Below are 72,089 nucleotides of genomic sequence, written 5' to 3'. Positions count from 1 at the left end.
CCCAGCGCGTAACAATACCTAGGGTAACGTATTGTTACGCGTAACAATATCCTGTTTGAACGGTGGTACAGTCGTTTTAATATAAAATTTAAATTTAGACCTCATGTATCAAGGGGAGTACCGCCATTCTCTCTGCTATGTCTGTGGTTACCAGTTAACAGGTGAGGCTTGTTTCTTCGTCTACCCATTAAAAAAATGTTCATATAAATCAAAATTAAATACTAATGACCACAGCTATTGCAGCTAAAACATGATGGTCCTTTAAACTTATACAACATAGAGTTATATTTCTAGGTCATTATTCTGTGAGCTCGTATTAGGATTGAAAGGAATAAAAACTATTTACCAACTGAACTGTATATATAACTAGTCAGGTCATAAGTATTGTCACACAGTAAAAACTTTTCTTTTAGAATGCTGGCCACAAAAAAGTTTATTGAATTCGAATTTCGCATTGTTCATGAAAATAAAAATGTATAACTTTTAGAATTTTACTCATTTTTAAATATGGAGTGGACGCTTAAAGAAGACCGTGTTGCAGTTATTGCGTTGCATCGTTGCGGTTACGCGCCAATTCAAATTTTTAACATACTGAAAAATTTGAATATAACCAAAAGATTCATTTATCGTACCATCAAACGATACAATGAAGACTCTAGTGTAGATGACAGGTCAAGAAGTGGTCGCCCTCGGTCTGTTAGGACTCCAGCAGTGATAAAAGCTGTGAAGGCGCGAATTCAAAGAAATCCCAGACGTAAGCAGAAACTGTTGGCCCTTCAGATGGGGTTAAGCAGAACCACGGTAAAAAGGTTATTAAATGAAGACTTAGGGCTTCGGGCATATCGAAAAAAAACAGGACATCGTTTGAATGCTCGTCTAATGGACCTGAGACTGAAGAGATGCTGCACTTTGTTGAAGCGGTACGCGGGAAAAAAATATCGGGAAATTCTTTTTTCGGATGAAAAATTTTTTACCGTAGAAGAGAGCTACAACAAAAAAAATGATAAGGTGTACGCACACAGTAGTGAATAAGCGAGCAACCGTATTCCGCGTGTCCAACGAGGTCATTTTCCATCCTCGCTCAGGGTATGGTTGGGAGTTTCTTATTGGGGCTTAACAGAGGTACATTTTTGTGAGAAAGGTGTAAAAACGAATGCAGTTGTGTATCAAAATAAAGTCCTGACGAACCTTGTGGAACCTGTTTCTCATACCATGTTCAATAACAGGCACTGGGTATTCCAACAAGATTCGGCGCCAGCTCATAGAGCAAAGAGCACACAAGACTGGCTGGCGGCGCGTGAAATCGACTTCATCCGGCACGAAGACTGGCCCTCCTCCAGTCCAGATTTGAATCCGTTAGATTACAAGATATGGCAACACTTGGAGGAAAAGGCGTGCTCAAAGCCTCATCCCAATTTGGAGTCACTCAAGACATCCTTGATTAAGGCAGCCGCCGATATTGACATGGACCTCGTTCGTGCTGCGATAGACGACTGGCCGCGCAGATTGAAGGCCTGTATTCAAAATCACGGAGGTCATTTTGAATAAACTTTAGTGTCATAAGAATATATGTTTTGTTAAGTTCATTTTGGTATATGAATAGTTACATAATGAATAAACTTGTTTCAATTATTTTACATTAAACAATATGTGACAGAATTTATGACCTGACTAGGTATATACTACTCTTGTCTTTAAGGATCCAAACCCCACAGTTGAAAAATCCCTTAGTACGCACCTGCCCGTCTAGGAGCATTTTTCAACGAAACTTCATCCGGCTGTGAAATTTTTGATTGCCTTTTTTAGATGTCCCGGTAAATTATTGTTACGGCATTTTCACGAGCATTATCCTCGGGGACGACTCGCCTCGGACGACGGTGATAAACGCGAAATTATAACCGGGCTAAATTTACATGTTACACTTAAAATATGCGCGGGACACCGAAGTGAGGGGGGGGGGGGGGCGAATGCAAATAATAAATTTGAAACTGAATAAGCCTCTGGTTTTTTTTTTTTAATTTGCTGTCATAATAAAAGATTTGTGTTTATGCGTATCTCGACTTTGTTGCTATAAATTTTGCTCTGCGGTTGTTTCTAAAGCATTTTTTATTTGTATTATGAAGTACATTTTTTTTAATCTCGACTTACGTGTGTGATTGAAAGATTTCCAATGCAGATATGGATTGTATATGATTAATTTGTTTTTTTCATTCATCCTTTTGACTCTATCGAGGACTTTGGAACAAATCAACAAAATTATTGTATTCTAAGCAGTCTTTGATACCTCTGAATGCTTCTAAGTTAATCGGAGGTATTCAAATCTTTGAAAATCACGTTGAAAAATTGTGTAGCAAATAGATATCTCAAGCTAAGGGAAACGCGTGTTAAAAATACCGCTTCACATCTTGATACTTGACATCAAAATATCTACTGCATTAACGGCTATGTTTCAAACTGGAACGCATATATTTACCTACACGTGCAAACCAACAATGCACTCTAACCACCACAAAATACAGCTTAAAATTTCAAAATACAGAACATCACAAGCTTAAAAAAAATCTAGTAGATAGTATTCAAACGATGTCTCTAACTTAAAACTTCTACACTCTCAATGAATGAAACCATGAAAAGTATATTTCGAACTTGGCAACCCCACAGTGAAGTGTCAACTGTAAAGTTATTAGTTATAAATGAAGAAGCCCGCCATGGACATAGTTAAAACTTGGTTCTCACGAAACTCGCGCGTTGAAATCAATTCTAGTTCAGATTTCTTTGAACAGATAATATTTGTCTCATCATCACTCAATCATAACATCGCAGTAAAAATTGCGCACATGAAATCTGAGAATAAGTGCGTATAATATAATCTGTGTTTCCTAACGTTGAATATGTTTAAATTAGTTCTCAATGTATTAATATTTTAAGTAATATGGCAATTCCAGTACTTCTTTTTGTGAGTGTGGATTAGATGAGTACCCTGGATCACATTTTCTTCGACTGCCCCAATATCGTATCCCCTCTCTATGATATCCTTCTAAATGACATTCCCCGGCCTATTAATATTAATTCTTTAATAACTTTAGTCCATTATTCATTTTCTAAACTATTCTGTGTAAATTTTTATCTGCAAATTATAATTATCTTTAAAGTAGTTAGTCTAACATATATTTGTTTGAGCTGCTCTTAAAATCACAGATTCGCGTATGGAAAAACTGACCAAACTTATTTGTATTTAGTAATTTTCTTTCTCTCTAAGCACCTGTCATTTTTGTATATACTTTGACATTGGCAAAATCAATGCCAAAGGCGTTGGAGCCAAATAAAAAAAAAACCCAGTGCTGTTGTATCCGATAGACTCCTTTGCGTTTCGGTAGCATAGATAACACAATAGTGATTCGCGCGCTTTTCGCGACAAATCTATAGATTGTCTTTCTGTGCCTTCATTAATATTCCTCATGCTGGTAGCAGTTCAGTCATAATCATTTACTAAGTTGCACTTTGACCTCTTGCTGCTAGATGATTCTTAACAAAAGTTAAATAATTATTTAAAGGTTAACAACACTTCGAAAACAGTTAGATGGTTTATTCCACTTAATACAAAATACGTTATCTCGAATGGCGCCAGAACAATACAGTATTACAAACTTAAATAAATTCTCTCAAAACTCAAATCCTTGTTCTAAACTTTATCTCGGAGGATTAGGCAAATTAAGTTAAGTACCTTAACATTAGGCGAGATGCGTCTTAGTGTTGCCAGTACATAATCGTGACCGCAGTTATGAGCAATTGTGGGTCTTTATGGCAATTAACTAAACCATTAAAACTAAGTGCTTATGTTACTGTGATCTGTCTAATTTCGCAACTGCTTATTAAAGTTTTGTCTAAGTTTTATATTTATATAAATGTTTTGATGTTAGCACGCTTTTAACACGCTTGATAGTAATGTATAAACGATACGTGAAAAGCCTGAATAAAGCCTGTCTCATTAAAGGTCCGTTTTATTTGGTATTAGCATCAACAGTTCGATATTTTTCATTGAAATTCAATTGAGTTTATCCCATTCAAATACCTGACGAAGTTTTTTTGGTTATTGTATTTTTTCCAAATTTTAAACTTCAAATAGCTCTAGCTCTCTTTAACTAATTATGTCATAATGTATAACGGCCGTCTGGTGTAGTGGTAAGTGACATGGTCACTACACAAGGGTGTCGCGGGTTCGAATCCCGCCAAGGGACGATATTTGTATGATAAATATAAATGTCTTTTCCAGGGTTATGGATGTGTATTAAATATATGTATGTGTATAATAAAAATCTTACATTTATATCCGTTATCTGGTACCTGTAACACAAGTTCTTTACGAACTTATCACGGGACCAGTTAAGGTGGCGTGATTGTTTATAAAAAAAAAGGGATATCGTCCCTCGATATGTTTGCTGTGTGTATATATTGTATTTTTGTACGACTTCAAAGCATCTGACTAACGTGAAAATTTGCATACGCATCAAGTATCGTTGACGATACAATAATTGGATAACTTCGCTCTAATCCAGTGGACCAGTATCAACTGAATAAATAAAAACTAAAAACTAATTGTTAGCTCGGTGCTTACCAATGGAGCTTGTCTTTTTAATACGCTTTTATTAGCTTCAGACGTATGTATGTACGCGCTTTTTTTTTTATAAAATCATTTTTTCTTACACTATTTTTAAATCAAATTCATTAAAATTTATTTTCTATTTTTTAATTGGATTTTCTATAAAAGAGTATTTTGTTAGTTTTTTTGAACTATTATTATTTTTGAGTTTTCAAACTACATATTAATTTATTATTTTATGTGTAAATTATTTAAAATTTTTGATAAACGAACAAATATTATAAAAATAAATGACATACGATCTATCACACGCCAGTGCTTTAGTGATTTTTTTTATTTATTCTTGTATAAATAAAATAAGTGTAATAATTAAAAATCCCTTATCCTTGCGGGTTAACAATGGTCCCATAGGTCTTAAAACATCTATATCCTTTCTATACACGTTACTACGACCGCTACTTTTTTTTATTGCTTAGATGGGTAGACGAGCTCACAGCCCACCAGGTGTTAAGTGGTTACTGGAGCCCATAGACATCTACAACATACATGCGCCACCCACCTTGAGATGTAAATTCTAAGGTCTCAGTATAGTTACAACGGCTGCCCCACCCTTCAAGCCGAAACGCATTACTGCTTCACGCCAGAAATAGGCGGGGCGGTGGTACCTACCCGTGCGGACTCACAAGACGTCCTACCGCCAGTAAATAGCTATGTAGACGTATTCAAACAGTCCACTCGATACGATCGACACATCCTCATTAATGGATAATTGCGTTCAAGATCACGTCCGGTCCGATTGCGAGATCAGGAGCCGACATGACGTCTTTGGATCTTTTGTAACTGCTTACATTACGGTATGGGTATTCACGAAGTCACTGCCCATCTGATGCTGTGTGGTTATCAGCATATGCTCTCATCTAATCACCCTAAGGACACGATGTCTTAAAGTGTATGCAATATTTATTGAAATTTTATTCCTAAAGACATACCGGATTTGAGTATAACTAGATTATGTAATTCAAAAAGAAAGAGAGCATGTCAATTATCCGAATAAAAAGTGGAAGTTTTTGCATTAAATAATTGCATATCCCTCACAAAATTACGCAATTAGTTGGATTCTAATAAATGAGATGTTTTTATCTTAGCTTGTGCTCTTAAAGAACTCATAGCTCTCACTTTCAGCTCATAAGTCATAACTTAAAATATTGAACATGTACAAAAATAATTGATAAATGATAATATTTATTTATATATATTTTTATATATATTTATTTATGTATATGAATTTATTTAAGTACGAGTATTTGTATCTATAAATATTACGTATGTTATATATACACATATGTTTGAGTAATATCACCTTCACACTACACCTACCAAGTTTCATCTCTGCACCCCCCTAAGGTAGACTGTCAGAGAATGCCTATAGCATTATAAGTCTGCCTGTATACTGTCTAGTATATAAAGTTATAAATAAATAAATAAAATATTCGATATAATTCGCTCTTAGCGAACGGCCGCTGTAGAAAATGGTAGGATCTCTTGTGAGTCCGCACGGGTAGGTACCACCACCACCCCGCCTATTTCCGCCGTGAAGCAGTAATGCGTTTCGGTTCGAAGGGTGGGGTAGCCGTTGTAACTATACTGAGACCTTAGAACTTATATCTCGAGGTGGGTGGCGCATTTACGTTGTAGATGTCTATGGGCTCCAGTAACCCCTTAACACCAGGTGGGCTGTGAGCTCGTTCATCCATCTAAACAATAAAAAAAAAAAAAGAAAGAACCGACTTAACGATCGAATAATCAGAAAAAGGATTTTATAAAATTTGAGGAACCTTAATAATTATCTGTTAACTAATAGTGGTCCGTTAACGGAATCCCGGCTTTAAAAATAATCTCGTAATTAGTGCGTTTGACCTAGTTCGCGGAGGGGTTACAAATTGGTGGATCGCGGATCCCAGCTAGGTGGGACTTACGTCCAGCCGTCCGTGGTCTACTAATGCTTATCCATACGCAAATTCTAGCGTTTCTTTTGCATAGAGCGGTAGACAGCGCTTTATAACTGTAGAAAGCGGCTTAGAGCGGTAGGCAGCGGTTTTTTTATTTATTGCTTAGATGGGTCGACGAGATCACAGCCCATAGCCATCTACAACGTGCGCTACCCACCTTGAAATATAAGTTCTAAGATCTCAGTACAGTTACAACGGCTGCCCCACCCTTCAGACCGAAACATTACTGCTTTACGGCAGAAATAGGCAAATGCATAGGCAAATGTCTATAGGATCTGATGATCAATTAACACTAAGAGCTCGTCCACCCATTAATGCAATAAAAAAAAACGAAACTCCCTATAATTATTCAGGTAAGATGCATAAAATGAAGAGTTGATGATGAATGACTTTAATTTTATCTTATCTTATCTTAGGGGTAGATACAGATAGAATAGATAGAACGGCAGACGGTGCTACTTACCATCAATAGGGTATTCATGACGAAACACCTTCATGAACTAATATAATATATTTTCACTTAATTTCCAGATACATTTTCATTTCCTACCTTATCAACTTTCGGATCAGAAGTTTGAAGTTTTTACTCCGCTGCTCTGCTGTAGTGTAGTGCTAATTTGGTTTAGTAAAAATAATAAAATAACAGACGTGCAACTTGATGCACGTGAAAGAAGTGAAACTTCTTTTGCGGTAGTATTAAAGTTTTCTTCATTTTTCATCCCTAAATCAAATTTATCTTGTAATAGGGAACGCTGTGTATAATAGAAACGACCTAACTCGCTTTGCCTTTCCCTCTCTCCGCGGTCGAGTGGTTCGCGAGACGCTCTGTCTATTTTCTCACTCTCACTCTTCCTAAGCTGTATCTTTTATCTCTAGCCGTAACGAACCTGTCGCGAGTAAAATTTTACTCCCAACGCGCCTAAAGAAATTTCTCTTCAAAAACCTCTCCGTACATTGTGATTCGAACTGAACTGCATGCCCGTCGGATATTAAATTAATATTAGTGGTCCCGCAGTAGTCGAAATTCGACTATAATTAATTGGAATTGTAAGCTTGTACACTATTATGATTGTATTTTATATTTCTATAATCACAAATTTCGCCAAGACTACACTATAAAAAATATTAACAAAGACAAACAATATTTAATCTATTCTCAATTTGACAACAGACGTCAAGAAAAAAAGTTTGACAATAAATAGTATGCATGCGTGTGTGCGTCAAATATGTAGTGTGTGTGGTATGTTTTCTTTATTGATTTAATGTATCTTTTATGCATTATTTAAAAAAAAAAAGCATTATGCACTACTTCTCTATATTCTCTATAAGTGTGGAAAATTTCATACTCCTCCGTCCGCGCAATTTTCGTAAAAAGGGATACAAAGTTTTTGCTTCACGTATTAATATATAGATAACCAGTGTCAAACACACTGTGAAGTCACATGTCATCCTAAATAGAATCTAGTTCGGTAATATTGTGAGCCTAAACAAGAAACGAACCGAGATTGAGTTCTGAACCAAAATGGAATGGATTAGAGACCCGATATAATTCCTGATTTGGTTCACTGCATTCGTGCATAGTCCAAATGCAAGCAGTCGTACAAAATTTCGCTGCCTGTCTAAATAATGAAATGTAATAAATGTAGCGTGTTAATATTACCACGTATCAATGGTAAAGGAGCAGCCGTTAATGCATGCAACTCACGTGTATTGTTCATGGACTCTGGTAACCAAATAAGTGCTAACACAAGGGATCCTTTTATCGTGAGCTTGAAAATCTGATTCCAAACTGTCAAATTTCAAATTGAGATGACACCATCATCTCGTTTTTACCGTCGCACCGCCCGCCACCGGAGTAGAGTTCATCTATACTACCTGGAGTCACTGCGGTCATCCACAGTGCGCTTCCAGAGATCATTTTTGCCACGTACCATCCGGCTATAGAATGAGCTCCCCTCCACGGTGTTTCCCGAGCGCTATGACATGTCCTTCTTCAAACAAGGCTTGTGGAGAGTATTAAGCGGTGGGCAGCGGCTTGTCTCTGCCCCTGGCATTGCTGCCGTCCATGAGCGATGGTAACCACTTACCATCAGGTGGGCCGTATGCTAGTCTGCCTGCTTGGGCAATTTAAAAAAATACTATTAGATCTTTCTGCGTGAAATGCGCAAGTGTCAAGAAACTTTGTGTATAATTTGACGGTAGTCGTCACAATATTCAGATGCCATCGTACACCTCAGTATTCCGTGACCACCAAAAAACCCTTAAAGTATACGAAACATCAAAAATCTTAAAATGCAAATAGCAAACGCATAATCAAACCGTAAAAATAACTTTAACTTTACGACGACGACTCGCAAAAACTGTAAATATACAATACCATTGGCATTGTCATTAGATGCATACATAATAACTAAGTTTCGTAAAGCTTCGTAAAGATAATTCAACAATTATATGTGGTTGATCTTTGAATTTAATGATTCGATTACATACATATCAAGATAATTAGCGTATTATTTACATAAGATGGATGTATTAACAGTTAAGATACCACAACAGCTGAACCTGAATGTGGTTTTTAATACCATATTTAAATAATCTTGGACCAGAACGATAAATAACTAAAAAATATATGTCTGCTTTAAAGCAAACACGCAGACGCGGTCGCAGGTTAAAATGTAACGCCGTGTTGTCCTACTGATATGTTTACGCTGTGTGCGTCTGTTGAATCCCTGTTGCGTGGAATAGCAGACATTTCAGTTAGGTCAATTACATCCTGTTTCACTTAATATCACTCGGCGGTTTCACTACGGAGTAACACTCTCTCGAAGCCCATGGACTGCGGTATGTTACACGATAAAGGCAAGTTATGCAATTTTAACACAAGTATTGACTTTTCTGAAATGTGTTTTGGAACGAAATTCCTTACGCCACGATTTTTTTTACGATGAAATAATTTTTTCTTACACTATTTTTAATAATTTTAATTAACTTATTGTAAATTTATTTTCTACTATTTAGTTGGATTTTCTATAAAATCGTATTTGGTTAGTTTTTTTAAACTATTATTTATTTTCTTTTGTAGGGACTACCGCCTTCGCAGCTAAGACTAGGCGGCAAACTCAAGAATCCAGGCTTAAGTTTGCTGACAACCATCCGAGCGCTTGTGAAAGAGACCTCAAGACAGCAGCTGAGAAGATCCGGCGAGGAACTCAGCGGGCTGGAATTATAAGTTACCGTAATAATCAGAGAACTGCCCATACTGAATGAATAAGCGTTACTTGACCAAGAGAAATCCTTTACCATGATTGGCGGGTCACGTCATCGTGACATAGCAATAAAATACCAATTCAGAACCTAAACATAACCTCTGATACAAAAGGTAAAAACAAAATTAATGTCATTAAAACTATTTTTACGGTTTTTCATCTTGATTTTTTATTTCCATCAAATTATTTCCGATTACTTTTACAGTATTTTACAGATTATTTTTTAAAACGTTTTTATTTATTTACAGTTTTCTTGGTATAGTAAAATATATAATAATATTATAATGACAATAAATAACCTAAGATTAAATCTTAAAAGAAATTTTAAACGTGTCTGCCGTTAGAGAAAACCGAAGAAAATACCTACTAAAATCGATATGCACATCTTTTGTTACCCAATAACAAATTCACAAAACAGTTAATGGGAATCGATAATTTGAAACTTCATACATGTAAACACCGTGCCACAAAATCTTCGACGCAACGACACGCTTGTGTTATATATATATATATATATTTCCTACCTAAGCTGATAGCTGGTAGCCTTGAGAGGCTATTCCAGCGTAACCTTAACTAGTAGATGAGCTCACGGGGCTCAAACCTGACGACGTTGCTAACACGAGCCCCAGCAAGAGCAGGGCTTCGCAGAATCTACCACCGGATCGGAAACGCGACCCACTGAGAAGATCCGGCGAGAAACTCAGTGGGCTGAGTCTGAGAGTTAATTTACTCGTCGAGCCCTTCGTCGCAAGCGACGGGTTCGACGAGAACGGTGACCGGTGCTTGAAGTACCTAGAAGCACCGTCAGTGGATCGGGAGGATCCGAGATGACGTGTTTTGGACGACGACGACTGCTTTCCATTCTTTCCGCAGGATCTGGAATGATATTTTTCAACTGAACACTAGATTATATATACATATCGAAAAAAACACAATTATTAACACCATCGTCAGACACCGTAGGGGCTAATAGGATGATCGAACTTAGTAGACGAACTTATGACAGTTCTTAGGACGGAGGCACCGCTCTTCAAGAAGGCTGGTTGGTAAGTGTGATGACGTCTACGCGCCTCCATCGGCTAGGCTCTATCGTAGCACGAAGTTAGCCGAGTTCCGACGGTGCCGCGATCGTGCTGCCATCTCTCGGGAATCGTGCTGCGTTTCGTTTAGCTACCAAACTAATGACCGTCTCCGACATACATATTGACGCTTGAAAGGCAAACGTGACTAAGCGACAATGCGTGAACTTTACAATAGACTAATTTAAAGTTGAAATACCTGAAAACACATCTATTTTAACGAATCTAGCTGTAAGATTGAAATGATTTTAATAGACCTAGAAATATATTTTTTTGCGCATCGAATATGGCCTTTCATTTATGTAAAAGCAGTTATAATATTTATTTTAATATTTATTCAAGCCTCTTAAAATAGAAACACGTACAAGAATTTTTAACACTAGTATAATAATATACATGGCTTTTTTATGAGGTATACAATAACAATATTCCCTGACTTTTATGCTAGGAAAACCTGTGTTACAAAAGTCAGTGGTTCAGTGCTAGATCACCAGGTTTTTTTTTTTTTTTTTTTTTATTGCCCTTGTAGGCAGACGAGCATACGGCCCACCTGATGGTGAGTGGTTACCGTCGCCCATGGACTTCAGCAATGCCAGGGGCAGAGCCAAGCCGCTGCCTACCGCTTAATACTCTCCACAAGCCTCGTTTGAAGAAGGACATGTCATAGCGCTCGGGAAACACCGTGGAGGGGAGCTCATTCCATAGCCGGATGGTACGTGGCAAAAAAGATCTCTGGAAACGCACTGTGGATGACCGCAGTGGCTCCAGGTAGTATGGATGAACTCTACTCCGGTGGCGGGCGGTGCGATGGTAAAAACGAGATGCCGGTATCATCTCGAACAATTCCTCAGAGCACTCCCCATGGAACATGCGGTACAGAATACAGAGGGAACCGAAGTCCCTCCGCAGACCCAGAGGCTCCAAACGATCCGTGAGAATGGGATTATCGACAATCCGAACGGCCCTCTTCTGTATGGAGTCAAATGGAAGAAGCTGGTATTTGGGAGCCCCGGCCCAGAGATGGGAGCAGTACTCCACGCGAGGCCGGACTTGTGCTTTATAAAGCAAAAGTCTTTGTCCAGGCGTGAAGCACCGCTTTGCTCTGTTGAGGACTCCCAGCATTTTGGACGCCAACTTGGCTTTGCCTTCCAAATGACTCCGAAACTGGACATCGCTCGAAATGTCGACCCCAAGTATCCCGATACTCTCGGAAGGTTGCAGGGATACTCCTTGGAATTGCGGCGCCATGACAAAGGGGTCCTTCTTCGCAGTGAACGCGCAAACTTGTGTCTTTATCGGGTTGAATTGAACTAAGTTCAATTCACCCCATTCGGAGACTCGCCCCAGAGAGTTCTCCACTTCAGACACAAGTTTTGATCGTCTCTCTTGCACCGCGCTCCGAGAGAGACTCTGATGGCCGATATATCGCGCATCCCCCGTGCTGTCATCCGCATAGCAATGCATGCCATCAATAGACAGCATGTCATTGATATACAGGATGAAAAGCGTGGGGGAGAGCACCGAACCTTGTGGAACGCCAGCGTTAATGGTCATGGTATCAGAGCAGTCACCGTCTACAACGACCGTGATGCTCCGCCCATCCAAAAAGCTAGCGATCCACTTGCAGAGTCCCTCGGGGATTCCGTAAGATGGTAGCTTCGATAGAAGTGCCCTATGCCAGACCCTGTCGAAGGCCTTCGCGATATCAAGGCTCACAGCAAGAGCCTCGCCCTTGCTCTCCAAGGCTTCAGCCCACCTGTGAGTAAGGTATACAAGAAGATCGCCAGCTGAGCGACCGTGACGGAAACCGTACTGTCGGTCACTGATCAGCTGGCGATCCTCAAGATACTTCAGGAGTTGTGTATTTATTATTCGCTCCATCACCTTGGAAAGCAAGGAAGTTATCGCGATAGGCCTATAGCTCGACGGGTCCGACCGGTCACCCTTCTTGGGGATAGGGTGGACGTGGGCGGTCTTCCATGAAGACGGAAGAAGACGGTAAAGAAAGTTAATCAGGAAGAGCGATCTGTAAGAATAAAGTACTTATGTGTGTGTGTGTGTGTGTGTGTGTGCGCGTGTGTGTGTGTGTGTGTGTGTGCGTGTGTGTGTGTGTGAGTGTGTGTGTGCGTGTAGTGTGTTGTTTGTTATTGTCGCTTAGTCACGTTTGCCTTTCAAGCGTCGATATGTTTTATAAGCATTCTTTTTCTCAATCGTTTGCACTCCTGGCACAGTGGTTGTAGTCATTATTTCATCATCACCATCATAAACATATTCCATTATTAAAAGATAAATGTAAGGAAACCCAAGTATTTACGGGTTAAGCTTTCTTTAAGGTACGACTTAGTGGACCAGGTGCGGAGATAAATTAATTGTAATCCTTGTAATTTTTTAATATTATCCGCCGCCTTTATTTTAGAGAAAATTAGTATAACACCGTGGGTATGATTGTAGGTATAGGTATGATTGTAATTATAATTATTTTCTTTATTGCTTAGAAGGGTGGACGAGCTCACAGCCGACCTGCTGCTAAGTGGTTACTCGATTGCCACCACCGACCCTGAGAAATCCGGTAAAAGCCATCCCACCCTTCAAACCGGGATGCATGACTACTTCGCGGCAGAAGTAACCGGGACAAAGGTGCCGTGCCAACTGACACTGACAATACACCTTAGCACTGGTGAGTAATTACTCTAAGAACAAGTTCTTTATTATTGGCTTCAATAAGGAACAACAGAGTGAAACCACAAGGCTTTTTTTATTGCATATACAGGGGTGACGACGTGCTTATCCAGTAAATGTCACCACCCACTGTAAGAAATGAGGTCTAATTAGCATAATTGCTACCCTGAAATCAAAAAACCAGACCCGGGCGGCAGAAACAGGTAGAGGTACTTTACAACCAGCATTATGGAGTACTTTAGGAGAGTACTTTGTTTTTGATTGCTTAGATGTGTGGACGAACTCACAGCCCACCTGGTGTTAAGTGGTTACTGGAGCCCATAGACATCTACAACGTAAATGCGCCATCCACCTTGAGATATAAGTTCTAAGGTCTCAGTATAGTTACACTTAACGGTAGGCAGTAGGTGGCTCTGGTCCTGATATTGCTCTCTACTCTGACCGCGTTTTGACCCCGGACGGAGATCGGACGTCGGGCGTAAGAGTGCAGGGGAGTCGTTTAGTGAGTGGGCCCTAAAATTCCTTGGACCCGCGGTCTGCTTCCAACTCCTTGCAGATCGACAAGTCCGACATACCCCGCGCGCCCCCTAGGCGCGGGGACTTCGAAGGAGGGTCGGCTCGCGGCCCGGAAAAAAAAATTAAAAAAAAATGGTCCTGATATTGCTGACGTCCATGATCGACGGTAACTACTAACCATCAGGTGGGCCGTATACTCGTTTACCCAATAAGGGCAATAAAAAATTAATTACACTATTAACTCATCCCGTTTTTCACACAACGAAGTGTAAACAAACAGGTACGCAAATTATATTATATTATTTTTGTTTTCGACCGATGTCATCATTCCTTCGTCGCGGAAGTTGTCCGTGAATATGTTTTAAGTAGGTCATTAGTAAAATTCATAGCTACCGCTAGATTCGAGAACCCCAATCCTTTAGGTTACGACGCCCTTAATTATTACAAGTACGTATGTATAGAGTATAATCAGTATATACCATACTACCTGGAGCCACTGCGGTCATCGACAGTGCGTTTCCAGAGGTCTTTTTTGCCACGTACCATCCGGCTTTGGAATGAGCTCCCCTCCACGGTGTTTCCCGAGCGCTATGACATGTCCTTCTTCAAGCGAGGCTTGTGGAGAGTATTAAACGGTAGGCAGCCGCTTGGCTCTGCCCCTGGCATTGCTGAAGTCCATGGACGACGGTAACCACTCACCATCAGGTGGGCCGTATGCTCTTCTGCCTACAAAGGCTATAAAAAAAATGTGGCACCTTAACAAAAAAAAATTTATTGCTTATATCAGTGAACGAGCTCACAGCCCAGCTGGTGTTAAGGGTAACCGGAGCCTATAGACGTCTACAGCGCAAATGCGGCCACCCTTGAGATACGAGTTCTAAGGTCTCAGTATAGTTACAACGGCTGCCCCACCCTTCATACCGAAACGCATCACTGCTTCACGACAAAAATAGGCAGGGTGGTGATACCTACCCGTGCGGACTCACAAGAGGTCCTACCACCAGTATACCCGTATAACTTACCTTATATTCTGAGTATACCAGTATAAGTGGCACCTTAACAATTTCCCGCTTAGTAATTAACAGTGGTCTCTTATTTATATTTCAGTGTCAAAGACGTGATTCTTAGTTCATCCTACTTTAGTTACCAAGACTGAGGTTAGCTCCGTACATTCTAGACTTCCCGCGCGAACCTACAACAAACCTTGCCAACAGTTATTACGCTAATCAAATATTTTAATACGCTTTTATTAGCTTCAGACGTATGTATGTTTGTAACGGAATCCTTGAACATGATTTTGACCCCCTTCAAAACGTCGGATTAACTCCAAATTTAGTATACTTATTAAGGACCGATGACAATTCAATATTTAAAAAAAATTTGAAAATATTGAAATCAACTAAAAAATCAAAAATAAATAATAGTTTAAAAAAACTAACAAAATACGCTTTTATAGAAAAACCAACTAAAAATAGAAAATAAATCTTAATAAAGCGTGAGGTGCTTTTCAGGATATTATCAACAATAACCCTTTTACTCATATCTGTTCATAAAATATTTATAACTACTGATACCATGCACCCCACGCTTTTTTTACAATAAAATCATCTTTTCTTACACTATTTTTAATTCAAATTAATTAAGATTTTCTATTTTTAGTTGGATTTTCCATAAAAGCGTATTTTATTAGTTTTTTAAACTATTATTTATTTCATGAATATAATTATTACTACCCTATATATTAACTTCCTAATAAACACATGTTATGTACATGATTTTCAATATCCAGAGTTCACTGAGTTTCTCGCCGAATTTTCTCAGTGGGTCGCATTTCCGATCTGGTGGTAGATTGTGCGAAGCACTGCTCTTGGTAGGGCCAATGTTAGCAACACTCCCGGTTTGAGCTCCGTGAGCTCACCTACACATCATGAAGCTGAAATAGCTCTCTCAATAGTAATATAAAAATACACAGAGTCAATTCACGGCCCATGTAGTGCTTAAGGGTTAGTGAGGCCCATGGACATCGGAACGTAATTGCCACCTTGAACGTGGGAACTAAGTGTCACTTATAATTAGCTTAACGCGTAACATTTTCTCTTCCTGTATCTCTGTACAGATTGAGGTAACTTACTGACCTACATACGATTAAAATGAGAAACTACCTTTAACTTCGTCCTGGATGGGTAAAGAGCGCGGATACAAACGTTACATATTCTCTGCTTATTTGATGTGTGTAGTGAATGTATAAATAAATTTATAGTTAACTTTTTGTTTTTTTTTCTTCATAATATTATAAGCATTTTATTTAAAGGGGATGGCCCATTTTAGGCCCAAAGCGGACAATAGATTATAGAAAAAATACTTAGTGCATTAATTTTGTCATAAATAAATATGCATTTACTTTCTTGCAAATAAGCGCCACTACAGTTTACAATAAGTAGTTTAAAAAAAGTAACTCTATTGAAAAAACAAGGATTTTTATTTTTGCGGGAAAAATATTGCCAGCTTCAAAACCTTTTACGTATAAAGTAAATATTTTGAGTATATAAATAAAACATATAAATAAATCATTTTAAGTATTATCATTAATCAATCGACTTTAATGGATTTTATGCACATAAAATAACATCGAAGACATACCCATTGGACTTTAACTTGTAACTATACTTGAGACCTTAGAACTTATATCTCAAGGTGGGTGGCGCATTTACGTTGTAGATGTATGTGGGCTCGAGTAACCACTTAGCAACGTCAGGGTGGCTGTGAGCTCGTCCACCCATCTAAGCAATAAAAAAAACTTGACTAGTATTGTTATTTAAATATGTACAACTAAAACAAAAACATAAAAAATAATGTGTACTCGTAAAAAAAAGATTAAGATATAAATTAATTATCGGTTATTTAAAAAAATTATTGATATATGAATTTCATGTAATTATTTTTCTTTATACTGACAACACTGAATTTAATCTGACTGACTCACACTTCGCTTGCTGCTTGTGGTGTTGTGCTTGCGTACAAAATGGATGTGTTTTGATTTTTCTTCGATTTATTTTACTTTTATCAATAACGTTTCATACTACGACTAAAAACATTGTGTGAATTGTGGTTTTACCCTGACCGAGATTTAAAACCGTGTATATGCTCTCCTTTGCTATTTTTAGATGATACTAATTGTGTATGAAGATGAAGAAAATATAGATATTTAAAGAATTAAGTGTGTTTTTTATACCCTATTGGATAAAAATACATTAGGAACATCTTAAACATTAAGAAAAGAAAAGTTCTTGAAGTATCTCACAATCCGACACTTATTTATATAGAAAATTAACCTCAAAACGAGTTTTTATTTTTATTATATTTTTTATAATAGTGGCGTCAATTTCAATATATTTTTTAGATATCCAATACATTTAAGAATTTGAATCAGTACATTTTTATAGTAATATTTGATGTCCATCTTGGGCCTAGCACACTATGGAGAGTGGGCAATCCCCTTTCTTATTAAGAGATCGCGAAAAAGTTCATTGACGAATATTTATAATTTTATTAAATAACAAGTTTTTGTTCGCGACTCCGTCCGCGTGGAATAGTTACTTTAGCATAACGCTAAATTTTACTAAATTTTTGTTTTACGTAGAAAGTGAAAATATTTTTGAATTATAGAATATTAAGGAAGCTATTTAATCCCCTATTTTGAAACATTCTTTATTGGTGCTCCACTTGTATTGGTCTTACCGTATAGTTATATAGCTTATAGGCTTCCTTAATAAATGGGCTATCTAACACTGAAAGAATTTTTCAAATCGGACCAGTAGTTCCTGAGATTAGCGCGTTCAAACAAACAAACTCTTCAGCTTTATAATATTAGTATAGATTGTTTCATGTAAAATACATTTGTATTTATCTACATATATATATATTTACCTTTAGAATCTTTAAAATAATTAAAATCATGGATATTTATTACCTTTAAAACAATATTAATATAGATTATTTGGGTCATTTTTAAAGATAATTTTTAAATGTATCACAAATAATATGTTACAAAGTTTTAATTTCTATTTTACCCTTTCATGTTTTAATGTAGTTCCACTAACTTCTCAAACATTTTCTTATCGATCTTTGTACAAAATCTAGTACAGAACTTATTAAAAATACCAAAATTGTAACTTTAATTTTACTTAAGCTGACTGAATTTTCGTAAAGAAAGGCAACAAGGTTTTTTATAAAAAAAAAAAAAAATATTAATTTCTAAGCATACAAAGTTGCAGATGGCACATATTGTCATGACAGGTCAATATCTGTCAAGTACTCGTTGAGAATATCCTAAGACCCTAAATAATCAATGTTAGACACTATTACTATTTTCATAAGAAATCGACTGACATTTATCAAGGTCAAAAAAGATACGCTTCACCTAAAAAATCATTGGAAAAGATATAAATTCTCAAAGGAATTTCCCGAATACGCTTCGTTCAAACTCACCCTAGAATATCACATATCATTTTTCTCCAAATACCAATATTTTTTCACAGAGAAAATCATGAAAACGATTTTTCATGTGTTTTGACATTATATTAAAAAATTCAAATTACAATTAAAATCCGTCTGGCTAGACGATTTCACTTACATGTCAACATCCGACGAAGGTCACACACACTCACTAATAAAGCACATGTTAATTAAAGACACATTGTTTTATTTTTAATATCTGCAGGCTACACGAAAATTGTCGGCTTGGTGAGGAGACGTCCGCGCGCGGTGACGCCGCCAAAACTACTGGTCAACCGGGGTGAGAATGTTGCTAGACTAGAATGAAAAGCTCCTGTGTTTTTCCGAGGGAAATTTCTAAGGGTTGTTGAGGAAATTTTGCGGTAAACTGAAAATATATTTTGAATTTTATCCCTTTTCACCTGTACAAATATTTTACCAAATCTGAGCGTGTAACTTTTATTCAAATGCTCTAAAAAGGACTAATCCATAAATGTATTCCACTGAGTTTCTCGCCAGATCTTCTCAGTAGGTCGCGATTCTGTTCCGAAGGTATATTATGTAAAGCACTGCTCTTGCTAGGGCTAGTGTTAGCAAATTTACTCAAGCTGCGCCCGTGAGGTCACTTGGCCGTCTGAGCGTAACTAGAATAACCCCTTAGACTGGCAGCGAGTAGTTCTAACTGTACGTAGTAACGTAACGAGTAGTTCTAAAAACCTGTAAAAAGTCCGTATTTATTAAACATTAAGTAAGTATTTATATTTATCTTACTGAAGACAATACTGAACAAAATAAGTCTCGAAATCCAAATTCTTTAAATTAAGGCTTCAAGGAAAAACCTTTTGACACTTTCAAGTACATAATTCAAGTAATCACATTACAAAAAGAAATAAAATATTAAAACAACAAAACGACACTCAAAAAGCTACCATCTCCATTCTTCCTGCTTCTAACTTTGACTGCATGTTTGTGCATTCATACAAATAATTCAATATCGACGCGCACAAATTTCCTAACGACACCAAAATTATTTTCTGCCTGTCATCCCCAATTTGAGAAAATGGCGGGAAGTGGCGCCTGCGTGGACCCCTACGCCTCCCTAGCTCAAAACTTAACATGAATCCGATCCAAGTATCCTATACACAGCACGTTTACTACATTACAAGATTGATTTAACACCTTTTGTTCTTAAATTTCAATGGCACAATCTAGGACTTTTTGGATGGCGTCCAAAAAACACTTACATGTGCTCTATGAAAGAGGATATGCGAATGAAAGATGTGCATTTAGAGATGACGTATGATAGACATGAATGGAAACAGATAACTTTGTACCCCGACCACACATGGGGTAAAGACAAGAAGAAAAAAAATAAACTAGCACTTACGTCATCTTAGTTAGTAATAATCTATACATACCTTATATACATATAAATAAAATTGGAGTGTCTGTTTGTAATATTGAAATAACCGCTTTTTACTACATGCATATGAATATATATACGGTACATACACCAAAATAACATTTTTTTACAATTTTTGTCTGTCTGTCTGTTTGTTTCGGCTAAACTCTGGAACGGCTGGACCGATTTTGACGAGACTTTCACTGATAGGTAGCTGATAACATAAGGAGTAACTAAGGCTACATTGTTTAGACTAGCTTCGCCCCGCGGCGTCATTCGCGGTACGACAATAAACGCGGGTACGTAACATCGCGGGACTCAGCTATCAATAATAAAATTTAACGCCCGCGAAGCGAGGGCGGGCCGCTAGTGAAAAATAAAAACACATAATAAGCCAACAGACAAACGTAGATGTGATTACAACATTACATTATTAAGAATACTTTAAACCAACTTCAAATTAAATAAACGTGATTCTAGATTCACATCCTATGTATTATTAGCTTCATGTATTATGTGAGAGTTTTAGCCTGCTACAGATTATATAAAGCAAATAGAGATCCTTAATGAAATACATAAGCATGATACAGTAATACTATATATTAAGAACATGTAATTTTTACGTATTCCAAGGGTTGAATGTGACATCTAGAGCAATACAACCGTTGTGACTATTTAAACTGAATTAGTATAGATTAGAAGAAAAAATTCTTAACTTTTTTTTTAATGCTAGATGTGTGGACAAGCTCACAGCCCACCTGGTGTTAAGTGGTTACTGGAGCCCATAGACATCTACGACGTAAATGCGCCACCCACCTTGAGATATAGTTCTAAGGTCTCAGTATAGTTACAACGGCTGCCCCACCCTTCAAACCGAAACGCATTACTGCTTCACGGCAGAAATAGGCAGGGCGGTGGTACCTACCCGCGCGGACTCACAAGAGGTTCTACCACCAGTAAAACTAATAGCAAATACCTCGATAAAATATATTCCGGCTCTTAAGGTATACTTAGTCTCTTGCGTGTGCTTCAAGCATCTGTAGCACTGGAGAAAATGCTAGATTGAGTACGTTGTCAAATGCTTATTTAACGTAAAAGTGTTAATAAAAAATATATATGTTTGTGTTATATTAATAGAACAATAATGAATGTAGATGTCAATTTGATTAATGAACTTTTTTATTTTATTGTTTAATCGGTGGACGAGCTCACGACACACCTGGTATTGAGTGGTTATCGGAGCTCATAGAGTTTAACAATGTAATTGCCACCTATGACACCCGCAATGAAATGTGAGCTCTAAGTCCCAGTTTTACAGTATAACCATTGCCTCTATCTCCGAACCGAAAGGCATTACTGCTTCGCGGCAGAAATAGGACGGGTGGCGGTACCTACCCGTGTAGCCCACACGAGACGCCCTACTACCACTAATTACGCGAATTATAATATTGCGGTTTTGATTTTTATTACACGATCTTATAATTCCTTCACTGTTGAAGTCATTTGTGACTTCGGTTAAATAAATACATATTTTATTAAAAATATTGGCACCTGCCATGTGACCAAACGTCTTATTCTTTAAGCCAGATCGATTTTTATCCTGCGAATTTAAGATTTTGTTATAAATGCCGAAATTAACATAGTTTTTTCGTCTGCTATCTATCTCTATGGTGTAATAAGAGAGAGACTCTTCTCTTAAAGAATGTTTTAGATAATTTTTTTACACCTTGGGTAATTGGATTTTTAGTAGGGATCCCTAATTTTTGTGAAAACATATAATATAGCCTATGCCACCCGGAGATAGTGTAGCTTCCCAAAAGCGAAAGAATTTTTCAAATCGGTTAATTAGTTTCAGAGCCGATTCAATGCAAACAAACAATAAATTTTTTCCTCTTTATAATATTAGTATAGATATTATAGTTATTCAACAATAGCTAATGCAATTTGAATGAATCAATGTATCTTATTAAGAAGGTAAAAAGTCGTCCAGAAATTTCAATTTAGATGTCCAAACGATTTTCAGACCTACGACTCGTACATAAAGAGTTAAAAATCGAGCGCAAGCGAAAATCGACCGTAATGATGTCGAAAAAAACTGCCAATGCTTTTATCTGGTATTTAAAAAGTCAATTGGAGTGGTGCAACACGTCGGCTGCATCAAAGCGATGCGGAGAAACATTGAAAGGGGATTTTTCAGACAAAGAACTGCACGCCTTTATTTGCACCGCTGTGTAATATTGTTACGCGCTGGGACTCGGGATAATAATAAAATTCTACCGAATTACAAGGTAACGCTGTATTAGCATTTAGAACACTTAAAACACTCAATAAATACTTTAAAACTCTCAATTCGCTTCTGCTGCTTCGCTTCAGGTGATCGCCTGTCTCGATTTTTTTTTTATTTCCCTTGTAGGCAGACGAGCATACGGCCCACCTGATGGTGAGTGGTTACCGTCGCTCATGGACTTCAGCAATGCCAGGGGCAGAGCCAAGCCGCTGCCGAGTAGTTCCGATTACTAACCGACTGCGTGCCATCTCTGCAACGCTTTTATAGCCGATAGCACATCTCTAGAATTATCGAGAATATTCCATACATTTTGAGTATTGTGTTTCTGCTATCTGACAATAGATGACGTTGTACTTCTCGAGCGTTCTAGGTGCTACTAGATCCTTCGATATTCGTTCGACTATTCGGCGATAGATGGCGTTACTCTTACCGGCGTAACAGTATTATGTTATCTATCAAAGTTTTTAAATCGCAAACCGGTCATATTGGCTTCCTTAAGAGGTTAAGGTGACAGAGTGACAGGGATGAAGATATAAAATTAATTTGTACGTAGAATTGTAAAAAAATGTAGAGAGAGAGAGAGAGAGAGAGAGAGAGAATATACTTTTATTGCTCACAAAAACACAATTGAGGCCATCAGCACAAAAGTGGCCTAAGCTTATCACAGTTAGTATGGAGATAAATGCAATAAAAATCTAAACCCGCAAAATTATAATTTGCGTAATTACTGGTGGTAGGACCTCTTGTGAGTCCGCACGGGTAGATACCACCGCCCCGCCTATTTCTGCCGTGAAGCAGTAATGCGTTTCGGTTTGAAAGATGGGGCAGCCGTTGTGACTATACTGAGACCTTAGAACTTATATCTCAAGGTGTGTGGCGCATTTACGTTGTAGATGTCTATGGGCTCCAGTAACCACTTAACACCAGGTGGGCTGTGAGCTCGTCCACACATCTAAGCAATAAAAAAAAAATAAAAAAATATATTAGATGTTACAAATCATGATAATAAAATTCTACCACAAGACGGATTAGCTTCAAAACATTTCGATTCAAAAATTAATAAACAAGCAACAATTACAATACGGTGTGAATAAAGAAAGGAGAAAAAAATTATTTAAAACGTGCATATTCCGTGTGAGTAAACGCGTTCGAGTTTATCATGGATTTTTCATGATTATATGTTTCTGAACTATTACGGTATCTCCCTTGTTAATACGATTTTATTAGCTTCAGACGTATGTATGTTTGTAACGGAATCTTTGAACATGATTTTGACCCCCTTAAAAACGACGGATTAACTCGAAATTTGGTATACTTATTAAGGACCGATGACAAATCAATATTTAAAAAAAAAATATATATAATATTCCGAAGGTATATTATGTAAAGCACTGCTCTTGCTAGGGCTAGTGTTAGCAAATTTACTCAAGCTGCGCCCGTGAGGTCACTTGGCCGTCTGAGCGTAACTAGAATAACCCCTTAGACTGGCAGCGAGTAGTTCTAACTGTACGTAGTAACGTAACGAGTAGTTCTAAAAACCTGTAAAAAGTCCGTATTTATTAAACATTAAGTAAGTATTTATATTTATCTTACTGAAGACAATACTGAACAAAATAAGTCTCGAAATCCAAATTCTTTAAATTAAGGCTTCAAGGAAAAACCTTTTGACACTTTCAAGTACATAATTCAAGTAATCACATTACAAAAAGAAATAAAATATTAAAACAACAAAACGACACTCAAAAAGCTACCATCTCCATTCTTCCTGCTTCTAACTTTGACTGCATGTTTGTGCATTCATACAAATAATTCAATATCGACGCGCACAAATTTCCTAACGACACCAAAATTATTTTCTGCCTGTCATCCCCAATTTGAGAAAATGGCGGGAAGTGGCGCCTGCGTGGACCCCTACGCCTCCCTAGCTCAAAACTTAACATGAATCCGATCCAAGTATCCTATACACAGCACGTTTACTACATTACAAGATTGATTTAACACCTTTTGTTCTTAAATTTCAATGGCACAATCTAGGACTTTTTGGATGGCGTCCAAAAAACACTTACATGTGCTCTATGAAAGAGGATATGCGAATGAAAGATGTGCATTTAGAGATGACGTATGATAGACATGAATGGAAACAGATAACTTTGTACCCCGACCACACATGGGGTAAAGACAAGAAGAAAAAAAATAAACTAGCACTTACGTCATCTTAGTTAGTAATAATCTATACATACCTTATATACATATAAATAAAATTGGAGTGTCTGTTTGTAATATTGAAATAACCGCTTTTTACTACATGCATATGAATATATATACGGTACATACACCAAAATAACATTTTTTTACAATTTTTGTCTGTCTGTCTGTTTGTTTCGGCTAAACTCTGGAACGGCTGGACCGATTTTGACGAGACTTTCACTGATAGGTAGCTGATAACATAAGGAGTAACTAAGGCTACATTGTTTAGACTAGCTTCGCCCCGCGGCGTCATTCGCGGTACGACAATAAACGCGGGTACGTAACATCGCGGGACTCAGCTATCAATAATAAAATTTAACGCCCGCGAAGCGAGGGCGGGCCGCTAGTGAAAAATAAAAACACATAATAAGCCAACAGACAAACGTAGATGTGATTACAACATTACATTATTAAGAATACTTTAAACCAACTTCAAATTAAATAAACGTGATTCTAGATTCACATCCTATGTATTATTAGCTTCATGTATTATGTGAGAGTTTTAGCCTGCTACAGATTATATAAAGCAAATAGAGATCCTTAATGAAATACATAAGCATGATACAGTAATACTATATATTAAGAACATGTAATTTTTACGTATTCCAAGGGTTGAATGTGACATCTAGAGCAATACAACCGTTGTGACTATTTAAACTGAATTAGTATAGATTAGAAGAAAAAATTCTTAACTTTTTTTTTAATGCTAGATGTGTGGACAAGCTCACAGCCCACCTGGTGTTAAGTGGTTACTGGAGCCCATAGACATCTACGACGTAAATGCGCCACCCACCTTGAGATATAGTTCTAAGGTCTCAGTATAGTTACAACGGCTGCCCCACCCTTCAAACCGAAACGCATTACTGCTTCACGGCAGAAATAGGCAGGGCGGTGGTACCTACCCGCGCGGACTCACAAGAGGTTCTACCACCAGTAAAACTAATAGCAAATACCTCGATAAAATATATTCCGGCTCTTAAGGTATACTTAGTCTCTTGCGTGTGCTTCAAGCATCTGTAGCACTGGAGAAAATGCTAGATTGAGTACGTTGTCAAATGCTTATTTAACGTAAAAGTGTTAATAAAAAATATATATGTTTGTGTTATATTAATAGAACAATAATGAATGTAGATGTCAATTTGATTAATGAACTTTTTTATTTTATTGTTTAATCGGTGGACGAGCTCACGACACACCTGGTATTGAGTGGTTATCGGAGCTCATAGAGTTTAACAATGTAATTGCCACCTATGACACCCGCAATGAAATGTGAGCTCTAAGTCCCAGTTTTACAGTATAACCATTGCCTCTATCTCCGAACCGAAAGGCATTACTGCTTCGCGGCAGAAATAGGACGGGTGGCGGTACCTACCCGTGTAGCCCACACGAGACGCCCTACTACCACTAATTACGCGAATTATAATATTGCGGTTTTGATTTTTATTACACGATCTTATAATTCCTTCACTGTTGAAGTCATTTGTGACTTCGGTTAAATAAATACATATTTTATTAAAAATATTGGCACCTGCCATGTCACCAAACGTCTTATTCTTTAAGCCAGATCGATTTTTATCCTGCGAATTTAAGATTTTGTTATAAATGCCGAAATTAACATAGTTTTTTCGTCTGCTATCTATCTCTATGGTGTAATAAGAGAGAGACTCTTCTCTTAAAGAATGTTTTAGATAATTTTTTTACACCTTGGGTAATTGGATTTTTAGTAGGGATCCCTAATTTTTGTGAAAACATATAATATAGCCTATGCCACCCGGAGATAGTGTAGCTTCCCAAAAGCGAAAGAATTTTTCAAATCGGTTAATTAGTTTCAGAGCCGATTCAATGCAAACAAACAATAAATTTTTTCCTCTTTATAATATTAGTATAGATATTATAGTTATTCAACAATAGCTAATGCAATTTGAATGAATCAATGTATCTTATTAAGAAGGTAAAAAGTCGTCCAGAAATTTCAATTTAGATGTCCAAACGATTTTCAGACCTACGACTCGTACATAAAGAGTTAAAAATCGAGCGCAAGCGAAAATCGACCGTAATGATGTCGAAAAAAACTGCCAATGCTTTTATCTGGTATTTAAAAAGTCAATTGGAGTGGTGCAACACGTCGGCTGCATCAAAGCGATGCGGAGAAACATTGAAAGGGGATTTTTCAGACAAAGAACTGCACGCCTTTATTTGCACCGCTGTGTAATATTGTTACGCGCTGGGACTCGGGATAATAATAAAATTCTACCGAATTACAAGGTAACGCTGTATTAGCATTTAGAACACTTAAAACACTCAATAAATACTTTAAAACTCTCAATTCGCTTCTGCTGCTTCGCTTCAGGTGATCGCCTGTCTCGATTTTTTTTTTATTTCCCTTGTAGGCAGACGAGCATACGGCCCACCTGATGGTGAGTGGTTACCGTCGCTCATGGACTTCAGCAATGCCAGGGGCAGAGCCAAGCCGCTGCCGAGTAGTTCCGATTACTAACCGACTGCGTGCCATCTCTGCAACGCTTTTATAGCCGATAGCACATCTCTAGAATTATCGAGAATATTCCATACATTTTGAGTATTGTGTTTCTGCTATCTGACAATAGATGACGTTGTACTTCTCGAGCGTTCTAGGTGCTACTAGATCCTTCGATATTCGTTCGACTATTCGGCGATAGATGGCGTTACTCTTACCGGCGTAACAGTATTATGTTATCTATCAAAGTTTTTAAATCGCAAACCGGTCATATTGGCTTCCTTAAGAGGTTAAGGTGACAGAGTGACAGGGATGAAGATATAAAATTAATTTGTACGTAGAATTGTAAAAAAATGTAGAGAGAGAGAGAGAGAGAGAGAGAGAGAATATACTTTTATTGCTCACAAAAACACAATTGAGGCCATCAGCACAAAAGTGGCCTAAGCTTATCACAGTTAGTATGGAGATAAATGCAATAAAAATCTAAACCCGCAAAATTATAATTTGCGTAATTACTGGTGGTAGGACCTCTTGTGAGTCCGCACGGGTAGATACCACCGCCCCGCCTATTTCTGCCGTGAAGCAGTAATGCGTTTCGGTTTGAAAGATGGGGCAGCCGTTGTGACTATACTGAGACCTTAGAACTTATATCTCAAGGTGTGTGGCGCATTTACGTTGTAGATGTCTATGGGCTCCAGTAACCACTTAACACCAGGTGGGCTGTGAGCTCGTCCACACATCTAAGCAATAAAAAAAAAATAAAAAAATATATTAGATGTTACAAATCATGATAATAAAATTCTACCACAAGACGGATTAGCTTCAAAACATTTCGATTCAAAAATTAATAAACAAGCAACAATTACAATACGGTGTGAATAAAGAAAGGAGAAAAAAATTATTTAAAACGTGCATATTCCGTGTGAGTAAACGCGTTCGAGTTTATCATGGATTTTTCATGATTATATGTTTCTGAACTATTACGGTATCTCCCTTGTTAATACGATTTTATTAGCTTCAGACGTATGTATGTTTGTAACGGAATCTTTGAACATGATTTTGACCCCCTTAAAAACGACGGATTAACTCGAAATTTGGTATACTTATTAAGGACCGATGACAAATCAATATTTAAAAAAAAAATATATATAATTAAAAAAATTGAAATTCAACTAAAAAATGAAAAATAAATAATAGTTTAAAAATAACTAACAAAATACGTTTTTATAGAAAATCCAACTTAAAAAATAAAAAATTAATTTTAATAAATTTGAATTAAAAATAGTTTAAGAAAAAATGATTTTATGTTAAAAAAGCGTGGGGTGTTTTTCAGGATATTATCAAAATAACCCTTCTACTCATATCTGTTCATAAAATATTTATAACTACTGATACCATGCACCCCACGGTTTTATTGTATTGCCACCGCCACGGAACTCGCGTTCCATAATTATCGTATTTTTATCGTGTCCATAATCTATATATTAATACGTGAAGCAAAAACTTTGTATCCCTTTTTACGAAAATTGCGCGGACGGAGGAGTATGAAATTTTGCACACTTATAGAGAATATAGAGAAGAAGCGCACAATGCTAATTTTTTTTTAAAATAATGCATAAAAGATACATTAAATCAATAAATAAAACATTACACACACTACATACCATGTATTTGACGCACACACGCATGCATACTATTTATTGTCAAACTTTTGTTCTTGGCGTCTGTTGTCAAATTGAGAATAGATTAAATATTGTTTGTCTTTGTTAATATTTTTTATAGCATAGCCTTGGCGAAATTTGTGATTATAGAAGTATAAAATACAATCATAATAGTGTACAAACTTACAATTCCAATTCTTTATAGTCGAATTTCGACTACTGCGGGACCTCTAGTGATGATAAATATACAAATGCAATGAAAACAACACACTGATCAATAACCAAATATCTTAATTAGAAAATAAAATTTATTTGAATTTATTGCCAGCTACACATAAATTACGTTTTCAAATGGCCAGCATTATAGAACGGCAACTGCATAGCTAAATAATAGATACCTTTTTATTTATTTATTGCTTAGATGTCTGGACGAGCTCACAGCCCACCTGGTGCTAAGTGGTTACTGGAGCCCATAGACATCAACAACGTAAATGCGCCACACACCTTGAGATATAGTTCTAAGGTCTCAGTATAGTTACAACGGCTGCCCCACCCTTCGAACCGAAACGCATTACTGCTTCACGGCAGAAATAGGCGGGGCGGTGGTACCTACCCGTGCGGACTCACAAGAGGTCCTACCACCAGTAATTACGCAAATTATAATTTTGCGGTTTTGATTTTTATTGCACGGTGTTATGTCCTTCACCGTGGAAGTCAATCGTGAACATTTGTTGAGTACGTATTTCATTAGAAAAATTGGTACCCGCCAGCGAGATTCGAACACCGGTGCATCGCTTCAACACGAATGCACCGGACGTCTTATCTGTTAGGCCACGACGACTTCAATATATATCACGACGACTTATATATCAAGGTGGGTGGCGCATTTACGTTGTAGATGTTTATGGGCTCCAGTAACCACTTAACACCAAGTGGGCTGTGTGCTCGTCCACCCATCTAAGCAATATAAAAAAAAAGATTTAGTGGTATATTGCTAAACACGAATCGATGATCGGGCAGTTTGATAAATCGAACACCAGTGCATCGCTTGATACGAATGCACCGGACGTCTTATCCTTTAGGCCACGACGAATTCTAACATACCTATTACAAAATAATTTCATTCGAACTAAAACGTGTTTTAGTTAAATTCTAAAAATAACATTCCGATAGCAGCACCCTGTAGGTGTTTATTTAGGAATTGTTCTTTGTCCCTAGTTCAAATATATAACAGTAGTCTAACGAGGAGCTCTTCAAACTTGTGGAGAGTATTAAGCGGTAGGCAGCGGCTTGGCTCTACCCCCGGCATTGCTGAAGTCCATGGGCGACGGTAACCACTCACCATCAGGTGGGCTGTATGCTCGTCTGCCTACAAAGGCAATAAAAAAAACCTCCAACGCTACTTAGTGCTCTAGTAACACGCACACAAAACCAAAGGATTGCAATTTTAAGACAAGGTGTAACTTTATTTCGGATTTTCTGAATTTAATAAATATTATTTTCACTAGGCATACAAGCTCACGATCTAAAATGTAGCGTTCAAATTCTATAGACAGTCAAGTTGCAATTGCATTGGCACTACAACTGTCAACAGTTTGTTTGCTAGATTGCTATGCGGCAAAAACCACATTACGCTCACAATAAAGCATGGCTTAAACTTAAACTTTAACAGCATGCTTAAACAACTTAAGACAGGAAGTAGAGGTAAGGCGCATTGACGCCTTTGAGATGTGGTCCTGGAGAAAGATGCTGCGTATTCCGTAGATAGCATTTCGGACCAACGTATCAATTTTGCAAGAACTCAAAATCTCCTCGCGGCTGTCATCCGAGTGTCTTCGCAAAGTTCTTGAATACTTCGGTCACATTGCACGGAAGGATGGTAGCAATCTTTTTTTTTTTTTTATGATTGAAAGTTTACTGGTGGCCCGAAGGCCTTTCCAGTTTCACCAGGACAGGTGGGCGAGCAAAGGCGGGCGGCAAGAGGGGCGGGATTTGCTAACAACTGCCCGAGCGCCTCCGAAGGAGACCTAACAACTCTAGAGCAATTGTTTCGCGAATGAATCTACTACCGGATCGGAATCGCGACCCGCTGAGAAGATCCGGCGAGAAACTCAGCGGGCTGATGCATGGGTTAGGTTGCACGTCGACCTCTTTGTCGAGTTCGACGAGTACGGCTTACCGAGGTCTCTAAGCCTGCCCCTAGTATTAGAGCTGAAGGCATCTAATGCAAAGGTTATTGGATCTGATGGATCCGTAAGGAGTGTAGTAGCAATCTCGAGAGGCTCATCGTGACTGGTAAGGTAGGTGGGAAAAGACCTCGGGGGCGCCGCCCAATACGTTGGTCCGACCAGATCCGCACCGCCCTTGATTCCACGTTTCACAACGCCCTCCACTCCGCCAGAGACAAGAATGGATGGAGAAAGATCGTGCGTGCGAAGGTGATACAAAAGGGTGGTCACGACCCTCAGCAATGAGGAATACGACGCAAGCAGGAGGAGGTAAGATAAGAAAAGAAAATTTCAGGCTGACTTTCCTCTTCAAACTAATAGACCGCACTTACAGTCAATATTTATTTCAATATTTTATTTTAAGTGCACCCACCGCTATATTTACTCTGTATCATAAAGCCGGCACAAAGTTGAGAAAGCGTTTGTGTCCAACAAGACTGCAATTTACACTGTAGGAGCTTTTCTTGTTTATTTTTGCTTTTATTTCAGTGTTAAACGCTTAAAATTTTATATTTGAATTTAGTCGTATTTTGAGCTTTTTTTAACTTATTAGCTTTAAGTTCAAATACAAACAAGCTTAAGACCGACATGATCTCAAGAAGCTTGAACTATACGTTTGAGGGAAGTGGACGCCAGCGGCTTAGTTGGTGTCAAGTGGTTACTGGAGTCTTGGGTCTGAAGTCCCACTTGTGTTGCATAGACATGGACACCGTATGGACACGTACGCGTATGGACACCCTGACAAAGACAGGACACACAAACTGCTGCTTTTAATTTTAATGCACGAAGTTATTCATACATCACTAAAGCCACTCAACATCGCTAGAGAATATTCGTAGATTAAAAAATAGGGACAGGATTCTCTATGGTCTGCGGATCATCCCGTCCCGTATACCCCAAGTGCCCCCTAGACGCGGGGACTTCGAAGGAGGTTCGGCCCCCGACCCATAAAAAAAAGATGTGTGGTGTCGTGGGACACTGGATAGGAACGAAGTTCCTTATTATAATAATATTAATTTTAAGTTCTATTCGAGGTATAAAGAAAATCATTATTCGGGTATACATTTTTTATTATGATTTTTTTATTGATAAAAATAAAAATAAAACTACTTTACAAACTTATCAACTTTATTTTATTGACAGTGATTTATAAAAAATATATAATAATAATATAAAAAGAAACAGCCATTTCTATGAATAATAATAGACACTGTATAGCTATCATACTAAGACTATACATAAATAATAAAAATCTTACGTTACGGACGTTTTTTCCCGGTTAGGTTACCCCTCCGCATCGTCCCATAAGGAACTTCGTTCGAAAAAAGAATTACCTATTATATGACTTAACTCAAAAGGAGATACAAAAAGCACAAAGACAGGCCTTTAAAAAAAAACAGATCTAGGTGGCTGCGGCTATTGTTATAAAATTTACAAAATTATTCATTTTACATTTCGTTATACTATAGCAATATGGAATCCGGGGGTCAAGATGAGAAAAACGACACAGAGATCCTCAACAAATTGGAAGACGAACGTTTTAGACTACAGAGACAGGTACCTCGAGTGATTCTTTGGAAGTCGTCGTGGCCTAAAGGATAAAATGTCCGATGCATTCGTGTCTAGCGAAGCAACGGTGTTCGAATCCCGCAGGCGGGTACCAATTTTTCTAATGAAATACGTACTTAACAAATGTTCACGATTGCCTTCCACGGTGAAGGATCGTGTAATAAAAATCAAACCCGCAAAATTATAATTTGCGTAATTACTGGTGGTAGGACCTCTTGTGAGTCCGCACGGGTAGGTACCACCACCCTGCCTATTTCTGCCGTGAAGCAGTAATGCGTTTCGATTTGAAGGGCGGGGCAGCCGTTGTAACTATACTGAGAACTTAGAACTTATATCTCAAGGTGGGTGGCGCATTTACGTTCTAGATGTCTATGGTCACCAGTAACCACTTAACGTAAAAACTGAAGTTTTAAAGGTAAAACTCTGTACCTTTTGACGAGAAGGAGATCCATTCCAGTTTGTACAGCAGCAAAGCTGTTATGCGTATTGCAATAATAGAGGGTTCACATATCGAAGAGTTTTAATATCACTTACGTTCAGATGATTCCCATCTCTAAAGGACTTCAACATCGATAAAACATGAATAGATTATTTACAGAGAATGAGGGGCTGAATGCAGTGGGTGAGCCAGACTTCAGGAGCGGGGATTCAAATCTTGAGACGTAACGTTAATTCACCAACATGTGTTTTTTTTTCGTAAGACTTCGACAATCAAGTGGAAATTCAACTTAATTGATAGTAGACATAAGTTCTCATGTTTAGATCTCACTATCGCCGCCAACGTCTTCATGAAAATTTCAGGTGCGAGTAATAGAAGCAGATAGACTACATCGGACTACAGGAGTCCACCCACAGCTGCGAAGACAGGACATGCTACTCGGAACCTTGAAGAAAGAGTACATAAACTTGCTGAAAGACTTGAAAGTGAGTTCTTCTTGTTCACACATGCAGTTTCCGTCGTCATGGAGGACATGTTTGACCTAATTAAAACTGAGCAAATAATACGCGTAAAGGAGCCATTTTAATAAAACTAGTGGTCCTGCAGTACCTAGTTGAAATTCGACTATAATTAATTGAAATTATAAGTTCGAACGTTATTAGGGTTCTATTGTCAAAGACTATTTATTATACTTCTATAATCACAGATTTCGCCAAGACTACACTATATACAAATATTAATAAAGACAAACAACAAGAAAAGTTTGACAATAAACAAATAGTATGCATGCGTGTGTGTGTCAAATACATGGTAGTGTGTGTAATGTTTTTTTTAATTGATTTAATGTACTTTTAACGTATAATTTAAAAATATATTAACATTCTGCACTCCTTCTCTATATTCTCTATAAGTGTAGGAAATTTCATACTCCTCCGTCCGCGCAATTTTCGTAAAAAGGAGTACAAAGTTTTTGCTTCACGTATTAATATATAGATTCATAAATATATATTTTTTGCATGTTAATTATCAAGTAAGGCTGTAATGTATGCTATTACATGATATTTGTTCTTCATTAAAGAAATTTATGGACGAATCTTGCATACAAATTCACTAGACTCAGTTTTTGTGGTTCAAATAGATCGCAAGATCCGGAGCACACAAGAAGAAAGATAAGAAAATGAAGAGCACTCTAAAAAGAGCTCTATTGCAGAGGATCAAGTCTGAAATTGATAGTGAAGGTTAGACATTTCTTTTTAAATTATGTTTAAAAAATATAAGAATCATGTTCGACTTTTTCCGAATAGTAAATTTTGGAAAGATGGTTATTCGCTTACTAATCAAAGTTGTCACATAACTCCCATTTTTTTTAATGCTTAGATGTGTTGACGAGCTCACAGCCCACCTGATGTTAAATGGTCACTGGAGCCCATAGACATCTACAACGTAAATGCGCCACACACCTTGAGATATAAGTTCTAAGGTCTCACAACGGCTGCCCCACCCTTCAAACCGAAACGCATTACTGCTTCACGGCAGAAATAGGCGGGGCGATGGTACCTATCCGCGCGGACTCACAAGAGGTCCTACCACCAGTAATTACGCAAATTATCATTTTGCGGGTTTGATTTTTATTACACGATGTTATTCCTTCATCGTGGAAGTCAATCGTGAACAGTTGCTAAGTACGTATTTCATTAGAAAAAATTCGTACCCGCCTGCAGGATTCGAACACCGTTGCATCGCTAGATACGAATGCACCGGACGTCTTATCCTTTAGGCCACGACGACTTCACATAATTCATTGGTGAAATTTTATAGTAATGGATAGCTTGAAGCAGTTTTCCCATAATACATAAAACTTCCGGTGTAATCTAATCAAGTAATGGTAATGATAGAGGTGTTCAAATTTATTGGCAGTTACAATGTTTTTTAAACAAATTCGTAAAGAACAATATGATTACCGATGACTTTCACAATGAAAAAATACACCGTATAGTAAAATGTATTTTTTGCAGGCTATAAAGCTTCCGCCCCACATAACCTTAAGCGGCTACCAGAGTTTATAGATATGTTTTTTTTATTGCTTAGGTGGGTGGACGAGCTTACAGCCCAACTGGTGTTAAGTGGTTACTGGAGCCCGTAGACGTAAATGCGCCACCCACCTTGTGATATCAGTTCCAAGGTCTCAGTGTAGTTACAACGGCTGCCCCGCCCTTCAAACCGAAACGCATTACTGCTTCACGGCAGAAATAGGCAGGGTGGTGGTTTGTAGATACATCGTTGGATGCAATAATCCCTCTCTTGACATACGGTCCAAATATTGTAATCAAAATCAGTAATCGTGCGGTCTCACAACGCTCCCTACAACCAGTAATTAAGCAAAAAAAAAAACGTTCACCCTCCGTATCTTTAACAAGAAAAGTTGCTTCCAGCTTCAATCTTTGTTCCAAACATCTCGATACTTATAGCGAACTTCGATTTCAGAGGGCACGACTGAAATGCATCAATTAGAAGAATTATTTCAAAAGAATCTCCGCGAGATGTTACAGTTGAAGAAAATAACAAATGCCACGACTGGACAGGTAACCACCAAGAACGCTACCGGTATTGTGAACTTGCGCAAATAATTTGCTGAAATATTTTTTTAAATCAGAATTATGTTTTTGACGTGACAACGTCTTATAATTCGATGGAGTCGGCTGCACGCACGAAAAAACATGACTCATTGAGGCGTTCCATTTAAGGCTTGAAGTGCAAGCGAGAGCGCGCAACGAGCGACAAAGAGGCACAATCGGCCTCCGCGTTCGGCAGCGTTCGACATCTGTCTCTCTCCTACTTGAGTGAGCGATGCATCCGCGTGGACAGCTGTTATACAATAATACATTTACATGTTTTCGTCAAGTATGAAGTTCAGTGAAAAGTGAATGTGGTGTCAATTGTTTATAGCAACGATAATTGCGATAATTGAAAAATGAAACCATTCCATCTGTATTTTCTTATGACGTTGTCACGTTCAACTATCGTCAGTAAACCGACTTTACAGACAACCGATTTTTTTTTAGTTGGATGAACGTCGAACCCAAAGCGAGTCACGACTGATGGCCACTGAAAATAAGCTGGAAGCGGCCATGCTCAGATTTAATTTGGTCCAGACTGAAAACAAAAAGATCAGGGACGAAATAAGCCATATGTTGAAAGACAGGTACAATTTCAATACATTTATTCCTGACTAGCGGCCAGCTCCGGCTTCGCTCAGGTCTTTAACAAAATTTTCAGAATAAAAAATTATAATACACACACACATTAACCCTTATATTTGCGTCAGGTTTCTAAAAATAGAAAATTATAAAGATAGTTTGAATATTATTATTTTAATGAACTTTGATTTTCATTTAAATAATATCTGTTTTTATGTATATTTTTATTATTTTTCTATTACTATTTGTCTCATTTTCGTAAAAAGGTCATACATACAAAACAAAAGACATTGAAACGATACTTGACGTTTTATTTTTTAAAATAAAAGAACACTTGTAGTGGCATAACTATAATAGCCATGATAATCACCTTATCGTTGCCGCCGCTGACTACTCCCCGAATCCTGATCATGCAGGAGCCAGTCACCGTCGACGACCTAGACACGTCCTTACGGATCCATCAGATCCAATAACCTTTGCATTAGATGCCTTCAGCTCTAATACTAGGGGCAGGCTTAGGGACCCCGGTAACCGTACTCGTCGAACTCGACAAAGAGGTCGACGTGCAACCTAACCCATGCATCAGCCCGCTGAGTTTCTCGCCGGATCTTCTCAGCGGGTCGCGATTCCGATCCGGTAGTAGATTCATTCGCGAAACTATTGCTCTTGAATTGTTAGGTCTCCTTCGGAGGCGCTCGGGCAGTTGTTAGCAAATCCCACCCCTCTTGGCTGAGCCTTTGCTCGCCCACCTGTCCTGGTGAAACTGGAAAGGCCTTCGGGCCACCAGTAAACTTTCAATCATAAAAAAAAAAAAAAAATATATATATATAATAGCCAGACATATGCTGTCGCGATACTTTTTGTAAATAATAATGTGTTCTACAAAATCATAGTACATTATTTTATTCTATGATCAATAGATTCCGCAGCGCACGCGATGTAAAGAATATTTTAAGTAATTTTTTTACACCTTGAGTTACATTATTGGAGTTTTAGTAAGGATCCCTAATTTAAAAAAAAAAGAATATAACCTATGTCACTCGGGGATAGTGTAGCTTACAAAAAGGGAAAGAATTTTTCAAATCGGTTCAGTAGTTTCGAAGCCTATTCAATACAAACAAACAAACAAATCTTTCCTCTTTATAATATTATATAATATTAGATTAGTATAGATATATAACATTATTTATTATTTTTGTTTTTATTTATTAGTCACACAATACACATTACAAGCTAAATGAAGAAAATATACGCAATAAATAACAATAAGTAAAAAATTTGGCTTGTAACGTAAGCCATGCGCGCGTACCTAATCAGGACTAATGTGCTAAGAACACAATGTTCCTTACAACTATAGGACAAGACAGCACAATAACGAAAAACAATCTAACTTTTAATGTAAGGAAGTAACAATAAATCACAATTACAAAGGAAATCACATTAAACATGAAACAATTATACTACCTAATATACTACTAACATGGAGGATGCAATTAATCATTTTTATAAACATCGCTAATTTATATGTAAACTAGCGACCCGCCCTCGCTTCGCTTCGGAAACTGTAATTTATTATTGATTTCTACACTATTTAATGAATGTTATTATACATAGAAACCTTCCTCTTCAATCACTCTATCTATTAAAAAAAACCGCATCAAAATCCGTTGCGTAGTTTTAAAGATTTAAGCATACATAGGGATATAGGGACAGAGAAAGCGACTTTGTTTTATACTATGTAGTGATGATATATCCAATTCAGTTGAAGACTTTGCCAGTTCGTTATAGGTTATAGTTATTAGCAGCTCGCACACCATCTGTTCTCCGTTAGTATTAATATGCCACAAATATTCATTAAAATAGAAACAACGACTGATAAAAGATACAACTTGACAAGATATACGACACCTCAATGTGTAGAATACGAACAAACAAGTCACAAAAAACTGGTCACTTTCCGCTCTGACTATCACTAATTCAATGAAAAACATCGATATCTTGATACTACTCGCACGCCACCCGACAAACTTTGATGATATTCTGATAAAAACTTACTCTAGAGTGCCAACAACAACTGTACCAAATTTAATCACAATCGGATCAATGAGTTAGGAAAGCAGAGAGGGCAAACATACACATTAAATTTTATTTATTTAGACTAGCTGACCCGGCAGACTTCGTAGTGCCTCAATCGATAAATAAAAGACCTAAACTTTTGTATAAAATATACTTAAAACAAACAAAAGGAATCGGTCCGACGGAGGACACATCAAAGAAAAAAACAAAATTGTTATTTTTATTTAATTCCGAGCATTTTCATATTTATCGACCTTTTAAACCTTCTCTGGACTTCCACAAATAATTCAAGATCAAAATTAGCCAAATCGATTCAGCCATTCTCGAGTTATAGCGAGAATAACGTACAGCAATTCATTTTTATATATAGAGATTTATTTATTTAGATAGCTAGATTTATGATTACTGTAATTTTTGTCTCGTGTATTGAAGATTCTTTTACGTTTTAGTATTCACGGACTTCGGTTACAGTCTGGTACTAATTAAAGAGAAAGCTCGTCTATAACACGTAGGCCAACAAGTAAATACACGGAGTGAATTTTCCAAATGGACACGGAACATTAAACCTGCGAACGTAAGCGAGAAGCTTGTTTACACGATTCTCTGGGCTCGATTTAATACTCAACAAATTTCAAATTGATTTACGTATAAAAATCGATCTTCTATCTATATACTTATATATAAAAATGAATTGCTGTTCGTTAGTCTCGCTAAAACTCGAGAACGGCTGGACCGATTTGGCTAATCTTGATCTTGAATTGTTTGTGGAAGTCCGGAAAAGGTTTTTTTTTATGATTGAAGGATTACTGGTGGCCCGGAGGCCTTTCCAGTTTCACCAGGACAGGTGGGCGAGCAAAGGCTCAGCCAGGAGGGGTGGGATTTGCTAACAGCTACCCGAGCGCCTCCGAAGGAGACCTAACAACTCAAGAGTAGCTGCTTCGCGAATGAATCTACTATCGGATCAGAATCGCGACCCGCTGAGAAGATCCGCCGAGAAACTCAGCGAGCTGATTCATGGGTTAGGTTGCACGGCGAACTCTTTGTCGAGTTCGACGAGTACGGTTACCGAGGTCCCTAAGCCTACTCCTAGAGCTGAAGGCGTCTAGTGCAAAGGTTATTGGATCTGATGGATCCGTAAGGACGTGTCTAGGGCGTCGACGGTGACTGGCTCCTGCATGATCAGGATTCGGGGAGTAGTCAGCGGCGGCTACAATAAGGCGATTATCATGACGCATAGCCTTATCGAAGTACCGTTCTGACGCTGACTTCATGTATTTCTGGATAGATTCGAGGCCCAGGTCGTCGTGTAGGTCAACGTTCCTCACGAACCACGGAGCTCCGACGGCTAACCTGCAAAAGCGGGATTGTAGAGATTGGAGGGTGTCTATGTGTGTGCGGGCCGCGTGAGCGAACACCACACTCGCGTAAGTCATGACAGGCCTTATGCAAGTTTTGTAAAGTGTCACCTTGTTCCGAAGCGACATTTTACTCCGCTTACAGATCATGGGGTAGAGCCTACCGAGAATAAACGCGGCACGGTCACGGACTGATTTTATATGCGGGCGGAATGTCATCGATGCATCCAGGGTAACGCCCAGGTACTTGACCTTCCTGGCCCAGGGTATGGGTTGTCTAAAGAGAGTAATCGGGAGTGTGAGATATCCTCCTAATCCGGGAGGAAATTCGTGTGGAGCTGAGAAAAGGTTTAAAAGGTAGATAACTATGAAAATGCTCGGAATTAATCTATATATACAAAAAATTAATTGCTGTTCGTTTGTTTCGCTAAAACTCGAAAACGGCTGGACCGATTTGGTTAATTTTGATCTAGAATTATTTGTGGAAGTCCAGGGAAGGTTTAAAAGGTAGATAAATATGAAAATGCTCGGAATTAAATAAAAATAACAATTTTGTTTTTCCTTTGATGTGTCCCCCGTCGTTTTAAGTTTATTTTATACAAAAGTTTAGGTCTTTTATTTATCGATCGAAGCACTACGAAGTCTGCCGGGTCAGCTAGTATATCTATAAATATTTGACAGGGCGATATTCAACAAAAACTGGGCGAAAATGATGAATTCCCTTAGTAAGGGGAAGAAATTCCTGACGGACCTTTTCGAGTCTTCGACTCTCGCTTATGACCAAAGAGATGAGTGGTGCACCAAGCTGAAGTCCACCCAGGAGAAGGGTAAAATGGATCAGATGCTACAAGTTCAAGTAGGAATATATTATTAATGACATATTTTTAGTCGTAATACCCTCCTTAACACATGAGATTATTGCTACTTATCCAGGCGATAAACATGCAAAATTGCATACTTGGAATTTTAACCGGATAGGAACGAAGTTCCTTATTATAAAAATATTGATTTTAAGTTCTATTTGATGTATAAAGAAAATAAAACTGGAGGTTTCGCAACAATCCACGGTCATTCGTTAGCGTGCGAACTTATTGTGGTACACTTCATTCACGGCTGTTTGCATATGAGTTAGTGTATTGCGCAAAACGAACGCTCTGAAATCGTGGTCAATGAATGATAAAAAAGTATGTTATTTTTTGTACGTTAAGTCGTACACTGTGTGCATTACTAATAAAAATCTTACGTTACGGACGTTTTTTCCCGGTTAGGGTACCCCTCTGAATCGTCCCATAAGGAACATCGTTCCAAAAAAAATAAGTATTTCGTGTAAGGCACAGGATTTATGACTTAAAATACTTACTTTCTTTAAATTATGGGTCTACTTATCCTTTTCCTTCGGGCAGGATGCACGTGGAGCTTAAGGGTCAGGGACTACTTATTCTAACCTAAACTAAAGTACGAACATCTAGTTGACGTAGTGTATGGTATTCCCTGCAACTATATACGGATCCAAAATGAATTTCAAAAATCCACATCAAATAATTCCAGGAAATGCGCGAGCTAAAAAAGGCTTACGACAACGAGATCGAGCTTTACAACTTTCTGGCGAAGAAAGGACTCAAAAGAATAAACATGAAACAGGAAGAGAGAGCAGAAGAAGAGAAAAGATTAAAAGAAGAAGAAGAAATCAATCTTTTACATGGACATCTAAAGATACTGAGAGATATATACGTAATATTTTTTTCTATTTTTACACTACATTAGAATGGTTATCGAGTGTCCTTGTTCCCTTGTTGCACTAAATTTGAATCCATACATATTATATGACGCATTTAATGCCAAGCTACACAAATTCCTTAATCTCACTCACATCCATGATATTGTTTTTCGATGGCCAAGCTATAAATGCTGTGTGAACAATCCTTCCTCATAATAGCGAACACTATCTAAAAGCCTATTTTCGGTTTTCAATTATGAAAGTGTCAACTCCATCCACAGTTCTTTGCCACACGAAATAAGACAACTTCAGCTTATGTACTACTTATTTTTAAAAACCATGTTGATTTTCAACACATGTCGTAGCATAGTCGTAGCGAAATACGATTACGAAGCGTTAATGGGACGAATTAGAAAGCAATACTTTGCTAGCAATCCTTTGTATACAATTAACAGAGCTGATTAGTATAGGATTGAAAATTGAATTCAAATCGTTAAATGCACATACGAAAGCTCTGAATTATTGAAAAGATCGACAATTTAAAAAATGCAAAATATTGAACGTCAAATTTCACCGCAGTGATCGTTTCGATTTGAAGGGTGGGGCAGCCGTTGTAACTTTACTGAGACCTTAGAACTCATATCTCAAGGTACGTGGCGGCATTGTAGATGTCTATGGACTCCGGTAACCACTTAAAATCAGATGGACCGTGAGCTCATCCACACATCTGTGCAATAAAAAAAATAAAAAATAAAAAACTCACAGTACGGCCATTGGTGAGGCTTTGGACAAAAACAGTAGTAACTTATAGTTATTCCACAGGACTATACAAAAGAAACCGACATCGAAAATATTATAGAAGACTTCGAAATGAGAGAACAAGAAAACTTTTCGATTTACAAACTCTTAAATGATTTCTGCGCAGAAAATCAAGTGCTAAGTCATGAAGTTACAAAACTTAGACGAGACATTGGTGAGATTAATTTTGAAACAAATCTCTACTGTAGTTCAATATTCAATAATATTCACAATTACTTTATATTTTACAATCACTTTCTTATCAGGGACGCAAACAATAACCGGACAACTAACTTAAAATATTTTATGTCACCCTACTCTACTTCTTATTTCCAAAGACGGCTGGCATAAATTCTTTAACAACATTTGAAAATAAGAGCCCATAGACATCTCGATTTGGGTCACGATTTTCTAAGATTTACATTCTATCCGGAAGCTCAAAGTTCTATGAAGTGCCGTTGATGCAACTAATGAGGTATTGACTAAGCCCAGCGCCATTGTCCAGTCACAGTTTCTTGAAAATTGTATTTCGAAAATTCACAGTTGTTTTAAAGCTATTACTTCTAGATGACCGAAGGGACTGGAATGACATGATGAGTGGTAAAAGAGAAGAGCAATTGGACAATCTGAATAAGGAATTAGAAATACAAATGACAAAGACGCATGAGATGAAAGATAAACATGACGAAAGAAAACAGCTTATTGATAGTACAATGGAGAAAATTAGTGACATTTTCAAGTAAGATTCAAGAATTTTTAACTTCGTACTGTAGCAAAATGTGCATCACAATAGCTTAGTTGTCCTTTTAATCTTATGGGCGGATTATACAATGCGCCACTTGATACGAAACGGTAAGCATAACTCAACTATCTTAAGTCAACAAATTTCGAAATGGCAAAAAGAGGAAGCAGCTTTATCAGATAACTAACCAAATAATACAGTCCAAATGAGGGCTTTCGCATCGACGAACAAAGTTATAAGTTTTGTCGTATGACGTCATAACTTTTTCAGTACTATTTTGCAAGAGATCTAACAGGATTCACCTACTCTTCCTTGCATTCAAAGCTTGAAGCTCCAGAACAGCCATGCCACGGCCTACCCAATTTAGAAGCCCAACTAATTTAAATCCGTTAAGGCAAATAAACACATCTAAGTTAAGGCGTAACTGACACAAAATTACGTCTAAACCACGTTACATAGTTTCACACAACACTTGACAATATAGTCACGTTGTCATTCAACGATACAATTTCAATTTGATTGGATCAACTAAACAATGTCGCCTGATAATGGATCTATGCCGTGCATCGAAGCTCGTATTATCGGACACAAATTGAATGTAACCTAATTCAACACAGCCGCAGAGAATGCACGGATTACAATGCAACATTACACCGGAAGCTGGAGTATGCAAATTTAATATACCAACAAAACCTAACTTTGGTAAACAAATGATTCTCAATTATGTAGACTGTTTGGCGGCTGCAATATAAGCAGGATGGGTGCGTCCGGTCATCGTTCTCGTCGAACCCGTTGCTTGCGACGAAGGGCTCGGTCAGCAAATCAACCCACAGACACAGCCCACTGAGTTTCTCGCGGGTCTTCTCAGTGGGTCGCGTTCCCGATCCGGTGGTAGATTCTGCGAAGCACTGTTCTTGCTAGGGTTAATGTTAGTAACGTCGTCAGGTTTGAGCCCCGTGAGCTCACCTACTAATTCTCCGAATCTAACCTCTTGAGAGTACTATAATAGGTAGGAAAAAATATGGGTGCGGATGGAATCAGTAATAGCGAAAAATGTACCCTATTTATACCGCAACGCAGAAAAATGTATGGTGGTGTACAAGAAAATGTTCAGATGTCCATCTCATATCTCAACGTGCGTCGGACATTCACGATATGGTTTTTGTGGACTTCAACAAACACATAACATGAATTGGCCATCGATGGATGGATATTTGGAAGTCACATGCTTCGTATAACGTTACAATCCCATAATTTGCGGCAGCAGCTAGATGTATTGATTGTTTTCTTCATTCCCAAATTATTCCTGGCCCCGTTTCTGATTTTTATGGTGGATATATATTTTTTTTATTGCTTAGATGTGTTGACTAGCTCACAGCCCACCTGGCCCACCACCAAAGACATCTACAACGCAAATGCGCCACATACCTTGAGATATAGTTCTAAGGTCTCAGTATAGTCACAACGGCTGCCCCACCCTTCCGAAACCGAAACGCATTACTGCTTCACGGCAGAAATAGGCGGGGCGGTGGTACCTACCCGTGCGGACTCACAAGAGGTCCTACCATCAGTAGAAAATTCTTTTCTTATGCGAGTTTTACACTAACATATTGCGTGTATTACAATATGGGTGCCATGAAGCATGGCGGTAAGCTATATATTCTTCTGTGCATTCTTGCAAATCATCTTTTTGAAGCAGGAAATTTATGAAAATGTAAAGAAATTGTGGTTTTTAAAACCATCACAAGGATGACAGGATAGTCTTATTACGATATTATTGGTTCTTCTGCAACATGCTCAAAGACTTCGATAAAATTGTCTGCTAACGCAATGAAAAAATCTTGGCGATTTTAATATCATCAGAATATTGGCCATGTATCCTTATCACTTGTTCCCGTATTATTACGTAGTAAACGTTATTAATTATGATATTCCATGTAATTAATACGGCTGTCGCCTCCACATGACGTCTAGATGACGTAAGACTGACAGCCCCTAATGTCAGTTGATACATAATTACAATTTGACCAGCGCGATCTGAAGGTTTGCTGGAGATTACCAATGTGTTGTCTTATGGTTAATTACGATTCGATAGCAGGGATAACACGATCTTGTGTTGCGGGCTTTGTATCGGTTTTTTATTACTCTAGAATGGAAGGCTCTTGAACGACTGGTGCTCAATATGTTTTTTTTTCCTACCTAAGCTGATAGCCTTGAGAGGCTATATCAGCGTCGCCTTAACTAGTAGGTGAACTCACGGGGCTCAAACCTGACGACGTTGCTAACACGAACCCTAGCAAGAGCCGTGATTCGCAGAATCTACCACCGGATCGGAAATACGACCCACTGAGAAGACCCGGCCAGTAACTCAGTGGGCTGTGTCTGAGGGTTAATTTACTCGTCGAGCCCTTTGATTGCATAGCGGCTGTTCTATTCGTCCCATTCCGAAAAAGAAATATTTCGGCGGTGCAATCATGGATTTTGGTCATCGTGTATTGAATAACAATCCTGCACTTAGATGGTTAAACGAGCTCACGGCCCACCTGGTGTTAAGTGGTTACCGGAGTCCATAGACATCTACAACGTAAATGCCGCATAATCTATATTTTAATACGTGAAGCAAAAACTTTGTATCCCTTTTTACGAAAATTGCGCGGACGGAGGAGTATGAAATTTTCCATACTTATAGAGAATATAGAGAAGAAGTGCACAATGCTAATATTTTTTTTAAATAATGCATAAAAGTTACATTAAATCAATAAAGAAAACATTACACTCACTACATACCATGTATTTGACGCTCACACGCATGCATACTATTTATTGTCAAACTTTTGTTCTTGACGTCTGTTGTCAAATTGAGAATAGATTAAATATTGTTTGTCTGTATTCTTATTTTTTTATAGTGTAGCCTTGGCGAAATTTGTGATTATAGAAGTATAAAATACAATCATAATAGTGTACAAACTTACAATTCCAATTAATTATAGTCGAATTTCGACTACTGCGGGACCTCTAGTATAGATTTATATACAAGAATTGCTCCTTTAAAGATATAAGATTAATTATTCAAATTTTCATTCAGAATGCTGGACTGCAGTATCGAGCCTTACCAGAACCTTCTCGGTGACAAAGAGCCTTCGCTTAACACCTTCGATCTGTCGCTGCGGCTCATCAATGAAAAAATTAAAGAATACATACACTGTGCTTATTATTATGTAAGTGTTGCAAGATTGTTGGAGAGTACTTAACGATAGGCTGTGGCTTGGCTCTGCTCAGATAGCCACTTACCACCAGTTGGGCCGTATGCTCGTCTGCCTACAAAGGCAATAAAAAAATTCAACCATAGATACCAGAAATCTCATAAACTAGACTGAACATGTACCACTATATTTACGACTAGCGACCCGCCCTCGCTTCGCTTCGGAAACATTAAAACACACATGAAACAAAAAAAAAAAATAAAAAAAATAAAAAAAAAGTAGCCTATGTTCATCAGGGACAATGTCGGCTTCTAATGGAAAAATAATTTTTCAAATCGGTCCAGTAGTTTCGGAGCCTATTCGAAACAAACAAACAAACAAACAAATCTTTCCTCTTTATAATATTACTAGCGACCCGCCCTCGCTTCGCTTCGGAAACATTAAAACACACATGAAACAAAAAAAAAAAAAAAAAAAGTAGCCTATGTTCATCAGGGACAATGTCGGCTTCTAATGGAAAAATAATTTTTCAAATCGGTCCAGTAGTTTCGGAGCCTATTCGAAACAAACAAACAAACAAATCTTTCCTCTTTATAATATTAAGTATAGATTCTAAAGCTCTAATCCATATTAAGTACCTTCATACCTTCACCTAGTAACAAAAGTCTGAAGACGAACCAGCCGTATCATTACTAAATTACAACCCTTAGAAGTGACTAGTGGAAAATTAGTTACTTGCCCAACTTATTTCTATCGCGAAACACTACGTCGCACACAAAAGATAAAAAGCATTCGACCACTTAAAAAATACCTTGGAACTTTCAAGACTTGATTCTGGGAGCGTCAATGATGCGAATCACTTTTATGAACGCAGGAGCGACTTCTGCAGAAAAAGGAAAAATCTACTTCATCGCGCTTGAAGAGGTATACGGTGAGGTTAGAACCACCGGCTCTGTTCTCACCGCACCAGATTGGGACTCTAGTGCCGACCGAGACGTGTCCTGCGTGAGTCAACTTAGATCATTAGACATTAGGTCACTTTTAGAAATGTTTTTTTGCGGATTTTTATTTTCATTACACGACTAGCTGACCCGGCAGACTTCGTAGTGCCTCAATCAATAAATAAAAGGCCTAAACTTTTGTATAACATAAACATAAACAAACCAAAGGAATCCGTCTGACGGGGGACACATCAAAGGGGAAACAAAATTGTTATTTTTATTTAATTCCATATATTTTTATATTTATCTACCTTTTAAACCTTCTCTGGACCTGCACAAATAATTCAAGACCAAAATTAGCCAAATTGGTCCAGCCGCTTTCGACTTTTAGCGAGAGTAACGAACAGCAATTCATTTTTATATATTACTAGCTGACCCGGCAAACGTTGTGTTGCCTTAAATAAGATTTCTCGGGAAATTGTACTGTAGAAAAAAAACCTCATTTAACCACATAATACCTCATTATAAACAAAAAAAATATATCCAAAAAATTAAAATAAAAAATTAATGTTTGGGGTGGACAACCCTTTTCACTTAGGGGTATGAAAAATAGATAGTAGCCGATTCTCAGACCTACTGAACATACTATTGATACACAAATAAAACCAAAAAAACATGGCTGAAAAATGTATAGTATTGTATAGCTCTCAAATTATATATTAAGTGTATAATCTATGATGTATAGTGAGTAAGTAAGACAGGAGACCGGCTTCGTCCTCATCCCTATTACGTGATGTTTGCTGGATGAGTGGTGACACCTGGCGGGGATAGCTGATCAATTGATAGTTGATCAGTAGTCGACCGGCGAGGGCGGGAGATCAAATTCAATTTAAAAAAAATCATAACTAAAGGAACTTGAAATTATAAACTCTGAATAAGAACTTATCGTACTACAATTATAAAATTTGATTGCCATCTTGCAACCTTATTGCAGATTTGTGCATAGAAAAAGAAATATTAATCGGGGTGGAAAAATAGGGGTTGATCATATAAGAGTGAAAATTGAGAGTAATGTGATTTTTTTTATTTTAAGTCATAACAAAATAAAATAAAAAACTTGCCAAAAAAATTAAAGTTTATAATTAACAAATAAAAAATAGCGGTTGATCATAGAGGGATGAAAAATTGAGAGTAACATCAGATTTTTTATTTTAATTCATGACGAATTAAAAATAAAAATGAAAATCTTGCCAAAAAAATTAAAGTTTATAATTAACAAATAAAAAATATGGGTTGATCATAGAGGGGTCAAATTTCAGAGTAATATGATTTTTTTTATTCTACGTCATGGCAAAATAAAAACAAAATTCTCGCAAAAAATTTTAATTTTTTTAATTAGCAAATAAAAAATAAGGGTTGATTGTAGAGGGGTGAAAATTAAGGATTGTATGTATTTTTGTATGCTGTATCATAAAAAAATAGAAATTAAAAATTTTGTCTAAAAAATAAATAAAAAAATTTAGGGGTGGACTACCCCTAACATTTAGGGGGATGAAAAATTGATGTTGGCCGATTCTCATAGATACCGGATAAGCACAAAAAATTTCATCAAAATCGGTCAAGCCGTTTCGGAGGAGTATGGCAACGAAAACTGTGACACGAGAATTTTATATATTAATACTTATATAGATGTTTTTCCTTCACCGTGGAAGTCAATCGTGAACAATTGCTGGGTACGTATTTCATTAAAAAAATTGGTACCCGCCTGGGATTCGAATACCGATGCATCGCTCAACATCAATTTCATACTCCTCCGTTCGATAGATATTAATACGTGAAGCAAAAACTTTGTATCCCTTTTTACAAAAATTGCTCGGACGGAGGAGTATGAAATTTCCCACACTTATAGAGAACTAGCTGACCCGGCAAACGTTGTTTTGCCATATATAAGATTTCTAGGGAATTTCTAGTGTACAAAAAAAGGAACTTATTGTAAGTGTGTAAGGATGTGGTAAATGAGTGAAAGAGGCATGTAGCGCTGTGAACGATTAGGGAGTATAAAAATAACAAAACCTCATTCAACCACATACCTAAATGCCTCATTATAACAATAAAAAATGTCCAAAAATAAAAATAAATGTTAAGGGTGGACAATCCTTATCAGTTAGGGGTATGAAAAATAGATAGTAGCCGATTTTCAGACCTACTGAACATGCATATAAAATTTCATAAAAATCGGTCAAACCGTTTCAGAGGAGTATGGTAACTAACATTGTGACATGAGAATTTTATATATAAGACTGTAAATAAATAATTATTGCACTGGAAATTAATGATAATTTTACGATGACAGTAAAATTAACATGAGAGTTGCACAGAAAAATTAAAACAATAGGTATAACAGTCACTGCTACGATTGATACACAAATAAAACCAAAAAAACATGGCTGAAAAATGTATAGTGAGTAAGACAGGAGACCGGCTTCGTCCTCATCCCTACTACGTGATGTTTGCTGGATGAATGGTGACACCTGGCGGTGATAACTGATCGATTGATAGTTGATCAGTAGTCGACCGGCAAAGGCGGGAGATCACATTGAATTTAAAAAAAATCATAACTAAAGGAACTTGAAATTCTAAACTCTGAATAAGAATTTATCGTACTACAATTATATAATAATATTGCATTGCCATCTTGCAACCTTATTGTGGATCTGTGCATAGAATAAAAAAAATAAAAATCGGGATGAAAAAACAGGGGTTGATCGTATAAGAGTGAAAATTAGAGTAATATGATTTTTTTTTATTTTAAGTCATGACAAAAGAAAAAAAAATCTTGCCCAAAAAATTAAAGTTTATAATTAACAAATGAAAAATAGGGGTTGGTCATTGAGGGATGAAAAATTGAGAGTAACATCAGATTTTTTATTTTAATTCATGACAAAATAAAAATGAAAATGAAAATCTTGCCAAAAAAATTTAATTTTATAATATATAATATGTAAAATTCTCGTGTCACTAGGTGCGTGATTGAACTCCTCCGAAACGGCTCGACCGATTTTCGTGAATCATGCACGCTAAGATTCCTGAAAATCTCAATTTGACCGCAGACTATAAGCAATAAGAAAAATTAAACAATAAACAAATAGTGTGCATGCGTGTGTGTGTGAAATATATGGTAGTGTGTGTAATGTTTTTTTTATTGACTTAATGTATTTTTTATGCATAATTTAAAATAATATTAACATTCTGCAGTCCTTCTCTATCTACACTAATATATAAATCTACAGTGGTTTTTACGTATGTTCCGTTATAACTACTGAACCATGCATCCGATTGACTTGAAACTTGGTATCCATGTAGAAAATACATGTACTTAATGGATAAGCTAATATTTATATTATGAGTGTTGGACTCCCTACACCAGTTGCGGGGGCGTTAATGATGAGAATCTTTATGGGGGTGAGAAATAATAATGTTAATTTTAAATGCCCAGCGAAGCGGACGGGTACAGCTAGTATTCTCTATATGTGTAGGAAATTTCATACTCCTCCGTCCGCGCAATTTTCGTAAAAAGGGCTACAAAGTTTTTGCTCCGCCTACTAATATGTAGATTAAAAATTCTCAGCTGCGTGGAGGCCCGTTGGCTGTCTCGAGTCTCCGAAAGCCTTGAGGTTCCATTCGACGAGACAATGTCCAGGGCAGCGTTGGCTGAGCTCGCCTCTGACCCGGCGTACATGCGCAGTGACCGTATACACACGTTGTCTGAATGTCGTGTCCCGTCCAGCCGAGGTATACTGGCTAGACGCTATTTGAATTACTAAATGTATTTTACTATATTACTAATATACAAATTGAATATTATGAATTTCTTATTATGAATTATTATGAATTACTAATATTCAATGTATGTTCAAGTTAATAACAAAATAAAACACTTTGGCATTTAAAACAATTGGCGATCATTTCGTTTCATTTCTCAATTATACTAGCAGTATACTAGACGATGACCGAGCTTTGCTGGGTATTCTTTTTTTTTTTGTAAATTGTGTTTTTTAGAAATTATATTTAAATACGAATTACATATTGATAAAATGATGAATATTCCAAAATCGTTTAGGCATTTTTAAGTGAACACGTGAGTTCAAAATACACAAATAATATAAATAAACAATTCATTTTCTTGATCTAACCTTAAACCAAACACTCATTAGCTTCGGGTGGCTTAACAACGCCATCTGCTGAAATAGCTTTAGTGTTATTGTCTTTAAAGCAGTTAGTAGCTCTCAATTATGAAAAATAGTATTATTATTCGCCAATAGATGTCGGGAAGAGTCATAAAGTTGATTATCGATAAAGTTGATTATCGATAAAGTTGATTACACGCCTTGGGAAGGAAAATAAGAAAAGCCTCGCCTCGGCCAACAGTTACATGTGATCTGAGGCTTACTTTTTTACTTTCCAAGGGCTGTATACTATTATTTTGTCCGACAATCGCGGAAAGCGGCAACTTTGTTTAGCGCAGCGGGACGAGAGTTGCCACTTTCCGCCCTGAGGGGAAAAAATATAAATTAATCTTAAGCAATCAATCAAATGTAATCAAATCTTAGTTTCTTAGTTATATAACTTATTTTTATTTTTGTTGTTTATTGCACTGTGGTTTACATCTATAATTGAGGTGACATCTGCTATGAGCTTTTGTCAATTTGTCAATGTTTTTGAAGTGAAAACTTCTTTAGAATCGTTGTGATTTCAAACCGGATGCAACGGAAAAAACGACAGGTAAGAGACACAAATACAAAAATATGTAGGATGAAGCCAGCAAAGAATGAGACAGGAATATACATACTATTTAATACAGCGCCATCTGTGAGATTTTTTAATACTAACGTGTGTATGAAAGCTCTTGTAGTGAATTTTAATTTAGGATTATACGTGAAATTAAAATATCAATTCACAGAGGGCGCTACCTTACAATTATTTACTAATGACAAAATTTTACATATACTTAAGACGTTTAGGATAATTGTATTTTAATTTTGGAAGGTTTCGCTTCTGCCACGTGTGAATTGCACACATTTTGTTTTTTTTATTTATGATCACTTTGTTTGGTGCAAACGAATAAATAAATAAATAAATAAAACACTTATCCAGGGGTCAAAGGCTATTTGGTTTGCGCGATATTTTTGCAACTTTACAAAAGAGCCATTTAAATTTTGGAAAAATTATCGTAACCATAAAAATTCTTTCAATTAAGAACATGGAACTGTTGATGCTAATACCGAACAAAACTTATCTTTAATTATAAAGATAAAAAATATGGCCAAAGGTGGCAATTTCGAATAGAATATTTTTTTATTTTTTGCTGAGACTTTAATAAACATGTAAGTATAAATTTTAATAATATTACATTACTTCATTTAAAACAAAATGCATTTTTATTTGTAACAGAACTCATGGCTGAACTAGGTACATATTTCAACAAGCAACGATTTGAAAGGTTGCAATCGGGTATCCGATTTTGTGACCGACCAGCTGTGTGAGGTCGAGGTCTAGGCAGACTACCACCAATCCATCTCTTCCCGTGGATATCGTAAATGGTGACTAAGAGATTCAACGGGAAATGGGCAGCAGAGTTTCGAGTATAATATTACATAGTACTATCACCAGTCGCTATTTCTGGTAGTCTGGTAATTTGATAGTCTGGCAGTACGTATTCTGATCCCACACGGTCGCTGACAAGTTTCACATGGTGAAGTCTATAAGCTCCCAATACTACAACAATAAAAATAATAATTATACCTCTAATTTTTACCAAATAGATGAATATAATTGAAAAATCCTTTCACATTTAACGTCAACGCTATATCTTGTGTTATGGGTGTACCACAGACCAAACCTGAATAATATATTGCACCTAGATCTCGAAAAGATATCAAATTCAAAAACATACATCACAATTATACTGACTCCGACACAACACCGAACCTGACCACACTGACTTGTAACTGGTGGTAGAACCTCTTGTAAGTTCGCGCGGGTAGATACCACCGCCCCGCCTATTTCAGCCGTGAAGCAGTAATGCGTTTCGGTTTAAAGGGTGGGGCTGCCGTTGTAACTATACTTGAGACCTTAGAACTTATATCTCAAGATGGGTGGCTGCATTTACGTCGTAGATGTGTATGGGCTCCAGTAACCACTTAACATCAGGCGGGCTGTGAGCTCGTCTACCCCATCTAAGCAATAAAAAAACTCAAAGAAACACTCGACTCACAAGACGATCCACCGAATGAAACAAACTACATCGAATTAATAAAACAAACTACAGATTCGGCAGACGCGATGACCCAAGCGGAATTTTAGTCGGGAAGATAAAATACTGGAGGTCTAGAGGGAGCTGAACACAAGCCGCAAACGTTAGGAGTTGACGAGCAGTTTTTATTACAAGTCTCCCGCGGGATATAGAGCTTCGTTTTAGGAACGCCATATACTTTCAGTTTCATTAAATATTTCGGTTTTTTTTTCGTCATAAAATCTATACTATATCTATATATTAATACGTGACGCAAAAACTTTGTATTCTTTTTTACGAAAATTGCGCGGCCGGAGGAGTATGAAATTTTCCACACATATAGAGATATTTTTTTTAAATAATGCATAAAAGATACATTAAATCAATAAATAAAACATTACACACACTACATACCATGTATTTGACGCAGACACGCATGCATACTATTTATTGTCAAACTTTTGTTCTTGACGTCTGTTGTCAAATTGAGATTAAATATTGTTTGTCATTGTTCATATTTTTTATAGTGTAGTCTTGGCGAAATTTGTGATTATAAAATACAATCATAATAGTGCACAAACTTACAATTCCAATTAATTATAGTCGAATTTCGACTACTGCGGGACCTCTAGTATATATAAATCTACAGTGGTTTTTACGGATGTTCCGTTATAACTACTGAACCATGCATCCGATTGACTTGAAACTTGGTACCCATATAGAAAATACAATGTACTTAATAATAGGCTAATATTTATATGAGGAGTGTTGGACTCCCTAATAATAATGACAATAAATGATAATTTTAATTTTAAATACCCAGCGAAGCGGGCGAGTACGGCTAGTTATCTATATAAATTACAGTTTTGTTTCAGAATTCCTTAAAAGCAAAAACAGGCTGCGATAGCGTCACATACCGTACCTCAATATAACGTCAAATTCTACAATACACCCATAAATGAGTCGTCTATTATCAAAGGTGGCAATCTGTGCATTTGGACAAAAAAATGTTATTGATATGTCAATACAGATTGATTTGAATATCAATCGTCTCCTTCAAACAATACGGTTCAAAACCTGCATTAAATAAAGTATTAACTTAACCTGTTATTTATCTAAGATGTCGTTCAGAAGAGTTTTGTGACTGCCAATGGAATACAAAGTCAATAATTCGTTTTTCTGATTTACCAATAATTGTCCAAAGGTCACATTGCCGGCTTTGATAATAGTCGACTCAAATATCAGCTTGTATACACAAAATCAATTAGTTTACATATTCATTAATAATCAGAACAATAAATTTCATACGTAACTAGTCACAGATATTAGGACAAAAACATCCAATTAATACGAACTGAAAAGCGCCCTTCTCGGTATTTGTATCAACAAACTTTATGAATGTAATGAGCACAATTTGTATCAAAATTATTTGTTATACACTACACTAATGAAATACTCCGCTGTGACTATTATTCCATTATATCGAGAGATGAAAGGCTGTCTGGTTGAAGAAAGTTTAAATTTTGGAATAAAATATCATAATAAACAAACTTCTTCAGTTATTGCATGAGGTAAACTTAATTAAAATTCCATTAAAAACATCGTATTGTTGATACTAAAACCAAATAAAAAGCAAAGATATAATTAAATGTCGCTTATTAAGCGAAATATCTCTTTTTTTTATTGCCCTTGTAGGCAGACGAGCATACGGCCCACCTGATGGTGAGTGGTTACCGTTGCCCATGGACTACAGCAATGCCAGGGGCAGAGCCAAGCCGCTGCATACCGCTTAATACTCTTCACAAGCCTTGTTTGAAGAAGGACATGTCTTAAAGCAAATACCCATTCATCTCATGATATTGTTACCTTGGGATAGATAAAAATTCTACCGAATTACAAGTTAGCACTGTATTAACACTCAGAACACTTAAAACACTTTAAAATTCTCAATTCGCTTCAGATCCGTTCGCTGTTTCGCTTCGAGTAATTCCGATTACTAACTGACTGCGTGCCATCTATGCAACGCTTTTATAGTCGAGACAAAATCCCTAGAATCGTCGCGAATACTCCACAAAATTCGAGTATTGTGTGTTTCCGCTATCTGACAATAGATGGCGTTGTACTTCTCGAGCTAGCGGCTGGTGCTAAATGCTGGTGCTAGCGGATGGGGCTAGTTGCTAGTGCTAGCGGCTGGTGCTAGTTGCTGGTGCTAGCGGCTCGTGCTAGTTGCTGGTGCTAGCGGCTGGTGCTAGCGGCTGGGGCTAGTTGCTGGGGCTAGTTGCTGGTGCTAGCGGCTGGGGCTAAATGCTGGTGCTAGCGGATGGGGCTAGTTGCTAGTGCTAGCGGCTGGTGCTAGTTGCTGGTGCTAGCGGCTCGTGCTAGTTGCTGGTGCTAGCGGCTGGTGCTAGCGGCTGGGGCTAGTTGCTGGGGCTAGTTGCTGGCGCTAGCAGCTGGTGTTAGTTGCTGGTGCTAGCGGCTGGGGCTAGCGGCTGAGGCTAGTTGCTGGTGCTAGCGGCTGGGGCTAGTTGCTATTGCTAGCGGCTGGTGCTAAGTGCTGGCGCTAGCGGCTGGAGCTAGCCACTGGTGCTAGCGGCTGGTGCTAGTTGCTGGTGCTAGCGGCTGGTGCTAGCAGCTGGTGCTAGCGGCTGGGGCTAGTTGCTGGTGCTAGCGGCTGGTGCTAAGTGCTGGCGCTAGCGGCTGGAGCTAGCCACTGGTGCTAGCGGCTGGTGCTAGTTGCTGGTGCTAGCGGCTGGAGCTAGCGGCTGGGGCTAGTTGCTGGGGCTAGTTGCTGGTGCTAGCGGCTGGCGCTAGCGGCTGGGGCTAGTTGCTGGCGCTAGCGGCTGGTGTTAGTTGCTGGTGCTAGCGGCTGGGGCTAGCGGCTGGTGCTAGTTGCTGGTGCTAGCGGCTCGTGCTAGTTGCTGGTGCTAGCGGCTGGTGCTAGCGGCTGGGGCTAGTTGCTGGGGCTAGTTGCTGGCGCTAGCAGCTGGTGTTAGTTGCTGGTGCTAGCGGCTGGGGCTAGCGGCTGAGGCTAGTTGCTGGTGCTAGCGGCTGGGGCTAGTTGCTGGTGCTAGCGGCTGGTGCTAAGTGCTGGCGCTAGCGGCTGGAGCTAGCCACTGGTGCTAGCGGCTGGTGCTAGTTGCTGGTGCTAGCGGCTGGTGCTAGCAGCTGGTGCTAGCGGCTGGGGCTAGTTGCTGGTGCTAGCGGCTGGTGCTAAGTGCTGGCGCTAGCGGCTGGAGCTAGCCACTGGTGCTAGCGGCTGGTGCTAGTTGCTGGTGCTAGCGGCTGGAGCTAGCGGCTGGGGCTAGTTGCTGGGGCTAGTTGCTGGTGCTAGCGGCTGGTGCTAGCGGCTGGGGCTAGTTGCTGGGGCTAGTTGCTGGTGCTAGTTGCTGGAGCTAGTTGCTGGTGCTAGCGGCTGGGGCTAGTTGCTGGCGCTAGCGGCTGGGGCTAGTTGCTGGCGCTAGCGGCTGGTGTTAGTTGCTGGTGCTAGCGGCTGGGGCTAGCGGCTGAGGCTAGTTGCTGGTGCTAGCGGCTGGAGCTAGTGGCTGGTGCAAGCGGCTGGTGCTAGCGGCTGGTGCTAGTTGCTGGTGTTAGCGGCTGGGGCTAGTTGCTGGTGCTAGCGGCTGGGGCTAGTTGCTGGAGCTAGCCACTGGTGCTAGCGGCTGGGGCTAGTTGCTGGTGCTAGCAGCTGGCGCTAGCGGCTGGTTTTAGCGGCTGATGCCAGCGGCTGGTGCTAATGACTGGTGCGTTTCGGTTTGAAGGGCGGGGCAGCCGTTGTAACTATACTGAGACCTTACAATTTCTCAAGGTGGGTGGCATTTACATTGTTGATGTTTATGGGCTCCGGTAACCACTTAACACCAGGTGAGCCGTGACTTCTTCGACCGATCAAAGCAACATAGAAAAAAAAATAGTCAACTTTTTTAATGGATATAACGGATTGGCACCGTGGAGGATTATGACCACAACCCTCCAAAGAAAATCACAATCCCTACGAACACAAACACTAAACAAAATCATCAACTAAAAATATACATACAATGTTAAGACAATACAATACAATGTTAAGATACAATGTTAAGACTCTATCTTCATACGAACGTTTATTGGAATTAGAAAAATGCTTAAATGCTTAAATAAAATATGACTTTATGGGGATCTCAGAAGTAAGACGTCAAGGTTGTGAAATTAAAGAACATGAGAACTTTATACTCTGCTACAAGGGACACACAGCAGGACAATATGGGGTGGGCTTTATAATAAACAAGACAATAAAAAACAATATCGAGAGCTTCATTGGTATATCAGAGCGCTTAGCTATACTCAACTTAAACATAGGAGACCATAAGATATCCATTCTGCAAGTCTACTTCCCTACGACAGATGCAAAAGAAACTGAAATTGACAAATTATATGAGTCAATTGAGAAAGCACTAACAACTACACATACACATATCATACTTATGGGCGATTTCAATGCTAAGGTAGTAGCGCCTAAAGAAAACGAAGATTTGGTCGTGAAAAAACACGGACACGGCAAAAAACACACAAGGAATAGCAGAGGCCAGAAACTTGTGAACTTTGCGCTCGAACATAAGTTGACAATAATAAATACCTGCTTTAAGAAAAACCCAAACCGAAAATGGACTTGGATTTCGCCGAATGGGCTTCACAAAAACGAGATTGACTACATTCTCACAAACCAACCAAAATTATTTGAGAACCTCTAAATTCTGAACCTGAACTACCCATCTGACCATCGTGCAATAAGAGGATCAGTAAAGCTCTCTAAACATAAACTAAGCAGAGCCCGATTTACCAATAAACAAGAATACCAACATAGAAGCCTAAAGGAAATAGAAAAATATAAGGACAACCTTAAACTAAAATTATCTGAGGCAGCTATCTACCAAACAAACGAAACGATACATACTTGTTATGATAAAATCAGCAATGCTATTTCTGAAAACCTATAAGTTGCAAAAATAAACAAGAGAAATTATAAATATAAAATACTACAAGAAAGAACTGAAAAATTGCTACAAAGAAGAAAAGTACTACAGTCAACCAAAAGTAAAACTCGTTCCATGAAAAACACTAAGACATACTAAGATAAGAAAAACCACTAACGCGACCGACGTCCTAGCTTATGCACTAAAACTAAAATGGAAATGGGCTGGCCATGTCGCGAGATATACAGACCAGAGGTGGACTGCGAAAGTTACATCTTGGAGCGGCCCAACGGGCAAGAGAAGTCGAGGGCGACCACTAACCAGATGGGAAGACGATCTTAGACGAACAGCTGGCCCAAACTGGATAGACGTAGCACAGGATAGAGACGCTTGGGCATCTTTGGAGGAGGCCTTTACCCAATCCGGGATTCTTGCTAACTAAATTTCACTGTTTCATTACAAAACTCTCTTTTACATTCTAAATACTAATACATACATTTATATTTATTATTATTTTTTAAAATTTGTAAAAGCAAGAAATAAATGGCTTATTATTATTATTATTATTGTTATAACGGATTGGATATAACGAAGCTACATTCCAACCTCATCCCTGAGAACTATATAGATAGACAAATAGCTAATATTGGCTATCCGATCCGACGCATCATTCACCACGACCAGACATCGGAGGTCATTAACTAACGCACACCGAAGAACGCGTAATGAACACGTGTCGCAACAATGACAATGCCGCCATTTGGGTGCCGACGTGCTTATTAAGATATTACAGGCTTACTGGCAAACGTAATTAAATGCGACGCAAGCACTTAAGAAATAATAATAATATAATTATTTATTTGACACCACATGTACAGAGTAAGCATATAGCACAAATAATAGACGGTGACATAAATTGGCGGCCTTATCGCTGAAAGCGATCTCTTCCAGACAACCTTGCAGGGAGAGGAATAAGCAAACTAGCATGGACGGTGCTATATCTTAATAAAGTTACATAAAAATATATAAGTACTTATATATGAACATGTGAAAAATAAATACAATATAAGATAGACTTACATTGGATTAAATAAAAATAAATACAAAAAATTGCAATATGTAAATACAAAATAAGTAGCAAGTTATATAGTTATATCGTAAAAGCCATATTAAGCAAGGTAGTGCGAAATACTTTAAGAAATACTTTAAATTGACTACAGGATAACAGAGATTTGGGTATTGTGAGGAACTGTTGCGCTCACTCCTCTCTATCGTCATTCACACACTCCATCCATGTATGCTACGGTTGATCTCTTCCCCCCTCTACCTTGCACTACCATTCTCATACATCTCCTGGTCACAGAGAAACAGGTGCTCAGCGCAATGAACTGAAAGCACGCCTGCCTTGTGCTATCTCTTACAACTATTATAACGGTGTGGTCACCTGTCCGCAATGTGCACGGACGCTTAGGAATAAAATCGGCTATGTTAGCCACACATAGAAACAGAGTTTGAAGTGGTCGCCATGGCCGAAATCACCTAAGGAGAGTAGTAGTAGTAGTAGTAGTAGTAGTCACATACATCTTCTTTCTCGAAGCCACCGAAAAACCAGAACCAGAAATAGTCCAAGAGTCCGGCCACGCGAGTGCCCTCATAGGAAAAAAGTCACAAATACCGAGACTAATATTACCTTGCATTAGTTTTGTCATCACAACTCTGGCATTCAATTTCAAGAGCAATGCAAATTTAAGCATTTAATTATTATTATTCGTGAATATAGTTTTAATCGATCATTATTTTGATTTACAAGAATCATTGTGACTTCATTGGCAACAAAACAGAATTTTTTTATAGGGTCTATCCTAATCCACATAAAGTCGTGGTGGGTGGTCGTGTGATATCTGTCTGAACGTGATTGAATCTGAAGACAGCCCGCAGTCTGTAAAATACAAATAGATGTGTGGTGTCGTGGGACACCGGATAAGAATGAAGATCAAAATAAAAAAAAAAAAAATAAAAATTACGAGAAAAAAATCACGCGGTTAAATATCGCTGTGCGGAAAACAAGGCCTTATTTCACGGACTTTTTCTTACGGTTTTTACTATCACATTTTTTCCAGTTCGGTCGCGCAGCAAAAATGAAATATCGCTGTGCGGAAAACAAGGCCTTATTCCACGGACTTTTTCTTACGGTTTTTACTATCACATTTTTTCAGTTCGGTCGCGCAGCAAAATCCCTATCTCCTCCAAGCCTGCCGTAAGGAACTTCGTTCCAATAAACAATCCTCAACGTGAACTGACGGCGTGCGTCCTGCCATCGAACAATTAACCAAGTGTGAGGCGCGCCAAACAAAATCGCTCTCTACCCAATTTACCCGACCGTGCGAAGGGTTCATAATTAAAATTTATTGTTCGCTATATGACTGATAGTGGACTAGTACAGTATACGGTACATGAGCACTGTTTTCTGATTAAGACACTGAGCTGCTGGATTCTTTTTTTTTTTATTGCTTAGATGGGTGGACGGACTCACAGCCCACCTGGTGTTAAGTAGACGCGCCACCCACCTTGGGATCTCTTGATATCTCAAGGTGGGTGGCGCATTTACGTTGTAGATGTCTATGGGCTCCAGTAACCACTTAACATCAGGTGGGCTGTGAGCTCGTCCACCCACCCAAGCAATAAAAAAAAAAAAAAAAAAGATACAAGTTCTAAGGTCTCAGTATAGTTACAACGGCTGCCCCACCCTTCAAACCGAAACGCATTACTGCTTCACGGCAGAAATAGGCAGGGCGGTGGTACCTACTCGTGCGGAATCACAAGAGGTCCTACCACCAGTATTTACGCAAATTAATTTTGCGGGTTTGATTTTTATTACACAATGAATAGCGCTTTTAAGACTCTCAGCATGATTGAAGAAGGTATAAGACCGCACAGCAGATCACCGTTACGATGAACCCATCAAATATAGACAGCTTTAAGCAGTCCCGTCAGCGACGACTTCAAGAGCACTCTTTTTTGATTAAGAAACTGAATTGCTGGATGCAATAGCGCTTTTTAAGACTCTCAGTATGATTGAGGGTACAAAACCGCACCGCAGATCACCGTTACGATGGACCCACCAAATAAAGGCAGCTCTAAATGGTCCCGTCAGCGAGTCTACAAGAAAGGCCTCGAGTAATGGCGACGTCTTGTGAAGCGCACCACCATCCAAACTGATGACCACGACCACTCTGCCAACAATGCAAGCGACTAAGAAGAGAAAGCCTAATGGTGCATATTCTGACAGCGTATGCCAAAATTGAAGTAAAGTGGTCACCGCCGTACATGATGTTGGGAATGCTTTTTTTATTGCTTAGATTGGTGGACGAGCTCACAGCCTACCTGACGTTAAGTGGTTACTCGAGCCCATAGACATTTACAACGTAAATGCGCCACCCACCTTGAGATTCTGATTCTAAGGTCTCAGTATAGTTACAACGGCTGTCCCACCCTTCTAACCGAAACGCATTAATGCTTCACGGCAGAAATAGGTAGGGTGGTGGTACCTACCCGTGCGGACTCAGAAGAGTTCCTACCACTAGTAATTACCCAAGTTACAATATGCCCCTGACATATCCAAGCCACTATCCATTTTAATGGTATTTTAGAAGGAATATAACCTAATCTGAATCGCGCTAACACTATTTTCAAGAGAAGCTTGCATATACATATACATACAAATTCTGAACAATAAAGGTCATCATTTTTTTATTTTTCATGAAACTATATGGACTGCTATCGCTTACTGGCATCACTGTGAGCTACAGCGTGTTTAAAATTATAAAATCTATAATATGATTATTTACTGAAACATATGAATATTAATTTGAATGATATTTCTGTACGGCCGGAAAACATCACACCATACACTCGTTAAGTCTTGTGATTATTATAGACGTAAATTGAATTAAAATTACAAGGGCTCAGTTTCAGCGCTGTCTTAGTCAACATGAGCTAAAAATAATACAAATAGAGCTTTAAATTTGTTCTGACCTTGATGACCTAGAGCTAGACTACCTAAGATAGATAGCCTGGAAATAAATCTGCCTTCGAAGCCGAAGTACCCTTGACCGGCCCTAATTAATGTTGGAAAAACCTTCGGTATTGATAGAAGACCTTGAATTTATCTTCTGAGATCTTTAAAGTGATTTAGAATCCAGTGGCTCTCAATCTAGACTCGAGAAAATGCAACAGAGCACCTTATTTAATGTATTTCTTTAAAGAATGCGTGTAACTAATGCTCTTATACATTAACGCATTTTGAAATACACAAAAGTTTTAGAAACTCTCAACGAGACTGATCTACATAATCTGAGTCGAGTAAGGATGTCAATTCTGCTAGTTTACCTCAGTGCTGGACCAAACTGTAATGAAATGCAATAATTTAAAAAAGCTAAGCATTTTAATAATCAGATCACACTAGCCACCACTGAACGTTGGCCTCTGAGATTGACCGTTTCCAAATGTTGGCTAGTTTTTGTAATCAGCCTTTGTAGCTCTAACAGCACACCACCGCCCCGATCTTTTCTGGTCTTCGACAGACGAAGAGTTGTTACATCTGTTGATAGTGCGATATACGAACATACGGCTGATACCAAGCTTTTGAAGTGTCTGGAATATGGCCGACGGTTCCATACCCACTTTGTGCAAGACGATCACTGCTATCCTATTTTTTTTAACACCCCATTCCATTTTTTAATTCCATATTTTAATTTGATAATGAACTCGAAAAAATATGTGACGCAAAATCTAAAGAAGTTTTTAAAATAATATGTGTTCGTGTTCTAAATTCAAAATAATTAAAAAGTTGAAAAAAAGAAAAAAAATGTAACAGTATTTATGGCCAGACTAGTTAGAGTATAGACCAGCAGTGGAGGATAGCTGAGGAGCGAGTTTCGTAAGACCACGTACCGTTGGACGTTTTCTGGAGACCAAACTGTTCTTTCCACGAACGTTTTTATAACGGATACGTTTTTATAATGTCATAAAACTTTTCCACTTCATTTTTCACCGCCAACGGACGTAATTACATGAAACTTTCGACTTGGGGTCCGAAATTAAAGAATTCTGGACAAGGCCGGGACCCGTCGAGCCGTCTTTGTTGTCATTTAAAGCACTTCAAATATTTACGATTAAAAACAAAAACTTTCACCTGTGTCCTTTCGAAAGCTAATGAAAATTCTTTTGTTTTTGTTCTGTTGTGGGTCTGTCTTTGTTTTTAATGGAAACTTTTCGTTTTAATCGTCGAAAGCGCGAGCTTAGAATCAATCAGACTTAATTGGATTTGTTTACGATTAGTTTGTGATAACTTATACACTTATGGTTCGAAACTTTTTTTCAGTCTCTTTTTTGAAGTCGTCGTGGCCTAAAGGATAACACGTCCGGTGCATTCGTATGTAGCGATGCACCGGTGTTCGAATCCCGCAGACGGGTACCAATTTTTCTAATGAAATACGTACTCAACGAATGTTCACGATTGACTTCCACGGTGAAGGAATAACATCGTGTAATAAAAATCAAACTCGCAAAAATTATAATTTGCGTAATCACTGGTGGTAGATACCTCTTGGGAGTCCGCACGGGGAGGTACCACCGCCCCACCTGTTTCCGCCGTGAAGCAGTAATGCGTTTCGGTTCGAAGGGTGGGGGTAGCCGTTGTAACTATACTGTGACCTTAGAACTTATATCTCGAGGTGGGTGGCGCATTTACGTTGTAGATGTCTATGGGCTCCAGTAACCACTTAACACCAGGTGGGCTGTGAGATCGAAAAGTCACTCGAAATAATTATAATCTCATTTGCACGAGTAATCGTAATCGAAAACGAATCATATAATTTATTTACGGCTAAAAACACAAGAAGCCATTAAAATTAATAAACTCCTGTAGTATTTATATTCTATGCCCCGACTGAAATAACTTTAAAACAATTGGACAATACTCACTAAAAAGGAACCAATATTTATATATATCCGAAAATGCCGTGGTATCTGTTTTTTTTTTGGTTGGTATGGCGTCTTGCGATCTCGCATGGATAGGTACCACCATTCTGCCTATTTCTACCGCGGAGCAACCATGCGATAATGAACCACGCAGCTATGACTATGAATGAGCTCCTCTTATCAATTAGGATCAAGTGAGTTGTAAAGCCCTTCACCATTTTAAGATATTATAATAATAATAAATTAAAAAAAGATCAACTTCGATCGATGTATTGTTCTCATTTGGAGGATTTCTTATTCAAAAATAAACGCGTAGGTTCGTTTTGAAGTTTCTAAAACTCGTGTTTTATGATGACAAGTGGACGTCACTCTGTAATGCTGGCTTCAACTAAGATCATACGTACAATAACCGTGAGTTTATTTCAATTTACTAATGTTACACGCCGAATTTTGTAAATGGATGACCAATACAAATTTCTTAGCGCCATTAACCATGACTTCCAAGTTTCGTTAGACGTTCCAAGTTCCTTATGTATTGAAACGACCATGTACCGTTGACCACTGATTATTAATGAATATCAAAATACCCTCAACACAAATTCACTGGTGCTAGGACCTCTTGTGAGTTTACTGGTGGTAGGACTTCTTGTGAGTCCGCGCGAGTAGGTACCACAACGCTGCCTATTTCTGTCGTGAAGCAATAAGGCGTTTCGGTTTGAAGGGTGGGGCAGGAGTTTGTAACTATGAGACCTTAGAACTTATATCTCAAGGTAGGTTGCGGCATTTACGTTGTAGATGTCTATGGGCTCCAGTAACCGCTTAACACCAGGTGGGCCATGAGCTAAGCCATAAAAATAAAAAAAATCACAGGTACGAATTACGCTTTTGGCGAAGCTTAAATTAAATTTACAATTAATATTTGTAATAGTTGGTTACCTTTAGCTTAACTACATCCAATTTAACTTGAACAAAAGGAAGTTGGTTATCGATTTTAAAGTTTGAAATCGTAAAGGTTTTATCTTTTATGAAATGAAATTGAAAAGTTCGAGTATCTCTTCTCTAGAAGTGATAAAGTAAGTATACCATTTAAATGGACCGTAATCCATTAAAGAAAGTTTTCTTTTAATTTCTTTATTTTTTTTTTATTTTTTTTATAAACAATCACGCCACGTTCACTGGTCCCGTTATAAGTTCGTAAAGAACTTGTGTTACAGGTACCAGATAACGGAAATAAATGTAACATTTTTCCATCCATAACCTTGGAAAAGACATTTATATTTATCATACAAATATCTTCCCTTGGCGGGATTCGAACCCGCGACCCCCTTGTGTCACCATGTCACTTACCACTACACCAGACGGCCGTCAAATGATTCGAAATTATTCGAAATTACGTTATGATTCATTTTTTGCTGAATCAAATAGGCAAGACGATATGATGGTCCACCTGCTTTCAACGTATCGTCCCAAATACATAACAAAATGACTACAGATGTAGTGAGAAATTATTTTCCTTCGGGAAAACTTGGAAATTTATCGGAATACGATGACACCCGAACTGTCAATGAATGATCGTACTAAATGAGTGACATTTCTTTATTGCTTAGTGTCAAATGTCAAAATGAATAATGTCATTGTATAATATAGAGATATTACAACCATAACACTTATTACTCAAAACGGGATATTTACAAGTTTATTATATGAAATGAGTTCCCGATATTTTTAAGTAATAATTGTAATATTCGTGACCACGTTATTTTAAAATCATAATTATGTTACAACCCCCTTCTGTAGGCCCAGAGGCAAAAGTCCAATGCGCTGATCGGACCAGATATACTCCACTTTCAACACTTCTGTCCTCGTTGCTATCCACACACCCGAGGATAGGCAGGAGCGTCGCAGGATAATCCAGGAGAAAGTTATTAGAAGAGGTCACGACCATTACCTTTGAGGATTATCGACGTAAGGAGGATTGCCACTAAGCATGAGCTGATGGATTTTAAGGGCAGTAACTAGATGCCCGAGGTCAAGTATCCGCAACTTCTGAATAGCCACAGACAGAACATGATGAGTATACCGAGGTTTGGCCGTAAAACGGCAGCTAACTATTTCTCCACAAAGAGCATCGCATTGGTGGTAGGACCGGTGGTAGGAGCTCTTGTGAGGGTACCACCACCCTACCTATTTCTGCCGTGAAGCAATAATGCGTTTCGGTTTCAAGGCTGGGGCAGCCGCTGTAACTATACTTGAGACCTTAGAACTTATATCTCAATGTGGGTGGCGCATTTACGTCGTAGCTATCTATGGGCTCCAGTAACCACTTAACACCAGTGGGCTGTGAGCTCGTCCATCCATATAACAAAAAAAAAACTAGTCTGAGTTTAGCTATCAAATTTATATATTTTTTTACATTTTAGCCACAAAACCCCGATCATTACAAATTACTTTATTGATGAAGCAGTACAGACGAATGAGTCAGGGCTGCCGAAAGTATACTATGGTAATTTTGTAGCTGGACACTGATATCGTATTGTTTTAAACTATCTAATACTGTTAGTTAATGGATTCTTATCACGACATTCACTTTTAATGAGTTCCCGATATTGTTGTTAAGTATCGTGATCGTCACGTCATTTCGGATCCTCCCGATCCACTAACGGTGCTTTTAGGTACCCCAAGTACCTGTCATCGTTCTCGTCGAGCCTTTCGTCGTAAGCGAGTAAATTAACCCACAGACACAGCCCGCTGAGTTTCTCGCCGGATCTTCTCAGTGGGTCGCGATTCCGATCCGGTGGTAGATTCTGCGAAGCAAGACTATTGCTAGGATTCGTGTTGGCAACGTCGTCAGGTTTGAGCCCCGTGAGCTCACCTACTAGTTAAGGTTACGCTGAAATAGCCTCTCAAGGCTATCAGCTAAGCTAGAAAAAAAAAGAAAAAAGTGATCATTGTCCCCTTTTTTTCCTACCTATGCTGATAGCCTTGACAGGATATTTCAGTTTCTCCTTGACGTAATTTACTCGTCGAGTCCTTCATCGCAAGCGATGGGTTCGGCAAGGATGGTGACCGATGCTTGAGGTACCTAAAAGCATTGTTAATGGATCGGGAGGATCCGTAATGATATGTCCACTGAATGGCCACTCGCGGCGTTAAATTTCTCAGAGAAAACTTGGTTTTCTTCTTTCGTCTGCACATGGTACGTTCCTAGATACTGATCAGTATTCGTGTCTGTCTTCAGCATTTCTTACCAGATATATTACACTCAATCGAACTAACACGACACCGGTAGCCGACTACAAATCATCAGAGAAGACAAACAGACAAGCCCTGTTTACGAATTAAACGCAATTAGATATCCTAAGCTGCCATAGCAACCCTGAACGTCTGACCATCACGTTTCAATCCAATCAAAATGTAAATTCACATCGGAGTTGCCTGTTTTGAGGGATATATCGAGTTTCGTTAATTACACCAACAATGGCCCGGTTTAATTTGTGCGTCGTAATTGCCTTGTTAGCAGAGGTTTTTACCACATACCCTAGCGGCTCTCGAGCGGTTATAATATAAACATTGGATTTTCGTTAGCAGATGAACTAGGAACCGATCACCCAGAGTGAAACAAAGGTCGAATATAGGAAACAGAAGAAAAAGTGTACTTATATAATTCTGCGATAGTGACCAATCTTTTCTTCGAGCTGTTGTGTCAAAAGGTCGGTAATTTAAGTCGTTTTTATTCTGCCCACCACCATTATATACTGTCAGATTTCTGTGCGCACCGGCGACCATAATTTCCTCCTGCTTCAGGAGTGACCGAAAGCTATGTCTGAAATAAAGAACTTAAAAATATAATTACTGTTGTAAAAATTACTTTACACCAAATTGATTAGCAAAAAGGTTTCATGAATTACAGACCTTAGAGAATCAAAGATCACAGTTGAAAAAATTACATTGACGTACTTTCCATATCCTCCACTGGAAATCTGCCATGTATAACTTTTAATGTCTTGTTTTTAATACGCTTTTATTAGCTTCGGACGTATGTATGTTAGTATGTAACGGAATCTTTGAATATGATTTTGACCCCCTTCAAAACGTCGGATTAACTCGAAATTTGGTATACTTATTAAGGACCGATGACAATTCATTATCAAAAAAAATTTGAAAAAAATTATAAAAAAAATTTAAATTCAACTAAAAAATTAAAAATAAATAATAGATTAAAAAAACTAACAAAATACGCTTTTATAGAAATCCAACTCAATCCAATCCAAATTTAAGTACGAGTACTAGATCCTGTGCCTATTTAAAAAACATTATCTCTGTTTCGGATCCAGTATAGTCTAAACAACATATATTATGTATTGTATCATTACGAATGCGATACGAAAATGAGTTTGATGCGGAATATCAAACTCCTAGATCTGAATTCAGGAAGTCTTGTATCGTATATGGCATGTATGAACGCTATTTCTCACAAGAACGCTATTGAAATTTCCAATGCAATGCCTTTAGGATGACATTACATTACATGATCTACGCTTTGCTATAACGTAAGTATGTCGTTAATATCGACATTGTCGGATGAGTATGCGAGCACCTGAAATGAAATGCTACCGTTGCTCAAGGACATCAGCTTACTAGTTCAATCTTTTTTTTTATGATTGAAATATTACTGGTGGCCCGGAGGCCTTTCCAGTTTCACCAGGACAGGTGGACGAGCAAAGGCTCAGCCAGGAGGGGTGGGATTTGCTAAAAACTGCCCGAGCGCCTCCGAAGGAGATCTAACAACTCAAGAGCAATTGCTTCGCGAATAAATCTACTACCAGATCGGAATCGCGACCCGCTAAGATCCGGCGAGAAACTCAGCGGGCTGATGCATAGGTTAGGTTGCACGTCGACCTCTTTGTCGAGTTCGACGAGTACGGTTACTGGAGTTCCTAAGCCTACTCCTACTGATAGAGCTGAAGACGTCTAATGCAAAGGTAATTGGATCTGATGGATCCGTAAGAACGTGTCTAGGACGCCGACGGTGACTGGCTCCTCCATTATCAGAATTCGGGGAGTAGTCAGCGGCGGCAACGATAAGGCGATTATCGTGACGCATAGCCTAATCAAAGTACCGTTCTGACGCTGACTTCCTGTATTTCCAGATTGGTTCGAGGCCCAAGTCGTCGTGTAGGTCAACAGTTCAGTTTTACCAAATGGTGGAGTGGCGACTTATAATATGGAATTCTTGGAGTATTGATTCACTAGTCCTCGTGACAGTCCATGGTACGCGTAGCATCTTTCTTCAGCAGCAGCTCCGAGAGCATATATATGTCGCAATTTTATAAAGTACGGAATGAGGGCTGTTAACGTAGGATTTTGAACAGTTCAATCCACGGTTAGTGCATTTGGTGACAGCCCTACTCAGTTTCTCGCCGGATCTTCTCAGTGAGTCACGATTCCGATCCGGTGATAGATTTTGCGAAACCCCGCTCTTGGTAGGGCTAGTGTTGCAAATTCTCTCAGGTAAGCTCACCTACTCGTCCGCGCGAACTAGAATAGGTCCTTAGGCTGCCAGCGAATAAATAGAGAGGAAAAAATACATTCGGTGGGGCACACAGATCTCCGCACATTTTCTTGGATCATCATGTTTCATCATCATCATTATCAACAGCCCACAGTCGTTCACTGCTGGACATAGGCCTCTCTCAATCTACACCAAGCCCACAGTCGTCCACTGCTCTACATAGGCCTCTCCCAATCTACACCATCATGTTTGCTACGCTATTATTATACCGTAGCATATCTCCAGTAAGGCCCAACGTTTACCGTCCAAAGCTCGATAGTTACGCTTGATCGGTGAGCCGAGAACGAATTCCGTTTACATAATTGACTAAACAGATGTCATTGCTTTTTGACATGAGCTACACAAGCACATTGTTTGTTGTGGCGAAATTGTCCGCGAGCACGGTACGACCTACTGACCTTAAGTAGATCTTGATGAGCTAGCTGTACGTTAATTACTTCCTCTTTTTGTCAGCTTTCATAAATTTACTGGTGGTAGGACCTCTTGTGAGTCCGCACGGGTAGGTACCACCACCCTGCCTGTTTCTGCCGTGAAGCAGTAATGCGTTTCGGTTTGAAGGGCAGCCGTCGTACTGTTAATGAGACCTTAGGAATCATATCTACGTAGCATTTACGTTATAGAGGTTTATGAGTTCTGGTGACCAGCAATAAAAAAAAGACATCAACCACGGAAATGCCACTATTTTCCTTGAGACGTGAGTTTTAAATCTCATTTCTGTAATACAACGCCAAACCCACCCCTAAAACTCGAATGCCTTAGTTACTTCAACGCATAAGTAAGCAAGGTGTTGCATACGGACATGTATGGCCTCACAAAACACCCGCCCACCAATAGATAAGGTGTCTTATTCCAGTTAATATTCACCTGGTATTAAATGACAAACGGAGTGAATTCGGATGCGGGGACACAACTTGAGATTTACGGCCGACCTCCGAATTATTCTAATAAGTTCTTTGACCATTCCAAGAGGAACATAGAGAACTAGGTATGCGGTTTAGGCAGTAATAGGAAGAAGGAACTACCCAGCCATGCGGGCTTGTAAATACCTCACGAGTACTTTTTCATTTTTTTAATACGCTGTTATTAGCTTCAGACGTATGTATGTTTGTAACGGAATCTTTGAACATGATTTTGACCCCCTACTGAACGTCGGATTAAATTGAAATTTGGTATACTTATTAATTATTAAAATAATTGAACAAAAAAATTACAAAAAATTTAAATTTAACAAAAAAATGAAAAATAGTTAAAAAAACTAACATAATACGCTTTTATAGAAAATCCAACAAAAAAATAGAAAATAAATTTTAATAAATTTGAATTAGTTTATTAGAATTAGAAAAAATTATTTTATTGTAAAAAAAGCGTAGGGTGCATGGTATTAGTAGTTATAAATATTTTATGAACAGATTTAGATGAGTAGAAGGGTTATTTTGATAATATCCTGAAAAGCACCCCACGCCTTTTTACAATAAAATCATTTTTTCTTACACTATTTTTAATTAAAATTTATTAAAATTTATTATAATTGAATCATGTTATTGATCTCTCGTGGAATAATTCGCGACCATGTCTTAGAGGCTGGTATTTACAAATATTGATTGATGCATTTCTCTGAGATCTCAACACCGGCAAAGATAACATCACATTTAGACTTCGCATAGCACTTTCGTGAGAACGTGGTCTGCTACGCGTTGACTTTGTCTAATCCTAAATACAGTGGTGAAGATGAAGATTACGCAACGGCTAGATAATCGGGTGACAGGCAGATTTATTGGAATGCTAATAGTGATCCACGGCAAAAACATGACCTTCATCAAAAGGGATTCAAACCGAGACGTGGACGCAATGACCGAATATGTTAACAGAGTCAATTACTGTTTGGGGCGAAAGTTAGGGCATACTGAAATATTTGTTCTACCACCACTGTACAAAAATCTATTGCTACCACATCTGTTGCTACCACAAAAATCTATTGCTACCACACCTGGTGTTAAGTGGTTACTGGAGCCCATAGACATCTACATCGTAAATGCGCCACCCACCTTGAGATAAGTTCTAAGGTCTCAGCATAGTGACAGCGGCTGCCCCACCCTTCAAACCAAAACGCATTACTGCTTCACGGCCGAAATAGGCAGGGTGGTGGTACCTACCCGTGCGGACTCACAAGAGGTCCTACCACCAGTGGTTACCGGAGCCCATAGACATCTAAAACGTAAATGCCACTACCCACCTTGAGTAGTTCCGACACAACTAATCTCAGCCAGAGAGACAGCATTTAAACTAATTATATGCCATAAACGCATTTAATAA

At 38.3% G+C, this 72,089-nt stretch overlaps 1 protein-coding gene across 1 annotated transcript; it reads left to right on the top strand.

Annotated features, from left to right (window-relative positions):
* The first annotated feature begins 32,351 nt into the window (after positions 1-32,351).
* Positions 32,352-50,936, top strand: LOC101746125 (coiled-coil domain-containing protein 63). Its single transcript, XM_038020684.2, has 12 exons — positions 32,352-32,501; positions 33,315-33,437; positions 34,091-34,190; positions 35,437-35,534; positions 36,015-36,154; positions 40,262-40,436; positions 41,129-41,311; positions 42,120-42,270; positions 42,663-42,834; positions 45,923-46,055; positions 46,915-47,045; positions 50,610-50,936. The coding sequence occupies exons 1-12, from the start codon at positions 32,418-32,420 to the stop codon at positions 50,803-50,805; spliced, it is 1,686 nt and encodes a 561-aa protein (XP_037876612.1). The 5' UTR covers positions 32,352-32,417; the 3' UTR covers positions 50,806-50,936.
* The last annotated feature ends 21,153 nt before the right edge of the window (positions 50,937-72,089 follow it).

Source organism: Bombyx mori, chromosome 26 (assembly GCF_030269925.1).
Source record: "Bombyx mori chromosome 26, ASM3026992v2".
Classification (NCBI taxonomy): domain Eukaryota; kingdom Metazoa; phylum Arthropoda; class Insecta; order Lepidoptera; family Bombycidae; genus Bombyx; species Bombyx mori.
The sequence above is the reverse complement of the archived record's forward strand: the minus strand, read 5'-3'. Positions and strand labels throughout refer to the sequence as shown.

Coding starts and splice junctions, on each gene's coding strand:
- LOC101746125 (XM_038020684.2), top strand. CDS start 32,418: ATGGAATCCGGGGGTCAAGATGAGAAAAACGACACAGAGATCCTCAAC. Junction 32,502..33,314: donor GTTTTAGACTACAGAGACAG/GTACCTCGAGTG, acceptor TGAAAATTTCAG/GTGCGAGTAATAGAAGCAGA. Junction 36,155..40,261: donor AGCCATATGTTGAAAGACAG/GTACAATTTCAA, acceptor AATATTTGACAG/GGCGATATTCAACAAAAACT.